Below are 57,828 nucleotides of genomic sequence, written 5' to 3'. Positions count from 1 at the left end.
GTGTAATATATCCAAATTTGTGGATAATTAGAAAAAAAAATGCATTTTTATACCACAGGATGTCCTGATGCATCTTACAGCCAACGAAGTACTTCTGAAGTTTAATTGCTGTTATCGGAAACTTCAGGTAGCCCTGGGTAATCAAATTCAGGTTTAAAAATCAATCACTTTCATTTTGTATTCACTGTTATAGCCAACAAGGTCAAGGAAGACATTTTATCCTCTTACATGTGGCACCTTTCTGCCTTTTCACATTCTGTAACTTTTCTTTATTGAATATAGATTGAGTTTGTATTAAAATCTAGTCATGAAACATAATTATTCAGTAATGACCTTGGTTAATGAATCAGTAATAGATAATTATATTGAAAAGGTCAGATCTTTATTTTAAAAATTAACACTGGATAATCCAAAAAGAAACTGCAGAGCTAGCAGAAATTGTTTAAACAAAGAAATTCTTTTCTAATTTTGATAAGCTACAGGACATCATATCCTGCCAAAGTACAGCTCAAGGATAAGGCTCATTGTTCAATCTGATCAAGATTAGTAAGAAGCAAAGCTATTGTCTTCCACAAACTCTTTTTGAACCAGACTATCTTGTATTAACAAAATATAATAATTAAAGGTTACTGTATTAATTAACTACTAGTCAACAACGGATGATTGAATAAGTAATGAGCCTTGAGTTACAATTAATAATGAATAATGAATCAGTAGTTATAACAAAAAGGTGAGTTTTATTTGCTGTAAAGATGAAAAACCTTAATTGCTGTGTGTATGTGAAGAATGTGTATGTGAAGATAAATGTAGCGGCAAGAGAGATCTTCAAAATCTGCTTAGCCTCAAAATTGAACTTTATGAATAAGGGATTATATAGAATCAGATGAAAGGACAGTATGAAACAGTTCTATTGTTCTCCTGTCTGAGATAATGAGTTAAGGTGATGTAAGTAATTGGGAATCCAGTTAAATTAATCTAGTAACCAGAGTGACCAATTGTCATGCTACGACAGGCCCCACTCTGACTTGAGTTAATGGTCACTTTGGGGATAAAAGTAGAGATTCCAACGGTCTTCCTTGCTATCCACGTACTGAAGATTCCCAAGGCCGAGATCCAAGGAAATTACTGACAAAGAAGGAACCAGATCCCGAGGCCGAAATCCACAAGAATTACTGTCGAAGAAGGAGCCTGGGAGGGTCACGCTTCTATGGGCTGATCACACATATGAAGTTGTAAAAGTCAATTTCTTAATGTTTTTAAGGAAACACTTTTCTTTCAGTAAACGTTTTACACTAACTACCCAGAGAATTCTGCCTTTGCCTTAATTGGTGAAAGTCTTGTCCGAAGGAAAGCAAATTTATTAAATGGCAAGTTGGAGTTGGCTGAAATCAATTAACTTACAGACCACAAGATCAGATAATAGAAATTTCAAATTTAAATCTTGCATTTATATAGCATCTTTTATGGCCACAATACATCCCAAAGCCCTATACAGCCAATGAAGTACTTTTGGAATGCAATCACTGTTATAATGTAGGAAACTCAGCAGCCAATCAGCAGCAGCAAGATCCCGCAAAGAACAATGCTATAATGACCAGATGATCTGTTTTTAGTGATGTTGATTGATAAATATTGGCCATGATACCGGGGTTAACTCCCCTGCACTTCTTCGAAATAGTGGCCATGGGAACTTCTCAGTGTGCCCAAGGCAGCAGACTGGCACTTGCATTAACATCTCATCCAAAAGACTGCAGCTCCAACAGTGCAGCACTCCCTCAGTACTGGCACTTGGAATGTTGCACATGAGTTTGCCCTCAGGCTCCTGGACTGGCACTTTTCCAAAACGACTTTCTGACTCAGAGGTGAGAGTGCGATCCACTGAGCCACGGCTGACACGATAGACAATACAAAGTTAGAAAGGGAAACATACCCTTTGCCTCCAGTGCCTAAATCTAAACCTTAAAAAACCCCATATTAAAAACAAGTATTTGACAGACAAATATTCAAATTTTGGTTTAGAAACACAAGTTTCGACTTCCTATTTGAGCCTCCAGCACTTTTCTGTCTCTATTGCTTGTGTCAATGAGCTGAGAGCTGAATTTAGCTGAGAATAATGGGGCCTGTGCCCCAGTTGGGAAACTGCCATGAGTGTCAAACTAAAAGAGACAGGAAGGTTCTGGTGGACTAATATGGAAATTGGTCTCCAACCAATTGGGGAGGGAGGGGGTGAGTGGGGCTGATGGTGACGCGACCCTGAGGTTCAGTTTCCTCTTGTCCAAAGTGGGGAGTCATGGGGACAGGGTACAGACGAGATAAAGAGAAACCATTTGGGTCCTGAACATTTTACATATTGTTGAAAAAAGAGACATGTTTAAGCTTTTCATCTTGCAATCATCAGGATACTTGCAAGAATACCAATGTAAGGAGGAAAACAACAATTTATACTATATGTGAGGAGAGTGCTGATTGGTAGGCAAGTGACGTTGCCATTCAGAATGTACCATTATTGGTGACTGACAGGTAACTGCCACATATTGTTTGAAATTTAAACCAGGCATCTTGACCCTGATTGGTCAGGGCATTGCCCTGAGGAATGAGTCAGTGAATGGCTGTCACTTATTTTGTTTAGCTGAAACAGACACAATGTGTGTACATGTTCTTTCTGTCTGCAATGAACAGGACCCTGTATTAATAGATGTAGCTTCCAGTACATGCATATGCACTACATTGCAACCTGGAATTACAACCTTAAATTGGTTGTCAGCGTAATTCTTAGCACATTGAGGGTTATTTATTAAGTGATAGGGGGAGGCAAAGAAGAGGTTACCAAAGATGTCATAGACAAAAGGACAAAGGGGTGTTGACGGTGGTGATATTAGCTAAGGAATGTTCTAATGGTGACATTAAGGGTAGAAAGCAGGACGAGCGAGGTACAGATAGCCCTAATGGGGTTGGGGTGGGGTGAAGGGCATCTCATGAATGGGCCTAAGGCCATCACTTTCAGCCCTGAAAAGTGCCCAGTCTACCTCAGGTTATCTTGGAAGGGCAAGGTATCTCAAAAATTTGAGCAACAGGTCAAACAGCTGTTTCACGCTGCTACTATGCAGTAGCAATATAAGTGGTATTCACCACTAACAGGATGCTGCTGTCAAACCAAAAAAACATTCTATCACACAAATGAATAATGTAGTATGTGAATTTCAGTGCCAGTGTGACGCTAGGTATGTAGACTGTACATCCCAAAGACTGGTGGATCATATCAAACAGCATGTCCCAGCTGCTGTTCACAATGGGCACGGTACAGACTGTACCCAACCAGCCCGTGCCTGCAAACCTCAAAACAACAGTGTCCCACATTCGACGTGATTCTGCAATTGGACAACATTGGCTAAATAATCCTCAATGTGCTAAGAATTACGCTGGCAACCAATTTAAGATTGTCAGTTGAGCTTGCAATTTAGTGTATTAGGATGTACTGGAAGCTACATATTAATGCATAGGGCCCTGTTCTTTGACAGCCATTCACTGACTCATTCCTCAGGGCAATGCCTTGACCAATCGTGGTCAAGCTGCCTGGTTTAAATTTCAAACAATGCTTGGCAGTTAACTGTCAGTCACCATCAGTGGTGCATTCTCCATGGCAATGCCACTTGCCAACCAATCAGCACTCACTTCACATACAGTATAAACTGTTGTTTTCTCCTTTATGTTGATGTTCTTGCGAGTGTCCCTGATGAGTGCAAGGTGAAAATCTTAGTCATGTCTCTTTGTTCAGCAATATTCAAGTCCTATCTTACCAAATGACTATTTTGCATATCCTTTTACTCTGGCTACCCTTGGTCCTCAAGAAATGTTCTTTTTTTAACCATATTTTCTTTCATTAATAGACTTTAAACAATAAAAATATTTGATTTTGCTGAACTTTTCATGAATACATTTAAGAACTTTAGGGAAAGCAGATGAGAGTGTTTATTAGACTCTTTAACAGAAAGTGAATCCCTCTTAGGTAATTGGCAAAGTAGCCTTAGGGGGGAAGATGAGATTTTGTTATTGACACAGTAATGTTAGAAAATGGAGTTCAGGGAATCAAATAATCCTTTATTCCCTTTTCCCAAACTCTGAAATGATTCGCAGTGATAACCCTTATTGGTGACAGTGGTTAGATTTTATTCAGTATAAATGAGACCTGACACTTACTCATGCCTGAGCAGCAGTATCAAAGTGCAGCAGCATTACCATTGCACTCTGGGTAGAAGCACCATCTCCATGTAAATGCTCCCTGGTTGCCCCAGACGCTATGGCACCAGTCAATGTAATGTATAAAACCTCTGCAAATCTCTGTGCTTGGGGAATCCCTTCTTATACTTTTATACATTACAAAGTCCATGGAGACTGATTTCACCCAATCATTGCCTACCAAACATTTGAATGCACCAATTACAAAACCTGTCATTGAACCATCTGTACCCATCCAAGCCATGTCAAACTCTCAAACAACTGGGCCCCCACACTCCATCCCTGGTACAGAGAGTCAGCATTTCCAGGCCAAACAGTGAAAACATGGTGGATTTGACACCCAGACGTCATCTATAATTAATGGTACTCTTCTTTTCTCTGTCCTCCGGGAGCTGATTATCTCCCTGTTCCCACATAGAAAGTCATCTGTTCTTAGTTCTGCTAGATTTCTGCTGAGGTTTGACCCCTTTTACACCTTTTGGATCAATAAAGCATTGGTCAATGAAGACCCAAATCACAATTTCCTATCCTGTCACCTGGCAATCAGCCTTTCACAGAGCATAATCACAACAGGAATAAAACCAGAAGTGTAACAATAAAATTAAAAATAAATGTACCGCCAGTTATAGAATTTAATTTAATGTTCACTAATTAGCAAGAAAACCCAAAGTAAGGGTCTCCCAGGATTCCTACACCTTGAGAGGAGAAGAACTCTCTGTCTCCGACCCCTCATTCAATTTCACTCTGTTATTTTCCAGTTCTGTTCTGACCCTGACTGGGGTAACATCTACTCAATCTTTTCCTCTTCTGAGGGAACACTATGAGTTCTTAGTTACTAATACATAAGGATGTACACTTCAAGCAACAGATCATGCATGGATGCACAGGGTTCTCCAGCTCTCTCTTTACCCCCATCCAACTTGAGGACAGTTCTTACTGAGTATTATTTTTCCCAAGCCCTTAATTGTGCAATCCAAATTTTTATCCCTTTTACTTTAATTTTACTCCTTTTGACCATGACCAGTGTTTAATTCTATCCTGGTTGTTTTAAAGTTAGTATCTCTATGAAGTATGTGTCAATGCCTTGATAGTGTCAAAATGTTGTCTCATTCCCCTGGCCACATGAATCATTTCATGTCATGCTATTTGTCAAGTAGCTGCATATGTCTGGGACCCAGTCTTCAGTGGAAGTTCATCATGCATTTCCCAATGCTAGTTGAAACACATGTAAGAAATGATATCTGCACACTCACACCAGTATCCCAAGCTGATGCTACACATTCTTGACATTCAGGTCATCTTATCAAAAGGTCCAAGGGAGTGTCATGGTGTTTGTCAAGTGGCTGTGCTTGTTTGAGGCCCATTCTTCAGAAGCATTTCGCCATGAATTTATGTGTTGGTTGCTTCACATGTAACAAATTACATCTGCACACTCACATGGGTATTCCAATATCATGCCACATATTATTAACTTCCAAGTGCTCTTATTAAAAGATCAGAGTGGGTGTCAATCTTGACATATTTGCCTATCTCCCCCAGTAAGGTCCTGATGTTTCATGTAGTGACGATGTGGTGTTCTTTAATTTAAAAAATCATAGGCAAAGGATGCAAATATCTCTGAGAAATCTGTCAACTTATTCACCTCATCCACACTTTCCTGACTTTCACTAGAATGTAGGTGGATACCAGATTGATATATTCCATTCAACAACACCCAAGGTGAGTTATTCCAATTCCTTTAGTGTCCAGAACAATATGTTCATCATATCTTTAAAGCAGCAATCAAGCATTCCTATTTGATTTCAGGCATTAACGTATTCTGTTTGCTTGTTCTTTATTTTAGATATCAGGCTGATGTTGTTCTCCTTGGAGTAAAGGAGCCTGATGGGAGATTTCATAGAGGTGCACACAATTTTAGATAATGTGGACAAAGAAAAGCTGTTCCCATTCGCTGAATGTACAAGGATGAGGGGACACAGATTTAAGGCTTTGGGTAAGAGATGCAGGGGAATGTGAGAAAGAACATTTTCATGCAGCTCACTGCCTAAGAGGAGCAGGGATGAGGAATGATTTCGAAAGGAATTGGAAGGACACTCGAGGGGAATAAACTTTCAGAGCTACAGGGATAGAACCAGCCTCCACCACCAATGCATAGTGGAAGATGCACTGCAGCAACTCACAAAGGCCCCTTCAACAGCACCTTCCAAACCTCTGACCCCGACCATCTAGAAGGCCAAGGGCAGAACAACATGGGAACACCACCACCTACAAGATCCCCTCAAGCCACAAACCATCCTGACTTGGAAATATATCGCTGTTCCTTCACTGTCGCTGGGACAAAATCCTGGAACTCCCTCCCAAACAGCACTGTGGGTGTACCTATGCCACAGGGACTGCAGTGGTTCATGAAGGCGGCTCACCACCACCTTCTCAAGGGCAACTAGGAATGGGCAATAAATGCTCACCCAGCCAGCAATATCCAGATCCTGTGAAGGAATAAAAACTAAGAATAGACTTTTTTGCTCTACTGAGCCCTGGCATGGACTCATGGGTTAAACAGCCTCCTCCTCTGCCCTAATAACTCAATGACCTAAAGAAAATAATTTCAATGAACTGAAGTCCCTCTTGTCAATCCCTGCTGCAACCTTGCTAAGAACGTCACATCTTTCCTACCGTGTGGGGCCCATATATAGGGTTCCTTTCTAGAGAATTGAAAAGCAGGGAGGTTATTCCCCACTTGTTTAGAACCATGGTTAGACTACATCGGGAGGACTGTCAATATTAATGATCTCCATTTAGGCAAAGAAAGCAGAAGCACCGGAGAAGGTGCAACAAAGATTCACAAGAACTGAGAGCATTTAACCCTCAGGAAAGGCTGAAACGCTTTTCTCTAGGGAAGAGAAGACCATAAGGTGACCTGATGGAAGTCTTTAAGATTTTGAAGGTATTCAATAACCCAACAGGGATTTCATGACAAACATCTTTACTCAGCGAGTGGTGAGAGTGTGGAACTCGCTACCACAGCGAGTGGTTGAGGTGAACAGCATGAATACATTTAAAGGGAAGCTACATAGATACATGAGGGAGAAAGAAATAGAAGGATATGCTGATGGGGGAGATGAAGTGGGGTGGGTGGAGGATCATGTGGAATATAAATACTGACACAGACTAATTGAGCCAACTGGCCTGGCCCTGAACTGTAGACTCAATGGAACAAAGACAAATATATTTATTTTAGATCTATCTCTAGTGGTAGGCAAACACTATTCACTATTCAGGATAAAATATATGTACTTCATCAGCTTTTGTGGATCATTTCTGTGGAAATGTGTACTTCCAGGCTCAAACAGCATCAGCCCACTGAAAGCAAAATCGTGAGACCGGCCAGTCCAGCAGAAAGAAATCCTCCGATCCTCCCACTCCAATTGCAGAATGAACATGGTTCAGTCCTGGGTGTGATTAACAGCAGCAATAACAGCAGAATCCAACCCCTGTAATTGTTTGTGAAGTCGCTGGTGTCTCAGCAGACTGGATAGCTGAGTGAATCCATTCCCACACGGGGTCTGGGGCCTACCCCAGAAGTTGATCCAGTTCCCAGTCCAGCCGCGGTTTCCATTCCTACCCCGTGCTCACAATCTCCTCCCGCCTCCCGAACCGTCTGCTCCTCCTCACTCTGTCACCATGACTGACACTGAGCATGCTCAGAGCGCACACCCACACTGCACCTGCGCACTGGGAGCGGGCTCGCCGAACGCCGCCATTTTGGGAGAGCAAGGCGGGTCTTGTTCAGGGAGCCGGGCGCATTGGCGGCCATCTTGGTGAAGGCAGGGGGAGAGAAGGCGGGGCTTCCTCCCCGGTGACACGCCCGGGTTACCCGGACAACCGGCCGCCGCCATCTTGCGCTGAGGGTTTTCCATCCGGGTCTTTAGTGAAGGAATGGAGAATGAGCTGGAGTCAGTTTGAAAACTGTTCAGAGGAAGGTCTGAAATCAGATTTACATCCAGATACCTGTAAGGACAATAAACTTTACATCAATTATGTGTTTAAAATGAAATCAGAATGCTGGAAACACTCAGTTCTGAAGAAGAATCATATTGGATTGGAAATGTTAAATCTGTTTCTCTCTCTTCACAGAAGCTGCCAAACCTGCTGAGGATTTCCAGAACTTTTTGTTTTTATTTCAGATTTCCAGCATCCACCGTATTTTACTAAAATTATGTTTCTTTGCAATTTTTTTGCATAAAGAGTAAAATAATTGTGACCATTTAAATGTACAAATCAGTGATATTTATTTGTGTAACTGAGACTCGACTCAAGTTAACCCGCACCCGACAGTGACCTCTCACCTGACAGCTCACAATGCCCGGCTGATTGACGGCAGCTGCGAGCCAATAGGAATAGAGGGGCGGGACTAGAGGACCGAACAGGAGCTGTTGGGCGTCGAGCCAATCGGAGTGATGGGGATGGGGGAGGGGCGGGTCTAGGCTCGGACTGAAGCATGCGCAGTACTAGAGCCGGAGCTGGAAGAAGGAGCGGTCGAGTTGAGATCACAAAGGGTGAGAAATGAAGTCGGCGCCTGGAGATTGTGAACCGGGGGGAGCCTGGAAACTGCGCGCGAGCTCAGACGGCGGGAATACGGTGGCCCAGTGGTAATGTCACTGGGCTAGAAGTCCAGAGACCTTGGGATGTGGGTTCAAGACCCAGCATAGCTGCTGGAATTTAAATTTAGTTAATAAATCTATAAAGTTATCATCGATTGTGGTAAATTCCGTCTGGTTCACCAGTGTCCCTTTAGGGAAGGAAATCTGCCGTCCCCACCAAGTCTGGCCTACATGTGACTCCAGACCCACAGTGATGTGGTTGACTCTGAATCGGCCCAGCAAGCCACTCAGTTATGAGTGCCATGTTATGTGGGCAATGCCCACATCCTATCATAGAATTAAAAAAAAAACACATGGTGTGTGCGGGACTGGAAACCCTGGTAAGAGGCCTGGCTTATGCAGGCAACTGCCTGTTGCCATCTTAGGAGGGGAAGGTGGGATGAATGGGTAGTGATATTGGTGAGGGAATTGTCATTTGTGGGAGGGAATTCCAATCTTGTCCCAGCTTTTGTGTCAATAATTGTTTCCTCATTTCACTCTGAAAGACATGGCTGCAATTTTTAGACCATGATCGTCCTCACTTCCCCAGATTCAGTCAGCTTCAAAGAAGAGTCATAGTCCTGGACTCTGGGGGCACAGTGTAAACATGAGAGCCAGGCCTTTCAGGAGTGAAGTTAGCAAACACATCTACACACAAAGGGAGGTAGAAGTTAGGAACTCTGTTCCACAAACAGTAGTTGATGCGAGATCAATGTTAATGTTAAATCTGACATTGAACGATCTTTGTTAACCAAAGGTATTAATGGATATGAAGCGAAGGCAGCTGTATAGAGTTAGATCACAGATCAGCCATGATCTCATTTCACGGTGGAACAGGCTTGAGGAGCTAAATAGTCAACTCCTAGAATCATAGAAACTTACAACACAGGAAGAGGCCATTCTATCCTTTGTGTTTGCACTGTCTCTTTGAATGAGCAGTCACGTTTAGTCCCACACACATGTTGTGTTCGTAGACCTAAGAGTTCCTCATTCTCAAATAACCGCCAATTCCCTTTTAAAATTCCTTATAGAGTCAGGTTCCAGCACTTTTTCAGGTGTGAGTTCCCAATCCTGACAACTCTTTGTTGGTGCCGAAACTGTTGAACTCGATGCTGAGTCTGGAAAGTTGTAAAGTTTCAAATCAGAAGATGAACTGCTGTTCCTTGAGCTCCCATTGAGCTTCATTGGAACAGTTCAGGAGGCCAAGGACAGAGAGGTCAGAATGGGAGTGGGGCAGAGAATTAAAATGACAAGTGACTGGAAGCCCAGGGTCAAGCTCACAGACTGAATGGAGGTTATTCCACAAAGTGATCACCCAATCATGTTTGATCTTCCCAATGGAGAGCAGACCACATGGTCAGCACTGAAGACAGTAACTAAATTGAAAAAAAAATTACAAGCAAATCACTGTTTGTTATGAGCCGAGGAAAGATACTTCATTTGAAGAATAAGGGTTACAAAGTAAAACAAGCCGATTTCCAGAATATTAAAACTTCAGTCCAGTTACAAAGGTTATTAACATCAGCAGAAACAAACCCAAACTATCAGAATGAACATGGTTCAGTCCTGGATGTGATTAACAGCAGAACCAACCGCTGGAGTCTCTGCTGAACTCGCTGGTGTGTCAGCCAGTTGGATGATGGATTAAATCCCTTCTCAGACATGGAGCAGGTGTCCGGCCTCTCCCCAGTGTGAACTCGCTGCTGTGTGTCTTGGAGCTGATGGCTTCCCCCATGCACCAGCTGCCCTTGTCTTTCTATGCGGGTGGGGGCTATGGGAGATTCTACCATAAATTCTGGTTGAATTGCAGATCTATGAAGTCCATCTCCTTTTCCCCTCCTCCACCTCTCACTCTTTTCCCATCGAGGCCAGAGTCTTGTGTCAGCCCAGATTGGGAGGCAGGTTCCCTTCCCTGAAGGACATTAATGAACCAATTGCGTTTTTATGACAATCCAGCAGTTTTCATGGTCACTTTTTCCTAGTGCCGACCCCACAAATTATCGGATTCATTCAGCTCAATTTCACAACCTGTCTTTGTGTTTTTGTGGGTTCTCTTTCACAGTTCTTCATTTCTGTTTTAAATTCATTTTACAGGCTGTTAGAAGGATTTGCAGTTGGGAAAGTCACATCAAAATCTGCCAGAGTCTCTCGATTCATCAGAACCTGAAGATTGACAGCCTTTGAACATGGAAGCAAAAAGCACTGTTCACACCAGGGAGAAACCATGGAAATGTGGGGACTGTGGGAAGGGATTCAGATCTCCGTCTGATCTGGAAACTCATCGACGCAGTCACACCGGGGAGAGGCCGTTCATCTGCTCCGTGTGTGGGAAGGGATTTACTCAGTTAATCGGTCTTCAGACACACCAGCGACTTCACACTGGAGAGAGGCCATTCATCTGCGCCGTGTGTGGAAATAGATTCACTCGCTCATCCCACCTGCTGAAACACCAGCAAGTTCACACCAACAAGAGAGAATTTCAATGCCCCGACTGTGAAAAGAGCTTTAAAAACCCACATGGACTGAGGGAGCACCAGCGCATTCACACTGCATATGCACCGTTCAGCTGCTCACAGTGTGGGAAGAGGTTCAGTACATCACCCCACCTTCTGACACACCAACGAGTTCACACTGACGAGAGACCTTTTAAATGTCCAGACTGTGGGAAGTGCTTCAAAAGTTCTATGGATCTGCAATACCATCAACGTGTTCACACTGATGAGAGACCATTCAGATGCTCTCACTGTGGGACTGGGTTCAGGCAATCATCTCACCTCACTGCACACCAGCGCACCCACACTGGGGAGAGGCCATTCACCTGCTCCAAGTGTGGAAAAAGATTCACTCAGTCATCCAACCTGCTGACACACCAGCGAATTCACACTGGGGAGAGACCATACACCTGCTCTGAATGTGGGAAGGGATTCACTCGCTTTTCCCACCTGGTGACACACCAGCGAGTTCACAAATGATTGCAGGGGTTGGATTCTGCTGTTATTGCTGCTGTTAATCACATCCTGGACTGAATCATAAAGATAAAAACAAAAAGCTAAAAGCTGCCGAAGGGCCATGAGGGCTCGAAACGTTGACTGATTTCTTCTCCGCCGATGCTGCCAGACTTGCTGAGTTTTTCCAGGTAATTCTGTTTTTATTTTGTTCTGGACTGAATCATGTTCATTCTGACAGTTGGGGTTGATCTCTAATGTCAGTTGCCCAGTTCAGACTTAGCGTGTACTCGTACCATCTCTCAATTATGAGTGAATAGATCATCATTGTCTGCAAACCTTGTTTTTAAATTTAAATCCACACAGAAACTGTATCGAACTAAAGATGAATATTAAACAGATCACAGTGCAATCCTGCAGCTCTATATTGACTGGAGAAAGTCTGTCCTGTAACTCGAGGATGAGGCTCGGTAAACTCTGAATGTTTGGAATCACAAGTAGGCTCGAGCTATTTGAGAGGTGGGCTGTTCAAAACTGTTAACCGTTAAGATATTGAAGGAATTACTCTGAAAGTAAACTCACCAGTTGATAACCTCAGACTCTGCTCCCTGCTGTAATTAATACTCAGCATCCATTCGTGCTGATTTACAGTGAATCACTGAATATCCTGTGGAGTCTTTGTTCCTTGTTTTGTGAAAAAGCTCTCCCCATTAGTGCTGAACTGCTGGATAACTCTGATTACATTTAGACACGTCTATAAAGAGTCTGTGTGCCCACATTTCGCTGTGATTTGTAAACAATAAACAATGTTCATGGCCTGACTTGTAGTCTGGTATCCGGGTGATTTGTGAAGAAAGATTTAATTCACTCACTCAGCAGCTTGAGGGGAACCAGACTGAGGTTTATTGAACATAAGAAATAGGAACAGGAATAGGCCATTCGGCCCTTCGAGCCTGCTCTGCTATTCAATACGATCATCGCTGATCTTCTATCCCAGGTCTGCTCTCTCCGTATCCCTTATTTCCCTTCAAAAATACTCAAATCTCTATCGACCTGTGTCTTAAATATAACTGAGAACCCACCCTGAGGTGGAAAATTGCAAAGATTCGCAACCCTCTGAGTGAGGAAATTCCTCCTCTTCTCAATTTTAAATGGTCAACCCCTTATTCTGAGACCACCCCCCAACCCCCCACTCCCTTCTAGATTCCCCAGCCAGGGGAAACATTTTCTCAGCATCTACCCTGTCAGGCCCCTTAAGAACTTTAAATTTCAATTAGATCACCTTTCATTCTTCTAAACTCCATTAAATTTAGGCCTAGTCTGCTCGATCTCTCCTCATGGGACAATCTCCTCATCCCAGGAACCAGTCTGGTGAACATTTGTTTCACTCCCTCTAGGTCAAGTATGTCCTTCCTTAGGTAAGGAGACTAAACCCGCACACAGTGCTCCAGGTGAGGCCTCACCAATGCTCTGTGTAATTGTAGTAAGACATATTTACTCTTATACTCCAATCCCTTTGTAATAAAAGCTAACAGACCATTTACCATTTGCTTGCTTTACCTGCACATTAACTACCTGTGATTCATGTACAAGAACAGCCAGGTCCCTTTGAATGCAAATATTTCCCAGTCTTGCACCATGCAAAAAAATATCCTGCTTTTATAATTTCCCTCTTTTATAATTTCCCTATCAATATTGATAACTTCACACTTCACCACGTTGTATTCCATCTGCCATGTCCTTACCCACTTTCCCAATCTATCTATCCCTCTGCAGACCCTTTTCGTCCTTGTCACCATTTACTTTTCCAATTAACTTTCTTCAACAGCAATCTGGATACATTACACTCAGTCTCCTCATCTAAATCATTGATATCGATTGTAAATAGCTGAGGCTTAACTACTGATCCTTGTGGTACCCACAAGTTACAGCCTGTCAATCTGAAAATGTCCTGTTTATTCCTATTCTCTGTTTTCTATCCATTAATTAACTCTCAGTCCATGCTAGAATATTACCCCAATCACCTGACACCTGATTTTGTGTAATGACCTCTTGTGTGGCACCTTATCAAATGTTTTTTGAAAATCCAAATGCACGACATGTGCTAATTCCCTTGTTATCCACCTCACCCGTTACACCCACAAAAAGCTCTAAACAAATGTGTCAAACATGATTTCCCTTTCATAAATCTGTATTGACTCTGTTTAATCAGTTAATGATTTTCGAAGTGCCCTGTTACCACATCTAATAATAGCAGTTGGCAAAATGCTAGAATCTGATGTTAGACTAATTGGTCTATAGTTCCCCATTTTCTCTCTTCCTCCTTTCTGAATAGTGAGGTTATGTTTTCTACCTTCCATTCCTTGGGAACTGTTCTAAAAAAGCTAAGGAATCCTGGGATATCAAATCCAATGTATCCACCATGTTATGATCCCTGTGGAGATCAACAAACCAAAAGAACCAAATTTACTGAACAACACCAACAAGAAAACCATTGAACAAGATTTCACCTTTGATACCTTTTACTTTAATAATCAAAGCAAAATCAACATAAATTAAACATGAATTAACAGGCAAATTGCAGCCAATATTAACTAAAACTTATATATTAAAGAGCAGATGCAACAAAGGGAGATCTGCATTTTTCAGAAGTCTACCCAGCAGATATGGCACCAATTTCAGCCACAAACTCCTTCAAAACTCTGAAAGTCCTCAGGTGGAATTCCAGCTTCTTTTCTTTCAGGATTTAGGTGCCGATTACATATTTCACTCCTGGGAGTGGTTTGTTTCTTGAAGGTGAGATTATTATTAAAATGACAACACACACTGTGTCCACCCAGGGATCTCTCTGGACTAACCGGCACCACACAGGGTCATGTGTCTATGAAGAGGAGGTTGTTGTCCAGTATTTCCTAACCAATTCTCTATCTAAGTGATAGATTGTCTCTAATTCCAGGCACTTTCATTTTGTTAGAATCTCTTGTATGGAACTTTATCAAATGCCTTCTGGAAGTCAGTATAAGTAACATCATTGACATTCCCTTAACTACCACATTAGTGACCTCCTCAAAAATACAACACAGTTATTTAGACATGAATTAACCTTTTACAAATCCATGCTGTCTCTCTCTGATCAGCTCATATTTCTCAAAGTGATAATGGGGTGAATAATTCAGAATTCACAAACCTCCTGAATCTTTCCTATTTATGGCAGACAGAAGATGTAGAGTTAATCTCTCTTTCTGTTTCCCTCTTTCGCTCTGTCCTATATTTCTCCCTGGATTTCTTTCTGTCTCTGTATCCTCTCTCTTGGTCCTTCTGTCTTTTGCTTTGAAACAATTTCTTGTCTCTTTTTGTGTCTCTCATTCTCTCTGACTATATTTATCTCTCTATTTGTCTTTCTCCCTCTCTCATTCTGTCATGTTGTCATTCAATCTTTCTGTCTCACTGTCTCTCACTCCCTTTCTGTGACTGTCTTTCTCGCTCCATCTGTCTCTCCCCCTCTCATCCCCTGTCTGTCTCTCATGTTCTGATTGTCTCTTATGTTCCGACTCTCTCTCACTATCTGTCTCTCGGCCTCTGTCTGTCTCTCAGTCTCTGTCTCCCACCCTCTGTATGTTTCTGATACTTTTCTGTCTTTCAGTCTCTGTCTGTCCTTCCCTGTCTGTCTCTCACCCTCCATCTGACTCTCACTCTCCGTTTGTCTGTCACTTTCTGTCTGTCTCTCACTCTCCATCTGTCTCTCACTCTCTTTCTCTCACTCTACATCTGTGTCTCACCCTCTGTCTGTCTCTCACCCTCTGTCTGTCTGCCACTCCCTGTCTGTCTCTCACCCTCAGCCTGATTCGCACTGTCTCTTTCTCACTCTGTCTCTCACTCTCTGTCTGTCTCTCACCCTCTGTCTGTCTCTCACCCTGTCTGTCTCCCACTCCCTGTCTGTCTCTCACCCTCAACCTGATTCTCACTGTCTCTTTCTCACTCTGTCTCTCACCCTCTGTCTGTCTCTCACCCTCTGTCTGTCTCCCACTCCCTGTCTGTCTCCCACTCCATGTCTGTCTCTCACCCTCGGCCTGATTCTCACTCTGTCTCTTTCTCACTCTCTGATTCTCACTCTGTCTCTTTCTTACTCTCTGACTCTCACTCTCTGTCTGTCTCTCACTCTCTGTCTGTCTCTCATTCTCTGTCTCTCATTCTCTGTCTCATTTCCTATCTCACTGGCATTGATTCTCTATTTCAGACACAGAGTCTCTGCCACTGCAAGATGAACACAACACCCGAGATGAGCCCAGACCTCACATTGAACACAATTAGACCAACATTCCCAATCATTTCCAATCAGAGTCTGTAAAGCTGACAATGAATAAGGACAACATTAACCAGTATGGAGGGAAATCAGACTCATCCTGGTATGAGTCAGGTACTGAGTTCGAGCCCCACCGATCTTCCCTTTCTGTGATATCACCATCCCCTTACTACGAGTGTTGGGAAATGGCTGACTTGTGCGCAGCAACAATGTTGATTTCTCCAGATACGTAAAATTTGCCACAATATAAATCGCAATTTAATTGGGTTTAACTGTGTGTTTGGATTCTTGGCACCTAGGGAGAGGTGAAGGTGTAGTGGTATTGTCGCTGGACTAGTAATCCAGAGATGCTCTGGATCTGTCATGGCAAATGGTGGAATTTGAATTCAATAAAACTCTGGAATTAAAGGTTTAACGTTGACCATGAAACCATTGTCGATTGTTGTAAAAAACCCATCAGGCTCACTAACGTCCTTTAGGGAAGGAAATTTGTCATCCTTACCTGGTCTGGCCTACATGTGACTCCAGACGCACAACAATGTGGTTTACTCTTAAATGCCTTCTGAAATGCCACTCAGTGGTATCAAACCACTACAAAGTCACTGAAAAAAAGGAATGAAACCAGACAGACCACCCAGCATCGACCTAGGCACCGGAAATAACAACGGCAATCTCAGCCCCATCGAGCGCCATTCCTTTACTGTCACTGGGTCAAAATCCTGGAACTCCCTTCCTAACAGCACTGTAGGTGTACCTACACCACATGGATTGCAGTGGTTCAAGATGGCAGCTCACCAGCGCCTTCTCAAGGGCAACTAGGTATGGGCAATAAAGCCAGCCCAGCCAGCGAAGCCCACATCCCGTGAATGAATTAAAATAAACCTTCAGAAAGTCTCATCGACTTCAGAAAGTCTCTCCAGACTCCTGTTCAATGCATTTGCTCAGTGGATTTAAATTTAAACCAGGTTTACAGATGTGATGCTGTATTCACACATCAAAGGCGAGAGCGATGCTGTGGGACATACACTAAGTCCAGTAGCTGAAAATGATTAACAGACTGGGTTTTGTGTTCAGTGATCCCAGGAGTGTTACTGACACCTTCCCTGCATCCCAAAGCTAGGGGAGCCACTCTGAAAGGTATGGGGAGCTGTGGCTTGTCCATGAGAGTAACTGAAGGTTTGAGAACTGAAGTAATCTAAAGTTGGAAAGGAGAAAAGACCCAAAATAGAGCAGTCAGTAACAGGATATCAAGTAACCTCCTCTTATCCTGGAGAAATTAAAGACTCAACAAAGTGTGTGTCTGAAACAACATGAATTCATTTGACAGATATCAAAATATTGAACTCCAGCCAGTTATAGGGGTTATTAACATCAGCAGAAACAAACACCAACTATCAGAATGATCGTGGTTCAGTCCTGGATGTGATGGACAGCGGCAATAACAGCAGAATCCAAACCCTGCAGTCACTGGTGAATTCGTTGGTGTCTCAGCTGGTGGGATGACGAAGTGAATCCCTTCCCACACATAGAGCAGGTGAACGGTCTCTCCCCAGTGTGAGTGCATTGGTGTTTCAACAAGTCACTTTTGCTTTTATAGCTCTTCTCACAGTCAGAACATTTAAAAGGTCTCTGATCACTGTGAACAAGTTGATGTTCAGTGAGGTTGCATAAGTGAAGGAATCCCTTCCCACACTTGGAGCAGGTGAATGGCCTCTCCCCAGTGTGAACTCGCTGGTGTCTCTGTAGGTTGGATACATTATTAAATCTCTCCCCACACACAGAGCAGGGGAATGGCCTCTCCCCAGTGTGAAATTGCTGGTGTGCCAGCAGGTTGGCTGACTGAGTGAATCCCTTCCCACACTCAGTGCAGGTGAATGGCCTCTTCCCAGTGTGAACTCGCTGGTGTCTCAGCAGATCCATTTTGCTTTTGAAGTTCTTCTCACAGTCAGAACAGTTAAAAGGTCTCTGATCAGTGTGAACAAGTTGATGTTTTGAAAGATGTGCTGACTGAGCGAATCCTTTCCCACACACAGAGCAGGTGAATGGCCTCTCCCCAGTGTGACTGCATCGATGAGATTCCAGCTGGGATGGAGTATTGAATCCCTTCCCACAGTCCCCGCATTTCCATGATTTCTCCATGGTGCTGCCGTCTTTGTGTGTGTCCAGGACAATCAGTTGAAGCCTTGTCCACACACAGAACACATGTACAGTTTCTCCCCACTGTGAATGGTGTGATGTTTTATCAGCTTGTGTGACTGGTTAAAGCTCTTTCCACAGTCAGCGCACTGGAACACTCTCAGTGTCTGTCTCGGTGCTTTTCTAGTCACACTGTAAAAGGAATTTAAATAGAATTACACAGAATATTCAATGCAGAAACAGGTCATTCTGTTCAACTGGTCCATGCCAGTGTTTATGCTCCACATGAGCCTCTCACTTCTCTCTATCAGCATATCATTCTATTCCTTTCCCTCTTGTGTGCAGCTTCTTCTTAACTGCATTCACGCTGTTTTGCCTCAACTTCTCCCTGTGGCAGCAAGTTCCACACACTCTGGACAAAGACTTTGAACTTAAATAGTACGTTCTTGGGTTGCCGATGAGCACTGCTGCCTCTTTTCTGCATTTCCTGCAGAGGCTGAATCGTTGCTGATGAGAAAGCGCTGAGCTCTGTAGCTGTACTCCAGTTTTGTCATCTCTGGAATTCAGGTGTATGAGGAAAGTGAGCTCAGCCTTCTCAGCTCCCAGAATAAAGCTGATACCTTGTGAAGTAACTTCAGACAAGTGCAGTGGATCACAAACAACTATTGTATGAATCATTGTCTGGCTATGCTGCTGTAAAACACCTCTGGATGTTAATGGCGCTATGTGAATGAGATGAAAAGTATCTTCAATGAACAGATTGTGAATTGGAATTCTCTAACCTAGAGGGCTGTGAGTGCTCAGTCATTAAGTATAATCAAGACTGAATTCAGCAGATTTTTGGAGATGGAAGGAACGAAGGGAAATGGGGACAAGGAGGAAAAATGGAGCTGATGTGGATCAGCCATGATCTTATTGAATGGTGGAACAGGCTCGATGTCCTACACCTGCTCCTATTTGTGATGTTTTTAAGTTGTTCTTGCTGAATAGAGAACTCTTTAATTTAGTGGAATGATCAGCAACAACCTAAGATTTTCTTTTGGTTGCATTCATTTTCAGAGAATCTTCGAGGTGCATCGCACAAGAGGAGGTCATTTGGCCCATCATTCCTGTACTGGCTCTTAGAAAGAGCAGACTTGCTCAGTCCCACATCCCTGTTTTATGTCCGAAACTGTGTAACCTCCTCATCAGGTAACTGTCCACCTCCCTTTTAGAATTAGTTATGGAATCAGATCCCACGACCTTATCAGGCAGATCGCGACAACTCTCTGAGTTTTACTCATTACCCATTATGAAGGTTCAAAGAAGGTTTGAGCAGTGTAAGATGGTTTCAAGAATATCAACATCAAAATATGTTTAATTATTACAATTATTGGCTGGGAGGGCAGTTCTGTCAGTGTCCAAAAGATACTTGTCTCCTGGTCACTGGGAACCATGAAGCCCCGCCCACTTCCGGTTCCCTCACCAAGATGGCCGCACATGCGCGTCTTCCACGCATTGCATCTACCAACATGGCGGCCGTTTCCCCACCGTCAGGGCGGCTGTGAACCTGGTCTGTCAATGCAGGGCAAACAGCCTCCTCTTCTCCGAAGCTTTAAGCCTACACCTGGTGTTAATGAACGTTAACAGCCCCATCCCCGCTTCCCCACCACCCCCATTCCACCCCGAGCCGCACAATATCTTTACCGCCTCCCGGAACCATCTATGCACCGGCCCGTCTCCGCCATTGTCACCGCGCATGCTCAAAGCACATCTGGTACTGCACCGGCGCATTTGACCCTGTCGTCATTGATAGGGGACTTTCTGGCCTGCGGGGAATCTGGGTGAACAGACCGCCATTAAACCACGAACTGGCGATGAGAAAAATGTATTAATGCCCAGTCTCTCCACGTTGATGCGAAGTACAATGACCACCACTTTTCTGTTACTAACTCCAACCACCGGTTAAACCGCTAAATGTTTTCTCACAGTGTTTTCTAAATCCAATGCAGGCCTGTCATTTAGAGGGAAAGTTACGAGGCCTCATTTTTTGTCACAAAACAAAAACAAAAATACCTGGAAAAACTCAGCAGGTCTAGTAGCATCGGCGGAGAAGAAAAAATTTGACGTTTCGAGTCCTCATGACCTTTCAACAGAACTAAGTAGAAATAGGAAAGGGGTGAAATTTCCTATTTCTACTTAGTTCTGTTGAAGGTTCATGAGGACTCGAAACGTCAACTTTGTTCTTCTCCGCCGATGCTGCCCGACCTGCTGAGTTTTTCCAGGTATTTCTGTTTTTGTTTTGGATTATCCAGCATCCGCAGTTTTATGTTTTTATTTTTGCCTCATTTTTTGTGTCCTATCAAAAAATCTCATTAATAAATTGGCAGCATTATCTGCTTCAAGGTGGAAAGGGGTGAAATAGCTGCTGCCGATACACCAATGCCCATGGGACAGAGAAATTCACTTCACCAATATATCTGGTACAGGACTTAGTCTCGATTCCCTCCATCCACTGGTGCACTGTCTGTGCCGTGTGCACAGTCTACGAGATGTGTTGAGTCCACATCTAGAGAACAGAATTAATGGATAGCTACCTACAAATCAGAATTCAGAATATAAGAGTTAAGAGATGTTTCTCTGGTGTACTGGAATTCCCAACACTATGAATCTTACCTCCTGGGATAAAGTAATGATCCAGTTTGTGGGGCACAGGGGCGGATTAATGTTCAGTCTACAGTGCACTTATCTTGGGAGTGGATTATGGTTCTTCAAGGTACACTGCAGGGCCAACAGCTCAATCAGCTCCACTTTCAGCTCAGGAGACCTCAACAACTGCACATACTGTTCACAGGGGAGATCTACTGGTGCAGTGAGGCCAACATTCATGCTTTAACTAACACCACCAAAAAACTGGATGTTGTGAAACAGTAACAATGTGTATTTATAAAATGTAATAAAATATCCTAAGGTCAGAAGAGTTTCAGAAAGAAAAAACTGACACCAAGTTACATTGGACGATATTAGGGTAGACGGCCAAAACCTTGATTTGACAGGCAGATTTTAAGCAACTTTAACCAGGAGAGTGAAAGGTTTAGGGAGGGAATTTCAGAGCTTCACACCCAGGCATGGCCACCAATGTTGGAGTAAATAAAATCAGGGATGCTAAATAGACCGGATGAGAAGAGTGCAGATACCTCAGAGGGTTGTGCGACTGGAGATAAGGAGGAATAAGGGCATGAATGAATTTCTGAACAAGGATGCAAAGTTTAAAATCGAGACATTATTTGACCAGGAGCCAATGTAGGTCAGGGAACACAGGGATGATGTGTGAATGGGACTTGGCATGAGAATGCAGCAGAGTTTCGGATGATCTCATGTTTCCGTGTTGAGGTGGGGTGAATGTGAGAAGCTGGTCAGGAATGTATTGGAATCGTGAAGTCTAAAAGTGACACAGGCATGGATGAGTGTTTCAGCAGGAGATGAGTTGGGGTGGGGTGGAGACAGGCGACGTTATGGAGATTGAAATATGGGGTATTAATAATGGTGTGGATGTGTAGTTGGAAACTCATGTTGGGGTCAAATATGACACCAAGATTGTGAACAGTGTGGTTCAGCCTCAGACAGTTCCCAGGGAGAGGGATGGACTCACTAGTTAGGGGACAGATTTTGGAATGTTGACTGAAGACAATGGCTTTGGTCTTCCCAATTTTTAACTGGAGGAAATTTCTGCTCATCCTGTACTGGATATCGGATAAGCAGTTTGATAATTTAGTAACAGTGGAGGAACGGAAAGGGATGGTGGTGAGGTAGAGCTGGGTGTTGTCAGTGTACATGTGAACCCTAACACGGTGCTTTTGGACAATGTTACCTAGTGGCAACGTGTAGATGAGAAATACAAGGGCCAAGGATAGATCCTTGGGGGACACCAACTTCAAGGACTCTGGAGAGGAAAGGGAGGTCAGAGTGGGGTGTGGCAGTTTACCAGGATGGTGGGGTCAAGTGGTTTTTTTTCAGGATGGGTGATGACGGTGAATTTAAAGGTAAAAGGGACAGTGCCAAAAGATAGAGAGAACCCCCGTTAACAATATCAGATAACATTGGGAAGATGGATGGTCAGCAGTTTATTGAGAATAGAGTCAAGGGAGCAGAAGGTGGGTCTCACGAGCAAGATGAGCTCTAGGGGAGATAGAAGACAGGAGAGAAATAGGAGAAAGAAGTGAGTTCAGGGCTTGGACAAGGGGCAGTTTGGCCCGATGAGCTAGTGGAAGGGAGGGAAGCAGCAGAGGCAGCTGATCGGATTGCCTCAATCTTAGTGACAAAGGACCTCCATGAGCTCCTCACACTTGTTGTTGGAGGTGAGAATGGAGGAGATGGGAGAGGGAGAGCCCTTCAAAATGAATTAACCTGTGTTAGAGATATTAAAAAGACCTGACAGTTGTGTGTTGAGCACAAAGCTGATTTATTAGACTTTTATCCAGAATATTAGCCCCAATAATTGGGTTGCAGTTTATTAACATCAACAGAAAAAGATCCAAATGAATATGGCCCAGTCCTAGATGTGATTAAGAAAAATTCAATCACTGTAGTTACTCGTGAACTCGCTGGTGTTTCAGCAGGTTGGATGAGGTTGTGAATCCCTTCCCACACTCAGAACAGGTGAACAGCTTCTCTCCAGTGTGAATTCGCTGGTGTGTCAGCAAGTTAGATGACTGAGTGAACGCCTTCCCACAATCAGGACAGGTGAATGGCCTCTCTCCAGTGTGAACTCGCTGGTGTGTCAGCAGGTGGGATGACCGAGTGAATCCCTTCCCACAGTCGGAGCAGGTGAACGGCCTCTCTCCAGTGTGAACTCGCTGGTGTACAATCAGATCAGATGAACATGTGAACCCAGTTCCACAGTGAGAGCACCTGAATGGTCTCTTGTCAGTGTGAACACCCTGATGAAACATCAGTTCCCTGGAACTTTTATAGCACTTCCCACAGTCTGGGCATTTAAAAGGTCTCTCGTCAGTGTGAACTCGCTGGTGTGTCAGCAGGTGAGATGAGTGAGCAAATCCCTTCCCACACTTTGAGCAGGTGAATGGCCTCTCCCCAGTGTGAACTCGAAGATGCACAGTGAGGTCAGATAATGTCTTGTGCCCAGCCCCACAGTGAGAGCACCTGAACGGTCTTTCGTCAGAGTGAACACGTTGATGGCCATTCAGTTCCCGGGGACTTTTAAAGCACTTCCCGCAGTCTGGACATTTGAAAGGTCTCTCGTCAGTGTGAACTTGTCGGTGTTTCAGCAGGGTGGATGAACAAGTGAATCCCTTCCCACACTCAGAGCAGGTGAACGGCCTCTCCCCAGTGTGAACTCACTGATGATTTTCCAGCTCTGATGGGTAATTAAATCCCTTCCCACAGTCCCCACATTTCCATAGTTTCTCCCCAGTGTGACTGCATTTACGTTTGGGCAGGCCAGATGATCTGCTGAAGCCTCGTCCACACACACAACACGTGTACGATTTCTCTCCACTGTGAACGATGCTTTTTCCTTCCATGTTCAAAATCCAATGATATTCAGGTTACAATAAATGGGGCAACTTCTTCAGATCCTGATGTGATGTTTTGTTTCTGTTTCCCAACTGCAATTCCTCCCCTTCTAATATCCTGTGAAATTGATTTAAAACAGAAAAAATGGAGTGAGAGAGGACCCACAAAAACACAAAGGTAGGCTGTGAAATTGAGCTGAATGAATCTGGTAATTTGTGGGGCCGGCACTAGGAAAAAGTGACCATGAAAACTGCTGGATTGTCGTAAAAACCCAACTGGTTCACTCATGTCCTTCAGGGAAGGGAATCTGCCACCCATTCTGGGCCTATACAAGACACTGGCCTAGATTGGAGAAGATAACAAGAGAGAGAAGGGTCAGGTGGGAGGGGCAAGGGTTGAAAAAGAAGGATTACAACTCAACCAGAGATCTCACAGAACCTCCAAAGCCCTCAGCCTCCACCACTTAGCAGGACAAGGATAGTAAGTGAATGTGAACACCATCACCTCCAAATACCTCTCCAAGTCACACACCATCCTGACTTCTCTGACATCCAGTACTGGATGAACAGAAATTTTCTTCATTTAAATATCGGGAAGACCAAAACCATTGTCTTCAGTCCCCGCCACAAACTCCACTCCCGAGCCACTGACTCCATCCCTCTCCTTGGCAACTGCCTGAGACTGAATCAGACTGTTCACAACCATGGTGAAATATTTCACCCCAGACTGAGTTTCCAACCAGATAGCCACATTATCACCATGACCGTATGTTTCCACGTCAGCAACATCACCCGACTCTACCCGACTCTCAGTTCAACTGCTGCTGGAACCGTCATCCATTCGTTTGTTACCTTTAGACTTAACCATCCTAACATGCTTCCAGCAAGCCACCCACATTCAACATCCCTGTAATCTTGAGGTCATCCAAAACTCTGCTGTCCATGTGCTTACTCACACCAAGGCATGTTCAGCCATCCCCCTGTGCTCGCTGACCTACAAAGGTTCCTGGTTTATAAACACACCTGTGAAACACCTTGGAAAGGTCTAATACATGAAAGGCACTATATAAATAAAGATTGTTGTTGTGATTTGGACATTTATCACTGTTCCTTGGAGAGGAAGACAGAGTTAACATTTCGAGTCTGTATGACTCTTCGTCAGAACTAAAGAGAAATAGAAATGTGGTGAAATATAGGGTGAAATTTTACGGCAGCGGGGTTTTACGTTTCTGCCAAAGCCAATGAGGTTAAGAATGTCTTGCCGCATTTAATGGCCTCGTCCCCGCCGAAACGGGGCCGTAAAACTCTGCCCATAAGCTGTTTAAGTGGGGTGGGACAGGTGGAGCTGGATAGAGGGCCAGTGATAGGTGGAGGCAAAGGAGAGATTGCCAAAGATGTCATAAACAAAAGGACAAAGGGGTGTTGACGGTGGTGATATTATCTAAAGGATGCGCTAATGGGGACATTAAGGGTAGAAAGCAGGACGATCAAGTGACAGATGGCCCTAGTGGGGTGGGGGGGAAGTGATCGAAATAGGCTAAAAGGTGTAGATAAAACAATGGATGGAAATACATTTTAAAAATAATAATAGAAATAGGTGGGAAAAGAAAAATATATATATAAAAAAATAATAATTATCAGAAAAAAGGAGATCAAAAAGGGGGTGGGGATGGAGGAGAGAGTTCATGATCTGAAGTTGTTGAACTCAATGTTAAGTCGGGAAGGTTGTAAAGTGCCTAATCAGAAGATGAGGTGCTGTTCCTCCAGTTTGCGTTGAGCTTCACTGGAACATTGCAGCAGGCCAAGGATGGACATGTGGGCATGAGAGCAGGGTGGTGTGTTTGAAATGGTAAGCGACAGGAAGGTCTGGGTCATGCAACCTCGTCCACACACAGAGTATGTGTACGGTTTCTCTCCACTGTGAATGGTACTTTTTTCTTCCATGTTCAAAATCCAAAGCGGTCACCCAGTCTGCGTTTGGTCTCTCCAATGTAGAGGAGACCGCATTGGGAGCAGTGAATCGAGTAGACCAAATTGAGGGAAGTGCAAGTGAAATGCTGCTTCACTTGAAAGGAGTGTTTGGGCCCTTGGATGTTGAGGAGGGAGGAAGTAAAAGGGCAGGTGTTGCACCTTCTGCGGTTGCATGGGAAGGTGCCGTGGGAGGGGGTTGAGGTGTAAGGGGTGATGGAGGAGTGAACCAGGGTGTCCCGGAGGGAATGGTCCCTACGGAATGCTGACAGGGGTGAAGGGAGGATGTGTTTGGTGGTGGCATCATGCTGGAGCTGGCGGAAATGGATCATCCTTCCAGTGAAGCTCAACGCAAACCGGAGGAACAGCACCTCATCTTCCGATTAGGCACTTTACAGCCTTCCGGACTTAACACTGCGTTCAACAACTTCAGATCATGAACTCTCTCCTCCATCCTCACCCCCTTTTTGATCCCCTTTTTTCTAATAATTATTATTTTTTTCATATATATATTTTTCTTTTTCCACCTATTTCTATTATTATTTTTTAAATTTATTTCCATTCATTGTTTTATCTCCACCTTTTAGCCTATTTCGATCCCTTTCCCCCCACCCCACCCCCACTAGGGCCATCTGTCACTTGCTCATTCTGCTTTCTACCCTTAATGTCACCATTAGCACATCCTTTAGCTAATGTCACCACCGTCAACACTCCTTTGACCTTTTGTTTATGACATCTTTGGCAATCTCTCCTTTGCCTCCACCTATCACTGGCCCTCTATCCAGCTCCACCTGTCCCAACCCCCTTAAACAGCTTATGGGCAGAGTTTTACGGCCCCGTTTCGGCGGGGACGAGGCCGTAAAATGTGGTGAGACATTCTTAACCTCATTGGCTTTGGCAGAAACGTAAATCCCCGCTGCCGTAAAATTTCGCCCTATATTTCACTGCATTTCCATTTCTCTTTAGTTCCGACAAAGAGTCATATGGACTCGAAATGTTAACTCTGTCTTCCTGGTAGAGGTTGCATGTTTGAAAGGAGCTGTTGAGGGAGCCTTGGTGAGTTGCTGCAGTGCATCTTGAGATGGCACATGTCATAATTTACACTATAACTTGATTAAACTTTTTAGAACCCTACATGAAACCTCATCCCGCCACTGGATGAGGTTTCATGTTTTCTCTATTCCCCGCCGGGGCTCCTGGCCTGCCCGCTAACCTTAAGGTTGGACGGGCAAGTCCTTTAATTGTTTAATTGAACATGTCAATGGCCTTAATTGGCCATTGACAGGTCGGTGGGCCCGCAGCTGATTTTGCTGCGCCCCTGCCTTCCTGAAAATTTAAATGGGGCGCGATGACATCAGGGGTTCCGCCTGACATCACCGTGTGTCATTTTACACATTGGCGAGTGGGCCCCGCCTCCTGCTCGCTGACGGCAAAATTCTGCCCTGGGAGTACAAAGGTCAAGGAGGCTCACTATAAAAAACATTATTTCTGCCCTGGCTGGAGGGTTGTGTCCAATTCTGAGCATCATATTTTAGGGAGGACATGAAGGCTTTGGAGAGGGCACAGAGGAGATTGACTCCAATGATTCCAGGGTTGGTGGATCACAGGACCACGGATCAATGAGAGAACCTGGGGTTGTTCTTCTTGGAACAGAGAAAGCGAAGAGGAGATTTGATTGATGTGTTTAAAATCATGAAGGGTTTAGATAGAGTGAATAAGGAGAAAATATTTCCAATGGCCAGTGGGTTTGATAACCAGAGGACATTGATTTAGGGTGATTGGCAAGAGAACCAGAGGCATCAGGAGGAAATCTTTTCAGTAACAAGTGGTTAGGATTTAGAATGCGCTGTCTGACGGGGCGATGGATACAGGTTCAAGAGTGACCTTCAAAAGGGAATTGGAGAAATACTTGAAGGAGAAATGATGCAGGGATGGGATAAAGAATGGGGGAGTGGCACTAACTGGATAGCTCGTTGAAAGTTACCAGCACAGATTCTATAGGCCAAATGGCCTCCTTCTCTGCTGTACTATTAGGAGATTCTGTGATTTATAATACAATGATTCATAGTAAACATGATATGATAGAATCAAGAGCATGGATGGTGGCCATTCAGCCCACTGTCCCTGTACTGTCCCTGAAAATGTTACCAATCTGTCCCACTCCCCTGCTCTTTTCTGATTGCCCTCCAAATCTTTCCTAATTAAATAAAAGTCCAAATCACTTTTGAAAGTTACTATTGAATCTGCTTCTACCAGTCATTCCGACAATGAAAACAATGACTTCAGTCTTCCCAATATTTAATTGGAGGAAATTTCTGGACATCCACCACTGAATATCAGACAAACAGTCTGATAATTTACCAAGAGTGGAGAAGTTGAGAGAGGTGGTGGTGAGGTAGAGCTGGGAGGTGTCAGTGTAAATGTGATAAGTGACAGTGTTTTCAGATGATGTCATTGTGTGGAACAGGTTGATGAGAAATAAGAGACCAAGGTGGATCCTTTGGGGACACCAGAAGTGACTGTGTGAGTGGGAAGGGAAGACATTACAAGTGATTCTCTGGCTATGATTAGATGGAGAAGAATGGAACCAGGAGAGAGCAGCCCCACCCAGCTGGACGACAGGGGAGAGGCGAAGGTGCAGAATGATGTGGTCAACAATGTCAAAGGCTGCAGACAGGTCAAGGATGAGAAGGGAGAATTTATCTTTGTCACAGTCACAAAGGGTGTCATTTGTGACTTTGATAAGAGCTGTTTCAGTACTGTGACAGCGGCAGAAACCTGATTGGAGGGATTCAAACATGGAGTTCTGGGAAAAATGGGCACAGTTTTGGGAGGTGACAACATGTTCAAGGACTTTGGAGAAGAAAGGGAGGCTGGAGATGGGGCAGTAGTTTAGAAGGATGGTGGGGTCAAGGATTTATTTTTTGAGAAGGGTATAATGATGGCAGATTTGAAGGTGAGAGGGACAGTACCTGACAGAGAAAACTGTTAACATAGTCAGTGAACATGGAGAAGTTGAGTGATCAGTAGTTTAGTGGGAGTAGGGTTGATGAAGGAGGCGGGTTTCATGGACAAGATGAGCTCTGAGAGGGCCTGAGGTGAGATGGGAGGGAAACTACAGAACGATGTGAGTTCAGGGGTCAGGTAACAGGGAACTTTAGAGGCAGTTCAGCCCCGTGGGCTAGTGGAAGGGAAGCAGTAGAGGCAGCTGATCAGATTGTCTTAATCTTAGTGACAAAGAAGCTCCATGAGCTCCTCACACTTGTTGTTGAAGGTGAGGATGGAGGAGATGGGGAGAGGGAGAGCCCTTCAGAAAGAATTAACCTGAGTAGAGATATTCAAAAAACCTCCATGGATTTGTGTTTAACACAAAGCTGCTTATTTGATTTTTATCAAGAATATTAGCCCCTTTAAGTGGTCTGGAGATTAGTAACATCAGCAGAAATAGACTCCAATTAACAGGGTTCAGTCCTGGATATGATTAACAGCAAAATCAAATCACTGTAGTTACTTATGAATTCGCTGGTGTCTCAGCCGGTGGGATGAGGTAGTGAATCCCTTCCCACACTGCGAGCAGGTGAACGGCCTCTCCCCTGTGTGAACTCGCTGGTGTGTCAGCAGGCTGGATGAGATAGTGAATCCCTTCCCACACTTGGAGCAGGTGAATGGTCTCTCCCCGCTGTGAATTCGTTGATGTGTCAGCAGGCTGGATGATTGAGTGAATCCCTTCCCACACTCAGAGCAGGTGAATGGTCTCTCCCTTGTGTGAATTCGCTGATGGTCAGTGAGTTGAGATGATTGTCTGAATCCAGTCCCACACTGAGAGCACTTAAATGGTCTTTCATCAGTGTGAACACGCTGATGGTACATCAGTTCCCAGGAACTTTTAAAGCACTTCCCACAGTCCAAGCATTTAAAAGGTCTCTTATCAGTGTGAACTCGCTGGTGTGTCAGCAGGATGGATGAGGTAGTGAATCCCTTCCCACACGTGGAGCAGGTGAATGGCCTCTCCCCAGTGTGAATTCGCTGATGCTTCAGCAGGTCGGATGACTGAGTGAATCCCTTCCCACACTCGGAGCAGGTGAACGGCTTCTCCCCAGTGTGAATTCGCTGGTGTACAGTGAGTTGGGATGATCGCCTGAACCCAGTCCCGCAGTGGGAGCATTTAAATGGTCTCTCGTCAGTGTGAACACGTTGATGGTACATCAGTTCCCAGGAACTTTTATAGCATTTCCCGCAGTCTGGGCATTTAAAAGGCCTCTCTTCACTGTGAACTCGCTGGTGTCTCAGCAGGTTGGATGAAAGAGTAAATCCCTTCCCACACATGGAGCAGGTGAACGGCCTCTCCCCAGTGTGACTGCGCTGATGCTTTTCCAGCTCAGCTGGAGATTTGAATCCCTTCCCACAGTCCTCACATTTCCACGGTTTCTCCCCAGTGTTACTGCACTTGTGTTTCCACAGGCCAGTTGATTGCCTGAAGCCTCGTCCACACGCAGAACACGTGTACAGTTTCTCTCCACTGTGAATGGTGCTTTTTTCTTCCATGTTCAAAATCCAATGATACTCAAGTTCCGATCAACTGGATGACTCTGTCAGATTCTGATGTGATGTTTGGTTTGAGTTTCCTGACTGTAAATCCTCCTCTTCTAATACCCTGTGAAATTGATTTAAAACAGAAAAAAGGGAGTGAGAGAGAACCCACAAAAACATAAAGGCAGGTTGGGGAACTGAGCTGAATGAATCTGGTCATTTGTGGAATTGACATGAGGAAAAAGTGACCATGTAAACTGCTGGATTGTCATAAAAACCCAACTGGTTCACTAATGTCCTTCAGGGAAGGGAACCGGAAACCCAGACTGGGTCTACACAAGACTCTGGTCTCCATGGGAGGAGAGAGAGAGAGAGGTGGGAGATGGAGGGGGTGAAGAAATGTTTTATACATCTACAACTCATCCAGGAATTTCACAGAATCCCCAGAGCCTCAACCACCACCACCTAGAAGGACCAGGGTAACAGGTGTCAGTGAACACCATCACCTCCAACTCACACACTATCCAGTCTGACATCCAGTACAGGATGAGCAGAAATTTCCTCCATTTAACTATTGGGAAGAGGGACGCCATTGTCTTCAGTCCCCACAACAGACACCACCCCCTAACCACTGACTCCATCCCTCTCTCTTGCAGCTCTCTGGGCCTGAACCAGACTGTTCACAATCTTGTTGTCATGTTTCAGGCCAAGCTGAATTTCTGACCACAAATCACTAAAACCACCCATTTCCACCTCAGTAACATCACCCAACTGTGTCCCTGCCTCAGTTCATCCGCTGCTGAAACTCATCCATTCCTTTGTTCCCTCTAAACTGGACGATTCGACTGTGCGTCTTGTCGACCTCCCAGATTCAACTCCATGGAAACTGGAGTTCATTCAAAACAGCTGCTCGTCCTTACTCACACCAAGTCTTGTTCACCATCACCCCTGTGCTCTCTGATCCAGATGGTGGTAATTTCCAGTCTTACAGCCCTCCAGGATTATCTGGGATAATTGAATTCCGGCCCACCCCCAGCTCCAATTCCTCTCGTGCGTCCACAATCTCCTCCGGCCTCCTGAGCCGCCTGTTCCACCTCAGTCCCTCTCCACAAGCTGCACTGAGCATGCTCTGAGCACAGCCCGGCCCCCACGCCGGCGATCTGGGTTCCTGTTCTCATTGATAGGGGGATTTCTGACGCACAGGGCATTCTGGGTAATCCTACCTCCATCGAGACCAATCAGTGAACGGGCAATTTTTTTTCCCAGTTGGTAAAATGGAAGTTCCATGGACAAGGGGGATATTGGATGGGAAGCACAATGAAAGGTTCAGACACTTTATTGAATACTCACAGCAGAAGCACATTAATCTGATCGGAGATCACTTCCACACGAGCAGCCAGCGGAGTGGAGCATCTTGAGATTCCGGTCCCTTTCCAGTCAGTATTCACAGGAGCTGGGACATGGAAAAGAGTCTCAGTAAAATCTAGAATTTATTTGTTCACTGTTTTACAATGGGTCTGGGCGCACACTCGAAGTTTGTGCAGCCTGTGACTCCCTGGGATTATTAATCCTCCCCCTCCAAACCCTTTGGGCTCTCTATTGTTGGACTCTATTGTTTTTCAATGTCCTCCTGCCCTTGTTGTACCTGATCCAATAAAAACCCTCCTTACATCACACAAGGAACAGCTTTAGACATGTTCTGACTTTTCACCTCAATCTTATTCTGCTGAATGATCTCACTGACCGTTCCCTTTCTCTCGATCCGTCCGTCCACCATCTCTTTTCTGGATTTCACTCCTTCTTGTTGTTCCAGGATTTCATCTCTATGTCTTTTATTTCTTTTACTGAAGATTCCTGTCCATTGCTGCCTCACAGCCTCGTCCTGTTCCCACATATTCTCCATGTCTAAGTGCTTCCCAGCGGCCGTGCCAGCCGTGGCCCCTATTCCAGCCCAGTCACTGATCCCTCTCTTCCCTCCACCCTTTTTACTGGTGTCACTATCACAGGGACGATTGCGGTGTTTTCCCAAAACTGCCTTAACACCGGGGTCTTGGCTACTGGGTGATCATAGTCCACCCATCTCTCTCCCTGCATTCTGACTTATGAAATTCCTGGATAATTCCCTTATCATCTGAACATCAAGGTCCTTGTAGATGGGATGACATAACCTTGGGGACGGGTGTGTGGTGTTCAGGGCACGTATTACAGGAACTATTTTAAATCTTGTATCATTATATAGGCTTTGTGAGTACGGGTGATGATTAATCCATTTGTGGGACCAATTTCTTATGGCAGGACAGATTGAGGGGTAGTTAGGGAAATATCTGGGATCTTGGGCTTCATAAATAGAGGAACTGAGTATAAAAACAGGGAAGTGCACCAACAGAGTTGTCCTGATCTGGAAATCTCTCCCTGAAAAGGTGCTGGAACCTGATTCTATGTTTAGACTCCACCTGCTTGTCCTAGATTCCCCAACCAGTGGAAATAGTTCCTCTCTATCTACCCTCTCAGTTCCAATCAATAACCCAAAAACTTTGATCAAATCACCTCTTAATCTTCGAAATTCCAGGGATTACAACCCTCACAGTATTTTAGCAGGAGGAATAGGGAGGGGAAGATATAATTCATGGCACAGATCTAAAGAATGTGAATGGACAGAAGGACCTGGAGCTGCATGTTCTTTGATCTCTGAAGGTGACAGGATGTATTAAGAGAGTAGTTAGCACAGCAGATTGGATCTTGAGCTACATAAATAGTGGTATTGAGAACAAAAACAGGGAAGTTATGCTGAATCTTTATAAAGCTTTGGTTAGGCCAGAATTCAAGAATTGCATTCAGTTCTGGTCACCTCACTTTAGCAAGGGTGTGAAGGTCCTTGAGAAAAGTGCAGAGGAGATTTACCAGAATGGTTCCTGCAAAGGAGGTTGAGGGCAGATTGGTAGAGGTGTACAAGATTATGACAGGTTTAGATAAGGTGGACAAAGAAAAGCTGCACCCATCAGCTGATTGTACAAGGACTCAAGGACAGAGGTTTAAGATTTTGGGTAAAAGGTATGGGAGGTGTGAGGAAGAATATTTTTACACAGTGAATGGTAATGAGCTCGAATTTGCTGTCTATGAGGGAGGTGGAAATGGACATGATGAATGATTTCAAAAGGAAATTGGATAGATGCTCGAGGGAAATAAACTTGCAAAGATACAGGGATACAGCAGGGGAATGGGGCTGATTGGATTGTTCTAGAGATCTGGCATGAACTCAATGGGCCGAATGGCCTCCTCTGTGCCATAATGACTGTGGCTTTTTTGAGTAATCTCATTCTGTAATTTATCCCTTGGGGCTCAGATATCACGCAGGTAAATCAGTGTTACACTCCCTCCAAGACCTTTCTATCCTTCCTGATGTTTGTTGCCCAGAACTAAACATTGTTCTCCAGGTGTGCTGTAACCAGGGTTTGTGTGTCTCAGCATTTTTCCAGTCACACCTGAAATCTTCTCCCATAGACAGTTCAGACAAAGCTTTTCCTTCCCACATTCAAAGAGCGATGATATTCAGGTCCGGATGAAACGAGTGACTCTGTCAGGTCTTGATGTGATATTTGGTTTGAGTCTCCCGTCTGTCAATCCTCCACTTCCAGTAACCTGCAAGTTTACGGAAACCATCACGGTAAATCCAGGATAGAAATTGAAGAGAGAAACATTTCTTTTGATTTAGTTTGCTGTGTGTAAATCCTCCCCTTCTCACCCCCTGTAAAAGGAGTTTCCAAAAATCCATCCCTGTCAGTCAAGGATAGAAATACACAATATTCTCTCCTCCTGCTGACAGGCATATGGATAACCGCGCATGCGCCCTGCTGCACATTGGCCACTATAAAGATGGCGGCCGTTAACCCGGGCCTGTGACCCAGAGGAGTTCAAGCGATCTCGCCCCGTCCCGGGTAAACAGGACCGGTAGTTTCTTAGTCGGGGTTTGAGGCCTCCACCGAGTATTTATGAAGCCTCTCCGCCCACTCTCCTCGCTCTAATCCTCTCCACCTACCCAGCGGCTCCATTAGTCAACCGCAGTCCATTATTTCTCGCTTCTCCGGCTAACGCCAGGCACAATCTGCACTGCGCATGCCCTAGTCAGAGACCGCATTGCGCATGCTCCGGTTATGCCCAGCAGTGCGCATGCGCAGGAAGCTCCTGTGGTCTGGATAGGATACATTCTACCCCGCGGAGAATGCTGGGTAAACATCCCACCATTGAAAGATGGTCCTGTTGAAAATTATACTCTTTGTTTTCCGATTTCGGTTGGAGCCATTAGGGCAAAGATGTAAACTTATTAAAATCAAATCAGCTAACCTGCTCCTCGCTAATAAGAATGTTCTGATTGTGCAACAGATCCTTTGAACTTTTAAAGCTCGAGTGCTAGCAGGTGGGAAAATAGAATAACTCCCTCCGCACAAGTGAAGTATCTGAATGGTGTTCCTCCAGTGTGACTGAGCTGTTGTGTCAATAAATGGGATAACCGAGAGAATCCATTTCCACATTCAGCTGGTGAATGATATTTTGTGGTGAGATTTTACTCATGAGTTTCAAGCTCAGACAAGGATCCAAAACTCTTATGATAATGAGATCCACACTCTTAACATTATCCAGTTAAAGAAAAGCAAAATACTGCAGATGCTGGAAATCTGAATAAGCAACAACAAAAAATAGTTAACACATCTGGTAACATTTTTGGAAAGGGAGGCATAGTTTACATTTAAGGTCTATAACCTTTCATCCTAACTGCACCACATCAGTTCATAGACCTGAAACGTTAAGTCTGTTTATCAATCTCCAGATGCTGCCAGATATGCTGAGTACTTCCAGCATTTTCTGTTTTATCTCTGGTTAAGGAAGTTGCTGCTGAATTGCACATTAGATTTATTACTGACTAAGTTATATTTATTTTCGACCTTGGCAAATGGAAATTCTTCCACTTATCAACCCTGTAAAAACACTTTTGTTATCTTAAATTCCTTGATCAGGTCACCCCTCACTCACTTTCCCAGAGAAAACATTTCCACCCTGTTCAAACTTTCTTGGTAGGTATAATCCTTCAGTTACAGCAACACTCCAGTAACTTATTCTTGCATCTTCTCCAGTCCTTATAATATGGAGACCTGGGCTAATCTGAGCAGCAAATGCACCATTGTCCCCAAATGCCCGTATGTTGCAGCATTTTAGTCATTTTCCCATGAGCTGAATAAAAGATTGGATGGGCCGAGCAGATCCAACAAGCCAGCCTGTAACACTATGGAGTCTCTACTCCTTACAGTGAAGCAGTTGGCCATTTCACTCTTAATTCTTCAATTATGACATGCAGAATAGCGTGTCTGAGAATGACAAGATTTGAGCATGGTGACAGTAGGTCAGGTTAAGTTCAGTTAATGATTGCTGAACAGTGATAGGGGGAACTTGCAATTAATGTGCACCTTCATTGTGCATTTTCCAGATTAAAATGAATTGATCTTAGCCTTGAGTATATTCATAAGCAGCAATCAGACGAGTGACCAAGTAATCGTGTATTTTTGGTGTGTTAGTTAAAACATGAATGTTGGTCCCACCGCACCAGGAGAACTCCCATGTGGACAGTACGTGGAGCTGAAAACTCTTGTGTTCATTTAGAACCTTTCACGCCCTCAGAACAGTGGGGGATTGGGGAGGCAGTGGCATTGTGATGGGACTAGTAATCCAGAGACCCAGGGTAATGCTCTGGGAACTTGGGTTCAAATCCCACCAAAGCAGATGGTGCAATTTGAATTCAATTAAAATCAGGAATTAAAAGTCCAATGACAACCATGAAACCATTGTTGATTGTCGTAAGATCCCATCTGGTTCATTGATGCCCTTCAGGGAAGGAAATCTGCCGTCCTTACCTGGTCTGGCCTACATGAGACTCCAGACCCACAGCAAGGTGGTTGACTCTTAAATGCCCTCCGAAATGGCCTAGAAAGCAACTCAGTTGTATTAAAACCACTAAAAACAAGTCAGCATTGTTGGTGTACCTACACCACATGGATTGCAGTAGTTCAAGAAGGCAGCTCAACACCACCTTCTCAAGGGCAATGAGGGATGAGCAATAAATCCCGCACACATCACATGAATGTATAAAAAAAATGTATCAATAATCAGGACACTGTTACATTAATAATCAGAATCCTATTGCATGAATAATGAGGATCCTCAATGCTTGGGTTCCTATTATATTAATGATCAGAGTCCAATTACTTTAAGATTCAGGATTCCAACACATTAATAATCAGGATATTATTACATTGATAGTCTGGTGCCTATTGCATCAACAATCGGGATCGTCTTATATAAATTATGTAAATATTAATAATCAGGATTCTATTACATTAATAATCAGAATCTAATTACATTAATTACATGGTTCCTACTGCATTAATAATCAGCTGCCTATTGCTTCAATAATCAGGAAGTTATTGCAATTATCATTATGCTAATACATTAATAATCAAAATTATTTCAATTATGATAGAAAGGTAGGTAGGAAGCTAAGTTGTGAAGAGGACATAAGGAGGCTACAAAGAGACACGGATAGGTTAAGTAAGTGGGCAAAGATCTGGCAAATGGAGTATAATGTGGGCAAATGTGGAATTGACCATTTTGGCAGGAAGAATAAAAGAGAAGCATATTACATAAATAGTGAGAGATTGCAGAGCTCTGAGATTCAGAGGGATCTGGGTGTCCTAGCGCAGGAATCACAAAAGGCTTGTTTGTAGGTACAGCAAGTAATTAGGGAAGCTAATAGAATGTTATCATTTAGTGTGAGGGGAATTGAGTACAAAAGTAGGAAGGCTATACTTCATTGTACAGGACACTGGTGAGATCATATCTGGAGTACTGTGTATAGTATTGATCTCCTTATTTAAGGTAGAATCTAAATGCTTTATAAGCAGTTCAGGGAAGGTTTACAAAACTAATACCAGGAATAGACGAGTTGTACTGTGAGGAAAGACTGGACAGGCTAGGCTTGTATCTGCTAGAGTTTAGTAGAGTAAGAGGCAACTTGATGGAAGCATGTAAAATGTTGAGGGGTCTTGACAGGGTGGCTGTGGAGAGGATGATTCCACTTGTCAAGAACTAGGGGTCATTGTTTAAAAATAAGGGGCCACCCATTTAAGACAAAAATGAGAAGAATTTTTTTTCTCGCAGAGGCTTGAGAGTCTTTGGGACTCCCTCAAAAGGCAGTGGAAGCAGAGTCTTTGAATGTTTTCAAGGGGAGGTAGATATATTCTTTATAAATAAGGGGTTGAAAGGATATCTGGCGTAGGCGAGAGGTTACAGTCAGAACAGCCATGATTTATTGAATGGTGGAGCAGGCTCAAAGGGCCGAGTGGCCTATTCCTGCTCCAAACCCAAGCACAAAGACTTGGGTGTATATATGCATAGATCATTGAAGGTAGCAGGGCAGGTGGAGAGAGCAGTTAATCAAGCATATAGCACCCTGGGCTTTATTAACAAGGGTATAGAACACAAGAGCAGGAAGGTTATGCTGAATTTATATAAGACACTCGTTAGACCTCAGCTGGAATATTGTGTACAGTTCTGGGCACCATATTATAGGAAGGCTTGATTGCTTAGCAAGCAGAAAGACACCCAGCAAGGATGACATGCCAGCTGAACTGCTCAAGCACGGAAAGTCCCATCTACTGCCTCACCTTCATGATCTCCATCTTCTTGGTTGGAACGTAGGATCCATTCCACAGGACACGTGTGATGCAAGGATCATCACAATAAACAAGAACAAAGGTGACAGAGGAGATTTCAGCACCTACAGGGACATCTCACTCCTTCACGTCACTGGGAAGACCTGTGCTGGGTTATGCTTAAAGATGTCATCTACTTGCAGGCCAAGTACATCCAGAAGAACAGTGCAGTTTCTGTGCTTCTGGAGAGTGGGAGATGTCTGTCTCACAGGAATACAGCTCACAGTAGTGTGAGACATTTGTTTACTTCCATCGGTCAGTACTTCACCATATGCTGATTTCAGGGGATTAACTTTGGTGATGGTTGGACCATGTGCCTTTGACTCCATCATCCAAAGCACGGAGGTTTCTATTGGCACAGGCAGTTTGGATTTCTTGTCATAGGCTGATCCAGTGTTTATTTATACAGGATCTCCCTGTCTTTTGCACAACTGTCGTGGCTACATTCAAGTTATGCAGTGCTCTTGCTGTTGGGTCTCAAACCAGTCTCTGTTGTGGGTTCCACCTTTACCAAATGTTGCTGCTGCTGTGTTAGAAATGATTTAACTCAGCGACTTCCAAACTTCATCAATATCAATGAAAGCAAAATACTGCGGATACTGGAGATCTGAAACAAAAACAGAAAGTGCTTGAAAAACTCAGCAGGTCTGGCAGCATCTGTGGAGACAAAAACACAATTAATGTTTTGAGTTCAACCATCATATTCAACTCGAAGCGAACTCTGTTTCCCTCTCCATGGATGCTACCAGACCTGCTGAGTTTTTCAAGCATTTTCTCCTTGTGTTTAATCAATATCAATGTTAATTGATGACACTTTTATTGATGTCCCTGTAAAATATTTTACTGTTGTGTTTAATGTTCCTTATTAATTTAATTTCATAAAGAAGGTGCAACTGAAGAAGAATGTGCAAGTAAGTAACAATTGTCAGCAAAGATTAATCAGCACTTTCTAATTGGAGATGTTAATCAGTGGAACCTTTCAGACACTGAATTGTAGATTTTACACCAAAGATCAATTTAGGATTGAAGTAAAAGTTCATAATTTTATTACAAATGAGTTTATAATGAGAGATCTTGAGGATTAAGGGGAAAGATCACAGGTTGTATGTTTAAAAAGGGATACTGCAGCCCTGAAAATCAGCAACATCTGCAGAATATTAAACTTCAGTCACTTATAGTGGTTGTAAACATCAGCAGAAACAAATCAAATCCTGGATGAGATTAGCAGCAACAATAGCAGCAAAATCCAACCCCTGTAATCACTTATGAATTTGCTGATGTGTCAGCAGGTGGGATGACCGAGTGTATCCCTTCCCACACACGGAGCACGTGAATGGCCTCTCCCCAGTATGAGAACGTTCATGTAACAGCAGGCTAAAGGACTGAATGAATCCCTTCCCACACATGGAGCAGGTGAACGGCCTCTCCCCAGTGTGAGTGCGTTGGTGTGCAGTGAGGCTGGATGACTGTCTGAAGCTCTTTCTACAGTAGGTGCAGCTGAATGGTTTCTCCTCAGTGTGAATTCGCTGGTGTGTCAGAAGGCTGGATGAATGAGTGAATCCCTTTCCACACACAGAACAGGCGAACGGCCTCTCCCCAGTGTGAACTCGCTTGTGTGCATTGAGGTCGGATGAACACCTGAACCTCCTTCCACAGTGAGAGCAGCTGAACGGCCTCTCCTCAGTGTGAATTCGCTGGTGTAACTGCAGGCTAAATGACCGTGTGAATCCCTTCCCTCACATGGAGCAGCTGAAGGGTCTCTTCCCTGTGTGAATTTGTTGGTGTGCCATGAGGCAGGTTGACTTAGTAAATCCCTTCCCACACATAGAGCAGGTGAACGGCCTCTCCCCGGTGTGAATGCGTCGATGAGCTTCCAGCCGGGATGGATAATAAAATCCCTTCCCACAGTCCCCACATTTCCAAGGTTTCTCCATGGTGTGGTGTCTGGCCTTTGTGTCTCCCCAGTTGGATGATCAGTTGAAGCCTCATCCACACAGAAAATACGTGTATGGTTTCTCCCCACTGTGAATGGTGTGATGTTTTTTGTTAACTGGTTAAAGCTCTTTCCACAGTCAGTGCACTGGAACACTCTCACTCCAGCTGAAATATTCTCCCACAGACAGCAGAGAAACATTTCTCCTTCCACATTCAAAGGCTGATGATTTTCAGGTCCTGATGAATGGAAAGACTCAGTTAAATCTTGATGTGAAGTTTTTATTTAAGTTTCCCGTCTATAAATCCTCCCCTTCCAATATTCTGTAAAAGGAATTTCGAGAATTCTTAATTGTAAGTCCACAATAGAAATTCAAACCAATTTTAGTTTCTATGGAACATTTTTCCCCTTCTTGTTCCCCCAAAGCTGTAAATCCCCGTCCCACAGACTCTCCCTCCTCCCTGGGCTGAAATCCAAACCCATCTCACCATCTCCACCATTTCTTTCCTCCACCCCCAGTTTACTCCCTCCCTCTCCTCTGCCTGGGTTAATTTCTCCAGCTCCTGTCTGCAGACTGACAATAAAATCAAAGAGTCTTATTAGGGTTTTGGGGCCTCCAGCGGGTGTTTCTGAATCCTCCCCGCCCACCTCCCAGGGTTTCCTTCCTTCCCACAGATCAGATCCTCATTGATTTGAGCCCAAAGTGTAACCTCTTGTTTATTGTCTCCCCTCCCCCATCCTCTGATGTGAACCATCCTCCGCTCGCTGACCCAGGATGGCGGCCGTTAACCTGAGCCTGTTCCCGGGAGGGAGAAGCCCCGCAGCTGCAAACCAGGAGCTGACAATTATTCCTCAGGGTTTGCGGATCCACAAAGTGTTTCCAAATCCTCCCCGTCCAGCCGCCGGCTCCATCGCTCCCTCCCCCCCCGGGCCTGTCACCGCGGGGTAAACACGGGGCCTGGGGCCTACCCCAGAAGTTGATCCAGTTCCCAATCCATCCGCGGTTTCCATTCCTACCCTGTGATCACAATCTCCTCCCGCCTCCCGAACCGTCCGCTCCTCCTCCCTCTGTCACCATGACTGACACTGAGCATGCTCAGAGCGCACACCCACACTGCACCTGCGCACTAGTCATTGATCGGGGACTTTCTGCAGCGCGGTGTGTTCAGGGTAAACAAGCCGCCATAGGGACGAGTCAGTGATCATAAAGTTTTTTTTTGTCTGGAATGCACTGCCTGGGAGGGTGGTGGAGGCGAGTTGTCTCACATCCTTTAAAAAGTACTTGGATGAGCACTTGGCACATCATAACATTCAAGGCTGTGGGACAAGTGCTGGTAAATGGGGGTAGGTCAGGTGTTTCTCACGTGTTGGCGCTGACTCGATGGGCCGAAGGGCCTCTTCTGCACTTTGTGATTCTGTGATTAAGCTCCACCCTGCATTTTCTCTATTCTACTAATGCCTCCGCTGATTTGCTCCCCTTGTACCTGCTAAAAGCCTCTCTTTTCCTTCTCATCGTATCCTGAATATCTCTGGTCATCCATGGTTCTCTGGGCTTGTTACTCCTTCTTATCACCCTAGAGGAAACATGTTGAGCCTGTACCCTTCCCATTTCCTTTTCGAATGCCCCCCACTGCTCTTCTGTAGATTTCCCCACAAGTAGCTGTTCCTAGTCTACCTTGGCCAGATCCTGCTTTATTTTACTAAAATCTGCTCTCCCCCAATCCAAAACATTTTTTTTTTGCAACTTGTCTATTTTGTCCAAAACAAGCTTAAATTGTACCATGTTGTGGTCACTATCACTAAAATGCTCCCCACATGCGCGTTCATCCCTTTCCCTGTCAGCAGGAGGAGAGTATATTGTGCATGTCTATCCTGGACTGACAGGGATGGATTTTGAAAACTCTTTTTACAGGGGGTTAAAAGGGGAGGATTTACACACACCAAACGCAAACCAAGAGAAATGTATTTTTCCTCTCAATGTCTATCCTGGACTGACAGTCATGGATTTTGGAAATTTCTTTTCCAGGGTATTAGAGGCAGAGGATTGACGGACGGGAAACTCAAACCAAACATCACATCAAGATCTGACAGAGTCATTTGATTCATCAGGACCTGAATATCATCAAACTTTTAACGTGGAAGGTAAACAACTTATCTGTGTGCAAAGATTTCAAGTAAGGGTAAGAATAATTAATTAGGGGAAAGCCAACTTCAATGGGGTAAGAATGGATCTGACCCAGGTAAGTTGGAATTTCAAAGGGAATGGAGTTTAAAAATCGGGAAGTCTTGCTCAAACTAGATAAGGCACTAGTTGGACCACGCCTAGAATACTGTGAACAGTTTTGGTCCCCTTTTCTAAGCAAAGATATACTGGCATTGGAGGCAGGCCAGAGAAGGCTCTCGAGGTTGATCCTGGGTATGGATGGATTTTTTTATGAGGAGAGGTTGAGTAGGCTGGGCCTGTACTCAGTGGAGTTTAGAAGTGTGAGAGGCGACCTTATTGAAACATATAAGATTCTTAGGGGTCTTGACAGAGTAGATGCTGAATGGGAGAGTATAGAAATAGGGGGCATAATCTCAGAGTAAAGGGTCGCTCATTTAAGACAGAGACAACGAAGAATTTCTTCTCTCAGTGGGTAGTGAATCTGGAATTCTTTACCGCAGAAGGCTGTAGAGGTTGGGTCGTTAAGTATATTCAAGGCTGAGATAGACAGATTTTTAACCTGTAAGAGAATCAAGGGCTATGCAGGAAAGTGGAGTTGAGGATTATCAGATCAGCTATGACCTCATTGAATGCCGGAGCAGATTCGATGGGCCAAATGGCCTACTTCTGCTCCTACATCTTATGGTCTTATGAATCAAAAGTTGGCAGGTGAAACTGTAACTGAACAATGCACTGCCTTCAAAGAAGAGAGTTCTGACACAGTAAAGATATATTGCCATGAAGGGGAAAGGTAGGGTAAACAAATCCACAGCCCCCTCGATGAGAAAAGAGATAGAGATTGAGATAAAGGAGAAAAAGTGTGCTTATGACACATGTTAGCTGGATAATAAAACCAAGAACCAGGCTGAATAGAGAAGGTTCAGAAGGTTTTGGAAAACCAAATAAGAAAAGCAAAGAGAGCATGAAAAGAGACTGAAAGCAAACATGGAAATAAATCAAGAAGTCTTCCGTGGGCATGTAAATAGTAAAAGAGTGGTAAAAGGAGGAGTGGAGGCAATTAGGGACCAAAGAGGTGATTTAGGCATGGAGGCAGGGGGTATGGATGAGGTATTAAATAAATATTTTGTATCTGCCTTTACCAAGGAAAAATATGCTGCACAGGTGATTGTGAAAGAGGAGATAGTTCAGACCCTTGTGGGGTTTAAAATTGATAAGGAGGAGATATTGGATAGTCTGTCTGACAAAGTTGACAAAGCCCCAGGACTGGATGAGATGCATCCAAGGATACTGAGGGGAAATGAGAGTGGAAATTGTGGAAACGCTGGCCATAATTTTCCAGTCTTCCTGAGATTCAGAGTTGCTGACACAGGGACTGGAGAATTGCAAATGTTACACCTTTGTTCAAAAAAGGTGTAAAGAGAAGCCAAGCTTCTACAGACCAGTCAGTTTAATCTCGGTGCTGGGGAAACTTCCAGAAATGGTAATTCAGGACATATTTAATAGTCACTTGAGAAAATGTGGGTTAATTAAGGAAAGCCAGCAGTTACTTGTTAAGGGAAAATCACGTTTAACTAAGTTGCTTTAGGTTTTTGATGAGGTCACAGAAAGTGTTGTTCAGGGTAATGCTGTTAATGTTGTGTAACATGGACTTCCAAATGGCATTAGATAAAGTACCATGCAACAAACTTGTGAGCAAAGATTATAGCTCATGGGATAAAAGGGACAGCAGCAACATGGATACAAAATTGGCTGAGTGACAGGAAACAGAGAGTCATGGTTAATGGATGTTTTTCAGACTGGAGGAAGGTTAAGAGCGCAGTTCCCCAGGAGTCAGTGTTCGGACCCGCGCTGTTCCTGATACGTATAAATAACCCAGACCTCAGTGTTCAGGCACAATTTTGAAATTTGTGGACAGAGTCTTGAGTGGGCATAGACCACGTAGCAGGTTCCCTTCCCTGAGATGAGGAAAGATTTCTTCACTCAGAGGGTGGTCAACCTGTGGAATTCTCTACCACAGAAACCTGTGGAGGCCGGGTCACTGAGTATAGCCAAAGAAGAAATTGATCATTTTTTGGATATTAGGGGCATCAGGGGGATTAGAGAGAAAGCAAGAATATGGCGTTGAGATAGAGGAACAGCCATGATCATATTGAATGGTGGAGCAGGCTCAAAGGGCTGAATAGCCTTCTCCTGCTCCTAATTTCTATGTTTCTGAAGGATATTAGTGAACCAGTTGGGTTTTTAGGACAATCCAGCAGTTTTCATGGTCACTTTTCCCTGGTGCCGGCCCCACAAATTACCAGATTCGTTCAGCTCAATTTCACAACCTGTTTTTGTGGGTTCTCTCTCACTCCCTTTTTCTGTTTTAAATCAATTTCACAGGGTATTAGAAGGAGAGGATTTGCAGTCGGGAAACACAAACCAAACATCACATCAGAACCTGACAGAGTCGCCCAATTTGTCATAACCTAAATATCATTGGATTTTGAACATGGAAGGAAAAAGCACCGTTCACAGTGAGGAGAAACCGTACATGTGTTCTGTGTGTGGACGAGGCTTCAGCCAATCATCTGACCTGTCAGAACATAAATGCCGTCACAATGGGATGAAACCATGGAAATGTGGGGAATGTGGGAAGGGATTCAAATCCCCGTCTGACCTGGAAAGTCATTGGCGCACTCACACTGGGGAGAAACCGTTCACCTGCTCCGAGTGTGGGAAGGGATTCACTCGTTCGTCCTATCTGCTGATACACCAGCGAGTTCACACTGGGGAGAGGCCATTCACCTGCTCGAAGTGTGGGAAGGGATTCATTCAGTCATCCAACCTGTGGACACACCAGCGAGTTCACACTGAGGAGAGACCTTTTAAATGTCCGGACTGCGGGAAGTGCTATAAAGGTTCCATGGAACTGATGCGCCATCAACGTGTTCACACTGACGAGAGACCATTCAGGTGCTCTCACTGCGGGACTGGGTTCAGGTGCTTGTCTCAACTCACTGCGCACAAGCACAGTCACACTGGGGAGAGGCTGTTCACCTGCTCTGTGTGTGGGAAGGGATTCACTCAGTCATCCAAACTGCTGAGACACCAGCATGGGCACAGTGATGAGAGGCCATTCACCTGCTCCATGTGTGGGAAGGGATTCATTCAGCAATCCCATCTGCTGACACACCAGCGAGTTCACACAGACGAGAGACCTTTTAAATGCCCAGACTGTGGGAAGTGTTTTAAAAGCTCCCAGGACCTGATGTCTCATCAAAGTGTTCACACTGGGGAGAGGCCGTTCAGGTGCTCTCACTGCAGGACTGGGTTCAAGCAATCATCTCAACTCATTGTACAACAGCGAATTTACATTGGGGAGTGGCTGTTCACCTGCCCTGAGTGTGGGAAGGGATTCACTCAGTTATCTACCCTGCCAACACACCACCGGGTTCACACTGGGGGGCAACCATTCATCTGCTTTGAATGTGGGAAGGGATTCACCCACCCATCCAACCTTCTGAGACACCAGCGAGTTCATACTGGGGAGAGGCCGTTCACCTGCTCTGAATGTGGGAAGGGTTTTACCCAGTCATCCAACCTGCTGACACACCAGCGAGTTCACACTGGGGAGAGACCATTTACATGCTCTGAATGTGGGAAGGGGTTTGCTTATTTATCTACACTGCAGAGATACCAGCAAGTTCACAAGTAACGACAATGGTTGGATTTTGCTGTTAATCACATCCAGGACTGAATTATGTGTATTGGGGTCTGTTTCTGAAGATGTTAATAAACTCCAGCCCAGTTATTCGGGCTGATATTGTAAATAAAGGTCAATTAGATTAGCTTTGTGTTAAACACACAGTGTCTTGAGTCTTTTCAATATTTCTAACCTAGGTTAGTTCCTTCTGAAGTGCTCTCTCTCACCCCTGTCCCCTCCATCCTCACTTCCAACAACAAGTGTGAGGAGCTCATGGAGCTTCTTTGTCACTAAGATTGAGACAATCTGATCAGCTGCCTCTGCTGCTTCCTTCCCTCCCTCATCGGCAGTGGCTGTGATTATTTGAATTAGATTTTTACATAATCACTTGGTAAGTGATCAGGTGTCACTGAACATTTGACAGAAAATTGTTCCATTATCATCCTCACAGTGACTGTATCTTGCAGACCAAGTGATTCTATCTACACCAGCCTTTCTGGAGAAGATCACCAGAGAAGAGTGAAGACATTACAGTCCACAGCCCAGCTCATAGTGGTGCACATATCTGATAAATCCAATTAAAATGCAGAGTATATCGGTTTGCTACAGGTTTATCAATATACATTGATTATCAATCATACGAAATAGGAATTATAGTTCCTGGGTCCCTGGTTTGAAACCAGGCAGAAACATTATCAAAACATATTTTAAGTGTGAGCAATAATTCATCTTTATTGTTAAACATTAACTGTATGTAATACCTTACAGCCATGTGACATTAGCTCTTCCCCTCTACAGTATGTACACACTGAAACTAGACAGAATCTTCCACTTGTTCCCATTTCCAGTCCTGATGGTTCAGAAAGCTTCCCTCAAACCTGCATTTGCCAGCTGATTTGTGTAAGGTTATTAAAGGCTCCTGCAGCATGATCTCCATCACGAACAGTCGGTCAAAGCTACATTTCAGACAGGGCAACAAACCCATCAACGATTCTGTCTTCCCTGCTCCGTAGTGAGTGAGACCGGGAAAAGCAGTAGGATTTTGCCCCACCCTCTCCAATCACCCACTGCGAACAGAAAGCAGTGACAGCAACTTCAATCAGTGGGTTACTGCCCATTCTTGGGATGCAAGATACTCCAATACAAGCCAAACCTCCTAATACACCAAGCACAGATTCAGATGATTAACTTTAAACATTGCTGCTGTTTTCCGGAGTGAACCCCAGCTCTCCATTCCTCCAGTAGTGTCACCGCATTTAAATGGAGTCTGTCTCCACCCCGCTTTGTTAACATCACAGTTGTTGGGTTAGGAGTGAAAACGGCTCTTTTCTTCACTGGAAGAGTGGGAGTGCAGTTTGTAGGCATGGGTCTGATATGCAATGAATGATGATTGAATATTTTTAAGGCAGAGGTAGATAGATTCTTGTTAGGCAAAGGAATCAAAGGCTATCGGAGTTAGACGGGAATGTGGAAATCGAAACACAAGATCAGCCATGACCTTATTGAATGGCGGAGCAGGCTTGAGGGCCCGAATGGTCTACTCCTGTTCCTATTTCTTATGTTCCTTTGACAGTTTAAAAGTGGCAAGTTCCACTCAAGCTCCTGCACCAACAGAATTGCTCAGAGTCACAGAATTAAAATAGTCACTTCCTGGAGGGCTGATTGCATCGGGTTCACATCCAATCAGTTGAGAATGGTCTAATTCATAAGATTACAGGAAGGAAATTAAGGAACTGTACCTGAAATTATCCAAGTCACAGTGAAGAACGAAATGTTTGTGCCGGGTAATGGAGGGGAAGGATTAAGAGTTTTCAGTGTGGGACAGAACTGAGAGCAGAGAGAACTGATTGATACAGAATGGCATCATCATCCCTTTTGTGCTTTTTTCATTCATTCATGGGATGTAGGCAGTACTGGCTGGGCTAACATTATATTGGCCATTCCTAATTGCTCTTGAGAACTGAATGGCTTGCCCAGCCATTTCAGAGTCAACCACATTATTGTGCATCTAGATTCACATGTAGGCCAGACCAGGTAAGGACAGCAGATTTCCTAAAGGACATTTGCGAATTGGATGGGTTTTTAATGACAATTGGTGGTTTCATCATTTCGACTTAATTCAAATTTCACCACCTGCCATGGTGGGATTCAAACTCTACCCTGGGCCTTAGAAGTACTAGTCCAGTGACAATACCAGTCCGCTGCCCCCTCCATCTCCCCTCCCAACCTATCACAGACCTTCCCTTTTGTTCTTTCCTCCTCTCCTCTGTATCTGTTTCAAACCTGTTACATCTCTAGCATTTACCAGTTTTGATGTAGCATAGTGGTATTTTCACTGGACTGGTATTCCAGAGACCTAGGGTAATGCTCTGGTGGTCCAACCATAGCAGGTGGTGAAATTTGAATTCAACAAAAATCTGGAATTAAAAGTCTGCAAAACCCCATCTGGTTCACTAATGTCCTTTAGGGAAGAAAATCCACTGTCCTTACCCGGACTAGCCTACATGTGGCTGACTCATAACTGCCCCCTGAAAAAATGGGCAATTTAAGGATGGGCAATAAATTCTGGCTTAGCCAGTGATGCCCACATCCCATGAACGAATAAGAAAAAAACTATTAACTCTGTTTCTCTCTCTGCCTGCTATTTCCAGCTTTTCCTGATTGAAAAGGCAGGAGTCACTCTGTAAAAAGAACAAAAGGGAAGATCTGTGATAGAGAGCGAGGCAGGATGGATTAACTGACACAAGAATGATGGACAGGGCAGCACGGAGCTGGTGATGGTGGACCCGGGTGGTTCGGAGTCAATGCTTTCTCCATCACGGCCTGGGCTCGATGGCCGGTGACCAAAGGTTAACCAAACAAACCATTTTGTGCGAGAAACCTGTCAGCAGTGTCAGTGAACTGAAGGGCAGTAACGGGTAAAGAGATGATCATCAGTGATTTGAAGGCTTGCTTGTCAGCTTCCCTGGTCAGTCCAACTATTAGAAACCTCCAAACATTCTGGCAGCTCAGCACTGCCCTGTTTGCGACACAAATATTTATCCTCTGTAAGATTCCGGTCCAGGAACAAAATTATTTCAAACCAAATGAATTAAACGAACAATTGAAGCACGTGATCTTGGCAGGGCCCTGTTAAACTCCGGAACAAACATTTTCCTCTGTAATATCGCACCGTCGATTGAAGGGCTGTGGAGCAAAAGTAATAAGATTGTAAAAATACTAAGGTTGAAAAAACAACACTTTCGCAAATTCGATGAGATCAATTGTATAATTATATCATGTCCATCTGGAGAAGTATATTAGGAACCCAAGTCCAAATCGTCGTGTGAACCTTGTGAATTAAGGCAAACCAGGCATGGATTCTGCAGAAACGACTTTTTCAAAAGGGAATTCAGCAATTTCATGAAAGGGAGGGAAAAACTGGTTCATTAAGAGAGAGAAGCAAATTGCGATTAATTAGTGTGCTCGTTTAAAAGGGGGCCTCGGATCGGATGTTGGAAGGGCCTCTAATGGCTTTGCTGGTGCTAGGCCATTTTATGATGACATTGTTACATCAGTCTCGCTGCAGCGTTCCTGAGAATCGCAACTGTATTTAATTTGTCTGCAACAGAGACTCCGATTGCTGCAGCGTTACAGCGCAGTTTAGCATGCCAGACAGGCTTAGTAACACCACAGCAGTTTCTGTAGTGTAGTGGTTATCACGTTCGCCTAACACGCGAAAGGTCCCCGGATCGAAACCGGGCAGAAACATTATGAAAACTTACTCATTAAATTGTGAGGATAATTTGCATCGTTAAAGCTTACCTGAATCTCCAATGTTGCAGGCATAATGCATTTGCTCTCACCGAGGTCATAAAACACGTGCAACAAAATCAGAATACCCGCAAAAACTCAGCAGGTCTGGCAGCATCTGCGGAGAGGAACACAGTTAATAAATAAAAAAGAGGTGAAATATAAAAGATATATGCGATGTTATATTTCACCTCTTTTCTGTTTTTACTTAGGTCTGTTGAAGAGTCATACGGACTCAAACGTTAACTGTGTTTCTCTCCGCAGATGCTGCCAGACCAGCTGAGTTTTTGCAGGTATTTTTATTTTTGGTTTGGATTTCCAGCACCCGCAGTATTTTGCTTTTACCTGCAGCAAAATCAGTACGTCTTTCGATGCAGCTTAACAGTTACTCACCATGTCAAAGGTGTCTCATTGCAACGTGTGCTCACAAAGACAGACAAAAAGTGATCAGATCTAATTAACGCATCATTCTCAAGCCTATTCCCAAAAAAATTCTTGGATTTTGTTTAAAAGCTAACTGCGCTCAATTTCAAATGAGCACCATATGATTTGCATTACATGTTGACTGACATTCTTTCGTCTATCAGTCATGTTTGCAATTCGGGGCTGGTGTATATTTCAGAGAGTCTCAATTCAGACGAAGGCATCAATAACAGATAAAATATGAATATTAAATATAGAATAACGGAACAAATACTGAGTTTCTTTAATTTCGTCTTCCAAGGATGAGAAGGATGTTCCTAATGATTGAGCAGAAAGCATTGCACCCGGAGACATTTGCTGGACGGACACGTCTACATTTTGAAATTCAAAACAAGCTGAGGCACCAGGATCAAATCAACAGTTGCTTCCCTGCAACAAGTGACATGGACCCTCAGTCCAACCGTTGGAAACCTCCAAACACCCTGGTAGCTCAGCACTGCCCTGTTTGTTCCACAAATATTTATCCTCTGTTAGATTCCGGTCCAGGAACAAAATTATTTCAAACCAAATGAAGTAAACGAACAATTGAAGCACGCGATCTTGGCAGGGCCCTGTTAAACTCCGGAACAAACATTTATCTCTGTAATATCGCACCCTCGGTTGAAGGGGTCTGGAGCAAAAGTAATAAAATTGTAAAAATAGAAAGGTTAAAAATAACACTTTCGCAAATTCGATATGAGATCAATTGCATAATTACATCATGTTCATCTGGTAAAGTATATTAGGAACCCAAGTCCAAATCGTCATGTGAACCTTGTGAATTAAGGCAAACCAGGCAAGGATTCTGCAGTAACGACTTTTTCAAAACAGAATTGTGTAATTTACTGAAAGGGAGAAGAAATAGATCATTTAGAGAGAGAAGCAAATTGTGATGAATTAGTTTTCTCGTTTAAAAAGGGACCTGAGATCGCATGTTGGGAGGGCCTCTTTTGCCATTGTTTGGATACATGGTGCTAGGCCATTTTCTGATGACATTGTTACATCAGTCTCGCTGCAGCGTTCCTGAGAACAGCAGCTGTATTCCATTTCTCCGCAATACAGACCCAGATTGCTGCTGAGTTACAGCGCAGTTTAGCATGCCAGACAAGCTCAGTAACACCACAGCAGTTTCTGTAGTGTAATGGTTATCACGTTCGCCTCACACGCGAAAGTTCTCAGGTTCGAAACCGGGCAGAAACATTATGAAAACTTACTCATGAAATAGTGAGGATAATTTGCGTCGTTGAAGCTAACCTGAATCTCCCATGTTGCAGGCAATAAGAGGTCACAAAATGAATGCAGCAAAATCAGCACGTGCTGAGATTCTATGACACACTTGAGTGGATAGATATCCGTATTTCACTGCGCTCACATATTAGCAGCTCGTTTAGTCAACAAGATAAAACAATGGATCTTTCGATGCAGCTTAAGAAAGTTCCTCACCATGTCAAAGGTGTCTCAGTGTAATGTGTGTTCATAAAGACAAAGAGGGAGCAGATCTAATTAACGCATCATTCTCAAGCCTGTTCCCTGTAAAATTCTTTGATTTTGTTGAAATGCTGACTGTTGTGCTACATCTCAAATCAGACCCATTTCAAATGCAGTACCTGGTGACACATTCTTTTGTTTGCCAGTCAAGTTTGCAATTCGATGTTGTCTATCTCACAGAGCCTCAAGTCAACCAAGGGCATCAATATCAAATACATTAATACTGAATGGTGAATAAGGTAAAAAAATTGCTGAGAAAGGTTTGTTGAATTTCTTCTGCTGAGGAGAAGTGTGTTCATAATGATTGAGCAGAAAGCATTGCTGCCTAAGACATTTGCTGGACCGAGCCTTCTGCATTTTGAAATTCAAACAAACTGAGGCACCAGGTGGAAACCAAGAGTTGTCTTCCTGTAACAAATGACATGACCACTCAGTCTAACCATTGGAATCCTCCAAACATTCTGGTAGATCAGCACTTTTTCCTAAACAAATATGTATTCTATAAGATTACCTTCCCAGAACAAATGCATTTTAAACCAAACGAACGAAACAAACTATGCCAGCCTTTGATCTTGGCAGGTCTCTGTTGAACTGTAAGAATGATTTCCCACTGTGATATAACACCCTCGATTAGCCGTTTGTGGATGAAATGTAATTAATTGTATAAATCAATCAGAAATAATGAGATGTTTGATCAGAAAAATAAGCACTTTTGTCAATTCGATATGAAATCAATAGAAAAAGTAAATAATGTTCATATGCATAGCCATGTAAGAAGCACTAGTCTAAATCTTCATGGCATTGGGTGAGGGAAACAGTGTTAATTAAGGTAAAATAGGTATGGAATCTGCAGCATCTCCTTTTTCAAAAGGGAATTGTGCAATTAATTGATATTCAGAATAATAACAGGTTTATTAAAAGAGGGAAGGAAACTGAGATTAATTCGTTTGCTCTTAAAAAAGCTGATCGAGACAGGATTATGGAAGGGCCCCGTATGCCATTGAATAGATACATGGTGCTTTGCCGTTTTATGATTACATTGTTATATGAATCTTTCTGCAGCATCCCTGATAATACCAGCTGAATTCCATTCTACCGAAACAGAGACCCAGAGTGCTGCTGCATGACAGCATGGCTTAACATTCCGGATAGGCCCTGGTCAGTCGGACAGCTCACCCCTTCATTCTCCCCTGATTCCACTTCCTAAAGAGTTTGTAATTATTCATAGAACTGGAGACTGGGTTTCCTGTTTTGGTTCCTCCTCCATTTTTCCACCTGCCAACTAACAACATTTTCCAAAATCTCGTCACAATGTTCCGCCTTGCACCATGTTCAGGGGTGAACACATTCAGTTTTGTGGAGAGACTATAAAGGCTGGGATCGTTTTCTTTAGAGCAAAGCAGGTTAAACCGAGTTTTCATGGTGTTGTTTAAAATTATTGGGCTGAGGAAGGGATCGGCGGCGGGCGGTTTGATAGAGCAGTTAGGGAGAAACTGTTTCCACTCTCGAGGGTCAGTCACCAGAGGACTGGAGTTTATGATAATTAAATAAAGACAGGCTTGCATTTATATAGCACCTTTCCCGACCAGCGGACGTCTCAAATCGCTTTCCAGTCAATGAAGGACATTGTAAAGTGTCGTCATTGTGGTGTAGGAAACACGGCTGCCAATCACCGCTCAGCAAACTCCCACAAACATTAACGTCATAATGAGCGGATAATGTGTCTTTGTGACGTTGATTGAGGGATAAACGTTGACCAGGAAGCGGGGAGAACTCCCCTGCTCTTCTTTCAAATAGGCTCATGGCATCTTTTACATTCTGGCGCCTACATCCCGTTCATGTCTCTTTTTTCCGTACTGAATATGAAAGGACCTGCACCGAGTCGTGGTTTCCTCGGTTCCCTGGTAGTTTTTCCTCTTCCTCTATTCTGAAGCCCGATACAAAGTGATCCTGTGGCATACCTGCCATTTCCTCGGTTTCAATTACAGTATCGCTTGTCTTGCTAGTCTTTAGGAGCACTCATTGCTATTAGCCATCTTTGAGACGGGGAGTAAGTATGTTAATCTGCATCTGTAAACAAACTGCTAATAGGTCTACCGAGTGACAGTTGAAAATGGTTCGTGTGTGATGAAATGTGCTTCTTTTTCGTTTCTGGGATGTTTTTCAGCGCATCTGTAAGAGCAATTGCCACGTGGCCGTACGATACTGTATTTAATATTTAACAACACAAGTGAATTATCGAACTTCTCTTCACATTTACAAGTACAGGTTTTGATAATGTTTCTGTCCAATTTCAAACCGGGATCTTTTTGTGTGTTTGGCGAACGCGATAAGCACCACGCTACAGAATCACTGTGCTGCCGAAACCCAATGGACCTGTCCACAATGTTAACCTGCGCGGTCATGCAGCAGCACTTTGGGTCTTTGTTTTGAAGAAATGGAATTCAGCTGCTACAATCAGTAATTCTGGAATCAGACTGATTTAGCAATGTCATCTTCAAATGACACAGCGCATTAGGAGACAATTCGGCCCATCGTGTCTGTCAGTTTTTTACAAAGAGCTTTCCAACTCGCCCTAATTTCCTTCTCTTTTTCCATAACCCTGATTTTTCTCCCTTTTCAGTTCCCTTTTGAAAACTCTGAGTGAAGAGAAACAATATTGAAAGAGGTGCAGGAGTTTCTGCAGTGCCCATGCGCACTGTGTGATCATTAACAAAGTTTCCCAGACCCAAAGACATTAAGAGTTGGACTTTAGATTCCGATATAATTTTTGAACCAAAAATGTATTTATGCGGCTGATTTCATACCGAACTTTCCAAAGAGATTGATTCAGATCAAGCATGTCCTCGTTTTTCTCAGTCGCTCTATACAATCTAATTTCCCTTGCTGTACAAACTGTTACAGAGACTGTTTTAGAAAAGAGGGAAAGGTTTGCTGCAGCTACACAAAGCCCTGGTTAGGTCACACCTGGAGGACTGTGGATAGTTCTGGGAACGGCACCTTATAAAGGATCAATATTTGCCTTGAAAGTTTCAGAGGAGCCGCATTGATTCTGTTGGTGGGTTTGGAAATTGAAAGTTGTCCATCCGCAGCTTGTGGCACAATTTCCCCTCACTGTTCACGTCATGTTCATGTCGAACACACTCGATGCTGTTATTGGCTGAACAAGTCTTCTGTGTTATAACTAAACATGCTGTTATTCGGCGCTCTCTCTCTTGCCGCCTGGGTTTGGCCCACATCAGGGAATGTTGTTTTCTTGTTGCTGTGTGAACTGTCACAATGAACTGATCCCGGAGTCTCTTTCCCCTGGGATCGACAAAACCCGTCACTTCTCTTCCTTCATTCTCACTCTTTCATTCCAAGTTTGAGTCGGTTCTCCTTTCGGGTTCTTCAACAAATCCATTTGGACGGACAAGTGGCTGAAATTTAATGTCCGGAAGTGTGAAGTGATTCATTTTGGTCGGAGAGGAGAGGAAACAGAAAATTCAGGTTACAATTTTAAAGGGGCTTCTGTGTTGCACAGCGAGTGGTTCGGATCTGGAATATATCAATTCGGTTCAGTTCCACGAGGGGGTGGACGCATTTTACCATCGCAAACTTCATTCACATTAGTTGTGTAGCTTCATATTAAAAAGGTTCAGGGAGAAAAAGCAGATTGGGAAGATGCAAGAGGAGATTGTTTCTTTCTGTATGTTTTTACATTGGATGCCGTTCAGTTACTGAGCGTTACAAAGTGGACGGCGATTGAAATTTCCAGTTAAGACAATGACAATTTTAGACGTCGCAGTGGCCGAGCGGTCTAAGGCGCTGGATTTAAGTTTCAGTCTGTATGGAGGCGTGGGTTGAAATCCTATCGCTGCCAGAGTTTCAGACTGTCCGCATTTTCAATCAATTTTGCCATCCCCTTCAGTCATTGAGTTGGAGAGGGCTGCAGCACAGAAAAAGGCCCTTCGGCCCATCGAGTCTGCGCCGGTCAAACAAATACCTAATTATTCCAATCCAAATACTTCTTAAATGTTATGAGGGTTTCTGCCTCTACCACCCTTTCAGACAGTGAGTTCCAGATTCCCACCACCCCCTGGGTGAGAAAATTCTTCCTCGCATCCCCTCTAAACTTCCTACCCTTTACCTTAAAATCCGTCCACCAAGGGGAAAAGTTCGTTCCTGTGTGCCCTATTATGCCCCTCATAATTTTATGCACCTCAATCGTTTCCCCCCTGTGTGTGTTCGGTGTGCAGTGCTCCATTCTGGCGGAAAGATCGAGGAGAGGCAGCAGAAATTGCAGGACAGCCAGGAATAGATGGGGCTGCATTTCTTCATTCCCTTCTGTAACCACTCTGTTGTTTTATGTACAGAACATTAAAAGGTACATGGCGACGATGTACGGAACTGACTTGCTTATGTAATGGGTTTGAAACCCTTTAGAGTTTCCTAGTACAGGTGAAAATCCGACATTTTGAACCTGCAATCTACATTTAGTAGTTTACATTTCTCACTGTTCCTGTTTTAAGAATGAATTACAGAATTTATTATCTATTAAATGGACTAAAAAACCTTTCAAACACTTCCCTGTATTTTTCATTTCCGTTCATCTGCCGGCATTCATCAAATTTGCAGCTGGAAATGGAACAAAAACGGAGCCAATTTGGTGACATCCTTGATTTCTGGATGTTTGTCTCCCTTTAGACCGCTGCCTCTATCGGTGCCTTTGTCTGTGTGTGTTCCTCTGCGTGTGTCAATGTGATTCAGTACCCTGAGGGGGATGAATGCATTTTTACCATCATAAACTTTACTCACTTTCGTTGTGCATCTTCATGGTAAATGACACAGAGAATTACAGTAGGTTTAAAAGTTGGAAGAGGACCTTAGCCTTTCTGGCGCTGTTGGCGTAACTCGTGGTTAAAATAGTGGACTTATCAAACTAGATGCTGTGAGTTCGATCCCTGCTGGTGCCTGTGGATAAAGTTTAGCTGAGGGAAGCGGTGGAAATGTAAACTGTGGGGAGGCGTATCTCGGCTGTGAAGAGATTTAGACACGTCAGGGTAACAAGGATAGAACATGGGAGAATACTTTCCAGATGTGCAAAGCTATTAAGAAGGTCTGACAGAAATTGAAAAAATGCTGAACCATTTAGGTACAACAAGTAATTAGGAAAGCTAATAGAACGTTATCATTTGCTGTGAGGGGGAATTGAAATAAGAAGGTTATACTTCAGTTGTACAGGACAGTGATATCAGGAGTACTGTGTAGAGTATTGGCCTCCTTGTTTAAGGAAAATGTAAATGCGTTAGAAGCAGTTCAGAGAAGGCTTATTGAACTACTACCAAGAATAGGCGGCTTGTCTTATGAGGAAAGGTGGCAGGCTAGGCCTGCATCCCATGGAGTTTAGAAGGCTAAGAGGCGACTTGATCGAAATCTTTCAGATCCTGAGGGGTCTTGACAGGGTGGATGTGGTGAGGATCTTTCGTCTTGTGGGAGAATTTAGAACTAGGGGTCACTTTAAAAATAAGGGGTCTCTCATTTAAGACAGAGATGAGAGAAGTTTTTTCTCAGAGGGTTGTGAGTACTTGTAACTCTCTCCTTCAAAAGGCAGTGGAAGCAGAGTCTTTGAATATTTTTAAGGCAGAGCTAGATTGATTCTTGATCAACAAGGGGGTGAAAGGTGTTCGGGGTAAGCAGCAGGTTTCAATCAGATCAGCCGTGATCTTATTGAATGGCGGAGAAGGCTTGAAGGGCCGAGTGGCCTACTCCTGCTCCGAGTTCATATGTTCACATGTTCTTTGAGTCCAGACTGCTTCCTGGCTCAGTGCCCAAATGCCAAAAAGTCAAGGATGATTGAAATTTTCACTGAGCAACATGTAAACTGACAGTGGATTCACTCGGTGCAATGGTGTGTTCCAGTTCTATATGTGCAATCATAGAAACAATTTCTATTTGTTGTTTTGAACCCAATATTTCTAATGGGCTGGATGTTATGCACATGTTTGATCTAATTTATCCCATTTACAAAAATAAATATTGGAAAACTATTTGTGTGGGAGGTTACTGGATAAAAGCAGGCCTGGAAATGGAGCAGAGAAAGAGGATCCCTGAAGTGATGTTCAGTCAGTTCAGGAGGATGGTTTCAGAGTGAATGGAGAAGGGAGAGAGTATCCCTGGGGTGATGTTCAGTGAGTTCAGAAGAAAGGCATGAGAGAGAATGGAGCAGGGAGAGAGGATCCCTGGGGTGATGTTCCGTGAATTCAGTTGTTTGTTGCGCCTGGCAGGCCGCAG

General features: G+C 43.9%; 2 protein-coding genes and 2 non-coding genes across 5 annotated transcripts; 3 read left to right on the top strand and 1 right to left on the bottom strand.

The window, feature by feature from the left end:
* The first annotated feature begins 11,062 nt into the window (after window positions 1-11,062).
* On the top strand, window positions 11,063-45,886 carry LOC144676894 (uncharacterized). Its single transcript, XM_078537210.1, has 3 exons — window positions 11,063-11,068; window positions 11,378-11,836; window positions 44,596-45,886. The coding sequence occupies exons 1-3, from the start codon at window positions 11,063-11,065 to the stop codon at window positions 45,823-45,825; spliced, it is 1,695 nt and encodes a 564-aa protein (XP_078393336.1). The 3' UTR covers window positions 45,826-45,886.
* LOC144676895 (uncharacterized) lies at window positions 28,898-34,430 on the bottom strand. 2 transcript variants are annotated; one of them, XM_078537212.1, is made up of 4 exons: window positions 34,308-34,430; window positions 33,754-33,910; window positions 31,622-31,724; window positions 28,898-30,395 (listed from the first exon to the last, which is right to left on the bottom strand). In XM_078537212.1, the coding sequence occupies exon 4, from the start codon at window positions 30,284-30,286 to the stop codon at window positions 29,249-29,251; it is 1,038 nt and encodes a 345-aa protein (XP_078393338.1). In that variant the 5' UTR covers window positions 30,287-30,395; window positions 31,622-31,724; window positions 33,754-33,910; window positions 34,308-34,430; the 3' UTR covers window positions 28,898-29,248. The 2 variants fall into 2 exon arrangements, with proteins under 2 accessions (XP_078393338.1, XP_078393337.1); XM_078537211.1 differs by lacking the exon at window positions 34,308-34,430 and having other exon boundaries at window positions 33,754-33,928.
* Window positions 45,887-49,490: 3,604 nt separating the features above from the next.
* trnav-aac (transfer RNA valine (anticodon AAC)) lies at window positions 49,491-49,563 on the top strand. Its single transcript has one exon. It is a non-coding gene; the product is annotated as a tRNA-Val (tRNA).
* A 1,631-nt stretch (window positions 49,564-51,194) lies between these two features.
* Window positions 51,195-51,267, top strand: trnav-cac (transfer RNA valine (anticodon CAC)). Its single transcript has one exon. It is a non-coding gene; the product is annotated as a tRNA-Val (tRNA).
* Window positions 51,268-57,828: the final 6,561 nt, after the last annotated feature.

This window comes from Cetorhinus maximus, unplaced genomic scaffold, assembly GCF_964194155.1.
Source record: "Cetorhinus maximus unplaced genomic scaffold, sCetMax3.hap1.1 HAP1_SCAFFOLD_2057, whole genome shotgun sequence".
NCBI lineage: Eukaryota > Metazoa > Chordata > Chondrichthyes > Lamniformes > Cetorhinidae > Cetorhinus > Cetorhinus maximus.
The sequence above is the reverse complement of the archived record's forward strand: the minus strand, read 5'-3'. Positions and strand labels throughout refer to the sequence as shown.

What these genes read in the sequence shown, in the direction of transcription:
- LOC144676894 (XM_078537210.1), top strand. An exon ending in ACCTGGTGACACACCAGCGA is followed by an intron (nt 11,837 to 44,595) that starts GTTCACAAATGA and finishes AATTTGTCATAA; the next exon opens with CCTAAATATCATTGGATTTT.
- LOC144676895 (XM_078537212.1), bottom strand. Translation starts at nt 30,286, where the DNA reads ATGGAAGAAAAAAGCACCATTCACAGTGGAGAGAAACTGTACACGTGT.